Raw genomic sequence first — 72,089 nt, 5'->3', positions numbered from 1 at the left:
CGTTCAAATGTTGCAGCTCCTTTGCCTTGGCAGACATCTCACTGATGTCAACTGCTATGAAATCATCTGAAAAAAACATCTCTGGGGACTGTTCTCTCTCTCACTCTGCAACCTTTCCCTAAGTTCACGCTATCTGAGGGCTTTTAATTTATTTAAATTATTTTCATGCACTTCTAAGAGATGTACAGTTGGGGCTTTGTTAGCCTTTTCCTAAGGATTGATCAAACAATTAATAGTAGTAAGATGTTTTGACAGCAACCATAAATAAATGAGGCTTCTGCCAACGCCAGGGCAAATCCTATCCCAAAAGGCATGGAGCTTACCTCTGCGTGAAGTGCACCAAAGTATCGAAACACAGTTTTGTTTTGTTAGGGGTGGCAAGCATCACAGAAAAAAACATCCAGAAACTGATGGCCTTATACGTGCAGTAAAGTGGAAGGTACCAGAAGATCTGAATCTAGACCCTGAGTCTCCTGCCAATCTTTGACAAGCCATTTAATCTTTTTCGCCAAGATTCAAGAAATTATCTAGGTTTTTAACTTCTATTTAGAACCCTAAATTCTTATTGATTTCCTATTGACTACTCTAAAACAAGCAGAAGGACAAGTATATGCACAGCACAGCTGAATCAAAAGTTGCTCTTGGTTGTTTTCCTTGTGTAGCTATATATTTTTCTAAACCACTCAGGAAACAAAAGAAAAACTTGGTTTTGTCTTATTTCTAATGTGAAAGTGGATGTTACAGACAGATCTGAATGAACTGAAAATAATGCCTCAATGAATAATTTTGGAAAAGGACAATTTTTAAAAGAGTAATAGCCTCAGTGATTGTGTTTATCAAAATGGATTAGAAGAAAATTAATGAATATAATTTATTTATTAAGAATAATAGTTCATCCAATTCTTTTTTTTTTTTTGTCTTTCAAATTCTTCAGGTCTGTTCTCTCTGATCACTTTTGGATGTTTTTGTGGTTTAACCCGGTGGGCAGCTAAACACCACACAGCCGTTCGCTCACTCCCCCCCCACACCCAGTGGGATGGGGGAGATAATCGGAGAAGAAAAAAAGTAAAATTCATGGGTTGAGATAAAGACAGTTTAATAGGACAGAAAAGGAAGGGAAAATAGTAATAATAATGATAAAAGAATATACAAAGTAAGTGATGCACAATGCAATTGCTCACCACCCGTTGACCGATGCCCAACCAGTCCCCGAGCAGTGATCATTGCCCCCCAGCCAGCTTTCCCCCGTTTATGTACTGAACATGACATCACATGGTATGGAATATCTCTTTGGCCAGTTGGGGTCAGCTGTCCTGGCTGTGCCCCCTCCCAGCTTCTTGTGCACCTCCAGCCTTCTCAGTCAGTAGAGCATGGGAAGCTGAAAAGTCCTTGACTAGTTAGTGTAAGCGCTACCTAGAACCAACTAAAACATTGGTGTGTTATCAGCATTGTTCTCATCCTAAATCCAAAACACAGCACTGTACCAGCTACTAGGAAGAAAATTAACTCTGTCCCAGCCAAAACCAGGACAGATGTTTATTTTTATTGGTAAGAGCGTGTTGAGAATATTCTTTCTCTTCAAGAAAAACAATCTAAATTACAGGCTAACTTTTCAAAACTTTCAGTTTGGCTCAAATCTCCTTTGTGTCACCCAAATATCTTGTTGCAGAGCTAGGAGAAGATGGAATAGGAATAAGTAGGTTGATTAGATCACTTTGTGTGATCTCCTGCATATAAAAAGTAATTAAATTTCTTCTAGTTACCCTTGGATCTGTTAACTTGTCTCTGTTAAGATGCATCTTCCTGGAAAACATCTTGTGCTCTTTATACACATCATGGATAATTCAGTTATTCTCTCAGGACTTTGGTCCAGTGGTTAATCACCTACAAGTTTCTTCATTTTTGCCTAGTAAACTTTCCCTGGCATCAGGTTATCAATCATACACTTCTTGCTACACTTCTGCTGACTAGCACTTCTACCCAGCGAAGGTCCTCATAGTCCAAACACAAGGTATCCCCACATTTGTATATTATAAACTAAAGAATCTGAGTTGTCTTTAATTGTGAAACAGACATTTTTTTGAGAAAATAAGCTTCTGAAAAATGCTTTTTCCAGCCTACAGGTACATCTTATAACAATGCTTTCATCCTCTTCAATTTTCATCAAAGGATGTCATATTATTATACTAACCATATTTAGGCTCCTAATTTGCCACTTAATTCCATTATTTTCCTGAGGTGCATATGTTCGCTGTTCAGTGTAGCTGGCTAGATGCAGGACCATCTCTGAGCTCCCTTGGAAAGGCAAAGTTACAGCAATATAATCCAGCATTTGGTTCCCTGGCTCAGGGCCCTGATTAGCTTTATGACCCCTTCAATTTCTTTAGTTTTACCAACATAATTTCACAATTCCAAAGAAATTAAGAAGGGTGGAAATGGATTTGAAATAAGACCATACAGAGTTTAAGAAAGGAAGAATTTTATTGCTTTGTCCTTGCACAGCACTGGAGAGGAAAGAGAAAACTTAATCGCGGCATTTTCTGTTTTCATTATTTTCCTTATAAGCAAACCAAGTGAGGGAGAAGGAAGAGTATGAGGGGAAGCAAGCATCTGCTAAAAGCACAAGTTTGTAGTGCGACTAGCACAAAATCTCTAAGCAGCATTTCTGTTCCAAACTGTTTCGTAAGAGCTATACTGGGAGGTGGTGATGGGGGTAATCCAAGTAATATATCAGTGTAGAAAAGGTCATGAAAAAGAGTTATATCTGTGTGATCTAGAAGTTCCCCAGAGATATTATGTGGCAGAACCCACACTATATGGAAATACAAGATTTCTGGACTTGGGAGCAAGGGACTGCTACCTGAAAACTTCTGCCTCACTGTTATGGCCCTTCTTTCACAAGCTTAAATAGACCTTCGGCCAAAACTCATCCAAAAGTACATGAACCACTGTCCTGGTTTCGGCAGGGATAGAGTTAATTTCCTTCCTAGTAGCTGGTACAGTGCTGTGTTTTGGATTTAGGATGAGAACAAAGTTGATAACACACCCATGTTTTAGTTGTTGCTAGGGAATGCTTACACTAGCCAAGGACTTCTTAGTTTTCCATGCTCTACCGACTGAGAAGGCTGGAGGTGCACAAGAAGCTGAGAGGGGGCACAGCCAAACTGGTCAAAGGGACATTCCATACCATGGGACGTCATGCTCAGTACATAAATGGGGGAAAACTGGCCGGGGGGGGCCGCTGCTTGGGGACTGGCTGGGCATCGGTCGGCAGGTGGTGAGCAATTGTACTGTGCATCCCTTGCTTTGTGTATTATTATTATTATCATTTTATTTCAATTATTAAACTGTTTTTATCTCAACCCACGAGTTTTTCTCACTTGTGCTCTTCCAATTCTCTCCCCCATCCCACCGGGTCGGGGGGAGTGAGCGAGCGGCTGCGTGGTGCTTAGTTGCCAACTGAGGTTAAACCACAACAACCACTCAGAAATACTGAAGATCAATGAGACATTTTGAGCAGATGAATTTCTATAAACAAATATATGCGTGTATATGTATACACATATATATACACACGTATATGTTTTCGATCAGATGTCCCAGTTAAAGAAATCTTGGACTGATACTTTAGCTCCTTTCTCTCATACACTAATCACTCCTGTTAATATTGTGCCATAACACTATCTTTCTAAATTCAGATAAATATCTTTACACCTGTGGAGTTCCTGTAAATTGTTTTCAAATACACTGTGGTACAGTGCCATGTGGTACAGTGATTTTAAAAGACCTAATTTTGTCACCTTTTATTCTAGTTGAGTAGTTGCTCTTACAATGAATCCTTTCTTGAAACACCATCTGCTTTCATTGCTTTTTACTATTGTTATTTTGTAAATATATTTTGCACATATACATCTTTCTATATGTAAAATATAAATTATAAAATTATTTATGTTGAATATCTTAGAAAGCAAGGAAGGTCTTGGTAATCTAAAAAATGCTTGCCTTTATGGATTTTTCACATGGTGATTCACCCTGAACATACAGAACAACAGTGTCACAGACAAGGATGAAAGTGACATAAGCTGAATTACAGTCCTCAAGCCGCTGGAGTATAGCACCTCTCTGAGAACAGTTTGCACGTGCCATGAGTACTTTTCAATGAACCAGCTATGAACGACATTCCTTAAGTGTAACTCATCCTACCACAGAGTGACAAATGTTCATACACTATTTCAAACACATACGCAACCTTCTTTCTGCTACAAGAAAGGAACAATATTTAACTTTGTTTAGTTGGGTAATCTAAATCACTGTGTCTTTTATGTTATTTTTACTTTTCCTACTAGCTCATAACCAGAGAGGACTGAGAAAGTAGGTCACAGAATATTTCATATGAAAGACTATTATTCTACACTCTTTTCAAATATTTCAAGCCTGGAATCATTAATAAAAATTTAGCATCTGGAATATGCTTTTTAAAGACATAAAGTCACAAGAGACCTTAAAAGTGAATCTACTACTGCTTACTGAGCTCTACAAATCTCCAGGCTCTACCTTTGGTAATTATTTTAAAATACCCAAGAGAATTTACCAATTTGTCCAATTACAGCCAAAATACTAACATTGATAATCTGCTGTAAAATGGCACTTCCACCCCCATTTCTCATAAAATGAAAAGAAAAAAAGTACCTGTGTGTGAGTTTGAGTTTTGGAGAAAGGAATGAAGTCACAAGAAGTGACTAGTAGCCTCAGGCACTGACTTACAAGTTATAGTTCTTTCTGCTTAAGTACATGGAAATTTGCATTGCTCTTACAGATTTAGTACAGTAATAGTCAAGTCTGGACAGGCCCCATTTAACTGATTCAGGCCACAGATATTCTGTGTCATCATCCAGAAGTCACTGTCCCTGTCCATTGACTACAGAGGGAAGCTATGGCAATGGCACTTCTCTCTTAGGCACTTTAGGAGACTGAGTTACAGATAAGAGATAACAGATACCATGAATTTAGGTTTATATAATGTATTCTGACACAGCAGACCACAAAGCACAGCCATCTGACCTATGTGAGATGGGAGGAATAGATAATCCAGCACTAAGCTGGCCCAGTGATTTCTGTCAAACTGGACTGGAAAAATTAGGTGATACTGAAAGTGTCAGAAACACCTAATTACATATGTGCCTTCAGGTTTTAAAAAGCCTTTGGATGCTTGTGATTCTATTTCAGGTAAAGTATATTATCCAATACTGTCTTGGTGCCGCTAACCTTGTCTTGGTGCCACTAAATTTCTTGAAACTGCACTTCATGTCCAACAATGGGCAAAATTCCCCTTGTGCTGTTTCTTCTGCTTACATTCAGCTACTGAACCACTTCTTGTTGACATCTTTCTCAGGAACATAAAGACTGATTTGGTTGTGTAAAGATAAGAGTTTAGTGCGACCTCAAATGTCCTTAAGCATCCTGCCAGATCTCCAGCAGCCTCCCCAGAAGAGTGTGGACTGGATGGGGATTTAGAAAATGTTCAAGGTTGTAATTGAGATGCCTGGGAGGTATCAACAATATTTCAGAGGGGTTCAAGTGGAGGTGGCAGCTGAAGATAAGATGCTGAGATTTTACTAAGGAAGGTAGTATAGAATCATAGAATCATAGAATCATAGAATCATAGAATAGTTTGGGTTGGAAGGGACCTCTAAAGGTCATGTAGTCCAACACCCCTGCAATAAGCAGGGACATCTTCAGCTAGATCAGGTTGCTCAAAGCCCCGTCCAGCCTGACCTTGAATGTTTCTAGGGATGAGGTATCTACTACCTCTCTGAGCAACCTGTTCCAGTGCTTCACTACCCTCATCATGGTATGAGGTGCAGAGGGCGTGAGTGGAGCTTTCAGGGGTGCAAGTATGCTTTTCTCCCCTTCCCTTCAGCCAGTCCTTCCTCCTGATATCATTTGCTTCCCTTATTTCCCTGGGGACTAGTGCTCTCATTCCACACTTCTTGTAGGACCCTCAGACCATTGTCCTCTCCTTTCAAACATCCATTTTTACGCTTAGTCCATTGAGAGCAATTCCTGCCTACTTTTTACAATTGACTATCTTTTGTGAAGGTGCTGGTTGCCTTTAGCCGCTCCTTGTTATACTGTGGGGCCAACAAGGGGGAAGCAGTGGGGGCCATGAAGGAAAGTTGGAAGAGGTTTCTGGCCTGCAAGACTATTTTCTTTTTCATGCTTCTGAAGATGAAGAATGGGTTCAATAGGTAAAAGCAAGGATTGCTGCTATTGTAAGAGATTTCCATCCTCTCAGCTTTTCCTCCAGTAACGAGAGAGGACACATGAAATCAGAAAGCATGGATAGACTGTCCAAATTAGGACAGCTGATCCTTATGTCTCCAAATATACACACAGCAAGTCAGCTGTTCAATGCATTATTCTTCTCCAAGCTGCTTACTTTGGGTTGATTTAGGTCTATGCATGTGCAGGCAAGTCCATTCCATCATCTGATAGGAGTAGGACCTGCTGGCAATCTTCATCTCTATGTTTTGCTATAAGATGTCACTGACCAGATCTAGGTGTCTCACTTCCGTCTGAAGATGGTTTTCAGCTAAGAACCCTAAGCAGCCTTAGAAATCTTCCAGGCCAGAATAAGATACCCTGTTTGGCATTGATAGGTAAGGCTTAGGGCAAGGGTTAAAACATCCTCTGTGTGCATTCAGTGAGCACCTAAGTACCTCTAATGATCTAGCCCCAGGTTCTCTCTTTCTAAAATGGAAACAAAGGCCTTTCCACAAACATTTTAACGTTTTTTAGATGCTCAGCTAACAGCACAACCTAACTATCAAAGGATAAATGTATAAATGCAATATTGGAAGATTACTAACCCTCGTGACTGTCTTTCCTTTTACATAGGAAAAGAAATACATACATGCACACGCTTGGAATAACTGTATAGTTGTATATGTATGTGCATTATTAATAGGTATGTAATAGATATCTATGTATAGATAATCTATATGTGTATGTATATATATTGCATACATATATTATACTTATATTTGTGTATATACATGTATAGTAAAATAAATTTTAAAATAGAAAACATATTTTACTCTGCCAAGGTAAATAGACTGATTTGCATGAGTGGAAAAATACCAATACAATTTAATTAGGGAGCCCCATCTGGCTGCATGCGTAGAACAAAGCTGTCCTAAAAAATATGAAGATAATTAAAAACAAAATGAAACAAAAAATCCTAGAACAGAAAGACTACAAAAGTTCAAACAAATTGTGTTTTTAACAGCAAATGGGAGGAAGATCAATAGTGGCTTCCGTAGCTTCTGGATAAGCACTTCCCATAAATTCAGGCACCTATTAAAATGTGCTTACATGTGATATTAAGTAGCTAGGCCTGTGAATAATGGGCAATTTCTCTCCTGGAAAACTCAGGGCTACATCCTTGGACCAGTACTTTCAAACTTAAAAGTTTGAAAAAGAGTAGCAGAACAGCTAGACATATTCCAAAGTACATAATGAAATAATCTTGCTGAGGTGGATTGGAACAATGATTCAAAATGTAATTGGCTTTTGAAACGCCCATTTATTGTAACTTTAACTGTTCACTTAGTACCTAAAAAACTAGTAACACTATGCTCACAAAAATAATAGAATCATAGAATCATAGAATCATTGAGATTGGAAAAGACCTCTAAGATCATCAAGTCCAACCATCGACCCAACACCACCATGCCCACTAAACCATGTCCCTAAGTGCCTCATCTACACGTCTTTTAAATACTTCCAGGGATGGGGACTCCACCACTTCCCTGGGCAGCCTGGTCCAATGTTTAACCACTCTTTCAGGAAAGACTTTTTTCCTCACGTCCAATCTAAACCTCCCCTGCCGCAACTTGAGGCCATTTCCTCTCGTCCTATCACTAGTTGCTTGGGAGAAGAGACCGACACCCACCTCACTGCAACCTCCTTTCAGGTAGTTGTAGAGAGCGATGAGGTCTCCCCTCAGCCTCCTTTTCTCCAGGCTGAACAACCCCAGTTCCCTCAGCCGCTCCTCAGAAGACTTGTGCTCCAGACCCCTCACCAGCCTCGTTGCCCTTCTCTAGACACGCTCCAGCACCTCAACGTCCTTCTTGGAGTGAGGGGCCCAAAACTGAACACAGGGTTCGAGGTGCGGCCTCACCAGGGCCGAGTACAGGGGCACGATCACTTCCCTACTCCTGCTGGCCACACTAGTTCTGATACAGGCCAGGATGCCATTGGCCTTCTTGGCTGCCTGGGCACACTGCCGGCTCATGTTCAGCCGGCTGTCGACCAGCACCCCCAGGTCCTTCTCTGCTGGGCAGCTTTCCAGCCACTCTTCCCCAAGCCTGTAGCGCTGCATGGGGTTGTTGTGGCCGAAGTGCAGGACCCGGCACTTGGCCTTGTTGAACCTCATACAGTTGACCTCGGCCCATCGATCCAGCCTGTCCAGGTCCCTCTGCAGAGTCTTCTTACCCTCGAGCAGATCAACACTCCTGCCCAACTGGGTGTCATCTATAAACAATGAAAACATAAAGAGCATCTAGGTGTTAGCATGCTCAAGAAATATACTAAAATCCTTTTGCTTGACATTCCCTACTTTGTGAAAGGTGATCCTTTACTCTAATCAAGGCAGTTTATTAAAAACTAAAGAAAATCCAACTCAAGTGTATTCTGTGAGACTTTTTGTGTGACTGCAGGTAAAAGACCTAGATCCAGACCCCCAGGGTATTTAAGTGATTATTTCTCATTTCATTTAGATTGAAACAATATGAGTATGGCATTTTGTACTTCTTTAATGATCTGTGCTTCATTCTCCTTTCTGAAAAATAGGGGTAGAAAAATTTGTATCCAGGGAGCCTTTAAGAGGACCATTAAAAAATGGTGGGTCCTGCCTGGATTAGTAATGGTGTCTCTTTATGTTTTGTACACCTGGGAGGGATTCAGTGATTTAGAGAAAAATCTTCCATCACGCTGGATTTTTCCAGGCCCTAATGTGAGTCAGTAATCTGTATCCATCACCCAAGCACATCCCACTATGTGTAAACTTTTAATACAATTTTTCAATTAATCATTAAGTAATGTGCACATTGCTTACATGTTTATATTAGGAAATAACAGGGACAGGATTTGAGATCAAGGACTGTCACACCTTCGTTCTTACAGTGTAATTGTTAGCTCAGTTCCTGGCACAGTTTTGGACTATTTCAAGGCAACACTCCCCTAGATAACATCTGGCCACAGTTCATAGGACAGAGTGACCCAAGAACCACTCCCTATATGCACTCTGTTTGAGGAGTCTCTGTTGGCTATGGTAAAGTGATTTAGTTATATGGACACAACCCAAGGCATGCCACTTGGTTTCAGCAACAGTATAGTGGCTGGCCCCTTTTATTTATCAGTTCAGATGTAGCCATCATATTTTCTAGCAGAACCTTCAGTTTCTGCTTCAATGTAGAAAGGCTAACAATCCATAATTTCTCTTGTTCTTCTTTTTATTTACAACAATCCAGAAATGTCACAAAGACATTGTGAACTGAAATGTAATAAGATTCTGGGTGCTGTTTGGATATACAGCAAAGACCACCAGACCTACGAGTCATTAGGTACAGAATTTAAGACTTAAATCATTGTAGTGTAACTGTTATTGAAACAGGTTTCTGCCCACTGCAGTTTTTGAGTTCTATTTCCATTTCATCCATTCCAGATACAGGAATTCACAGATTCTCAGATTCACCAAAATGTTGGTTTGTTGGCATCTCTGCAGGTCAGCCAGTCCAACTTTCCATTCAGGTTAGGATATCCACAGCGCTAGATCAGGTCAGCCATATCTCTCAGGCTACGCTTGCCCAGGTACCTCGCTGATCCTCACCTTGGCTTGCTGACTTGGGTTTCTGGTTTGACCTTGGACCTACCTCACGAGCACAGGTGAGGTAGGTCTGGTGATCCCTGGACTGTGGCTGACCCTGGTTACCATCACCAGACCTGCTCTGCTCACTTTTCTGGGGTACTGTGGGCTGTGCCTCAGCAGTGACAGGGTTTATTCAATCCTTATTTAAACCATTTGTCTTTTGGAATCATATCTAGTAGTTTTAAATACTAAAATTATCTTTTATTTAAGCCACATCATTTTTCTTTGGAGGTAGTCACCAATGTTCATTTTCAACCCTCCTCAGTTTTTTTTCCCAACAGCCTTTTTTATCAGGAAGATATGATTAAAAAGCACATTTTTGTAACTATTTTTTCTCTTTTAAAAAATCCTGGTAGGCCTAGATAAACTTGTCCTTTTGACACATGGCTCAGGGCATGTCTTTACTGCATTTTCACTCCTATTACCATGCATCTTACAAATATTTACCACAGACATGTTTTCAAAATAACAAACTTAGCCTGTTTTTAATACTCCTTAACAGCAAAGGCCAGTGCTTGCTGCTACAAAACTAACAACTTCTATAGCAAGAATTGAGAATGCAGGTGAAAGACAAGGAAGAGGCAGAGATACTTAAGAACAGAAATAGAGAAGGAAATACAAGTGCTTCGTATCAAACCTGTACACTACTTGTGATCGCAATCTATTGTACATGAATGAGAAATTGCTGTGTTACTCCCCCATTAGTCTACCTTGAATCTTACTGAGCCTAAATGATACTCTGCTTATGCATGTTGTCAGGTGGCATTATCAAGTGCTGGAAAGGCTTTGTTTGAAAAGGAAGAATAATTTAAACTCAAATACTGGAAGCCGAACATCAATTTCCAGCTTTGCTGGAGGAAACTCTCCAAAAACTAATTCCACACAGGGTCACAGATACTGGCTTTATAATGAAATTTCAGCCTTTTTTTGGTTTCCTAGTACCTGTTTGAAGCATATAGGAACATGAGATGTTTAAAAATGGATGTGAAAGGTTGTAAATGGGAATTCATACATATATATACACGGAACAACATCTGGTATAGTATGACTACTGTTTAAGATCCCAGACTCGTATTGAATTTTTCATCCACCAGTACCCCCAAGTCCTTCTCCTTAGGGCTGCTCTCAATCCATTCATCCCCCAGTCTGTACTGATACAGGGGATTGCCCTGATCCAGGTGCAGGACCTTGCACTTAGCTTTATTGAACTTCATGAGGTTCACGTGGGCCCACTCCTCAAGCCCATCAAGGTCCTTCTGGGTGCCATCCCTTCCCTCAAGCGAGTCAACTGCACCACTCAGCTTAGAGTCATCCACGAACTTGCTGAGGGTGTACTCAGTCCCGCTATGTATGAAGTGGGATCCCTTCTGTTTCACTGAGAGAAAGAATACTAACAACTGGGCTACTCATTTTTTATTTTGCATATCCTCAGTGATTTGTTGACCAATTTCTAAATCTGGATGAGAATTGTGCTGGGCTAAAGATTTTAATCAGTTTATAAAAAATAACTTGTCCTAAAAATTTTGTATCCAAAAAACCAACAATCCACCACTCAAATTATTTTAAGAGGAAAATGATGTTACTAATGTTTTACTTTTCATTAAAGATTTGTTTTTTAATGACTGTTTTCACGTTATTTAGTTTCCAGCTGAGATTTTTATTATTAAGCTACATGTTTTAATATCAGTTATCACTTTCCTGTCCCAGTTCTTTCCTCTTGATCAGTCATGTAGGTTTTAAAAATGTCTTAGATATCAGAAAAGTTACAAAGTAGTCAACAGAAATATAAAGTGCTGCAACTTTGCTTTTCTGAAACATTTACTCTGTAGAAGTTTAGCTATATAGATAGAAGAAAAAGGGGCAAAGGATGGAGAAATATAGCTGTTGGATAAAAGCTGGAGTTATTCATTGCATCATATTCATGAGAAAATGAAAAATGAGAAGCCTCAAGTACAGATGGGAAAATATTCTGACTGTAGTACTTTTTTTTTGAAAAAGATTGATGTTTTTGAAGTTTCATATCTCAATTTATTTTAAATTAAAAAAAAAAGAAAAAACTAAAGCCTTCAATTTTTTATCCTGTCACACAGAAAACAAATACACAGCTTAAAATTTTCTTGTGACTATTTTTTGTCAATCACTTCACTAAGAGAACAGTTAAAGGTGGTACTTAGTAAGCCTGACAATACAACGTTTTTAGGGGGAAAGAAATCCTTTCATCACTTAGCCTAGATTGACAGTTAAAGCAGCATGTCCTTTCTTTGTCCTTCACTTTATACTTCACCTGAGATTATGTTTTCTAGAAGCAAATTTCTCCAAATACATAAATTGTATGACTGATGTTAGGGTAAACAAGCTCTGTCAGATAGGATGTGAAATTACTAATTAGTACATTCACACTTGCTTTGATTAGTGCATATAAGCAATAGTGAAATCTAACGTTCCAGTAATTGAGGGATGTGCCAAATTATTTACAAAGAATCAAAAGTCTAAACCAAATGAAGAGAGTTTGAAACAATTTGAAGCTTAAAATGCTGGTTTTAAATATTTAAATGTTAGGAAGAAAAAGAGAAAGAGGAGGATTCATGGAGACCCATAATGATAAGAAATTTAATTTCTAATCTTCAGAAATTAACTTATGGCCTAGTACCTCTATTCATTTATTAAGTGGTGTAAGTTTGACTCAGTGAATCAAGTGAAGTTGAAGCTGTAGCTCAGGAAATTCCCCCTTTCTCCATCATGGTGTGTAGATGTCCATACAAAATCTGGAGATTCCCAGGACTTTTAGGTATCAGTTTACCTGCATTCTGCATAGGTCGAGTGTTGGAAACCTGAAGAAAAAATCATCTTCACCTCCTGAAAAAATGGTTTCTGAGAGACGCACCTTTAGGTGTGTGAGGTAGAGGGACAGGGACATTCCACAGAGCAGTTCTGGTTGCATCAAGGCAGAAGCCTCCTTTGCAAAAGAAAGGGAGCTGCCCAGATGAAAAACACTGTACAAGCATGTGGTGTTATCGTATTATCTCTCATGAAAGCAGTTTTCATGTGTCGCTTGGTATGCTGCTCTGTAATAGCTCTGAGCATCTGCTGTGCAGATCAAGCCTGTTAATCATTTTTGTTCCTGAAACCTGTCAGAAATTAAGGTGAAAATCCTTTTAGCTGGCCCCTTTTGTATATTTACAAGACAACCTGAAAATGCTTTCAGTCAATGAAAGAAGGGTGGTGGAAGGCAGACTTTTTAAGAAGCAATTTGTTTTATTCAGGTCAAGTGATGCTTGTGCTGTTTTTCAGGGCATGCCAGGGATTCAGTGTGTTATGTATTGGTGATGGGGGTGTTGGGAGACTGTGCTCTCCAGTCACAGATTTGCTTTTATCTACTGTTTTGATGAATAAATGAAGCAATATATTTAGAAATTATATTATCAACCAATGAGATTTCACTATCACCAAGAGTGAGGTGAGGCTTTATAAAATGGAAATTATTATGACTATTGCAACTACTTAGCACTAAGAAAAACAACCCCCTCCCAAAAAAACCCCAACTTAAATTAGAGCATGCTACCTGTTTTCCTCATACATAATCTTTTAATGAACAGATCCTGCTTTCTTTCAATCAGTTTTCTATTCTACATTTTTTGATGATTTCTTTATTTTTAAAATCCCATGAGAATCAAGATTTTCTTAACCTCTGGTGCTTGAGATGCACTTCTTAGTGTGACTGATGATATAATTCACACTATTTTATTGCTCTTTGCTTTTCGGGAGACAGCACAGGTATTTCCAGCACGCATATTCACAACTGTGACTTTGGAATCCTCTTCCCTTGTACACTTAATGTCAGTAAAATAGGATCACTTAAAAATTTATGAAGAATAAATGCAGAAGAAGAGGATGAATACTATAAAAGTGAGTCTAATAAAAAACCTAAAATTAGTATTTGTGGAATATATTTTCAATCATTTTTAATAAAAAATGTTAGATGACTTTAGTTAATAAGCAATATAATATTTTCATGAAATGGATCTGTAATATTGAAAGGCTCGAAATATTGAAGTAGACTACCACCTGCAAGTATAGAAAATTTATTTTCCTAAGTACTGAAAACATCTTCTAATATATATTTTATTGCAGTCAGGTTTCTGTTGCCAGTGTATGAAAGGTGATACTTTCTCAGCTAATTTATATTCATTTCCTGTTTGCTAAATGAAATAACCAGCTTTACCACCTGAAATGCTCTTACAGGCAGACAGCAACTCAATTAGCAAGAATAATAAAGTTGGTTGGTCATCTTTCAGTGAGCACAGTCCACTCAAAACACCTACAGCCAACCAGCTGCCTATTAAAGAGCCATCTTGGCAGTCTTCTGAACATTGATCACTTCAAGGCAAACATAAACTTATTTGCTAACTGCTTACCGGAGAAGAAAAAGTAGTAAAGCCAAGTCGCTTTCTTTTTAATACCTGAATTTTTATAAAGGAACCTATATTGCTTGGCAAATCTAATCTGTAAGAAATATGTAGATAGGAGAATGCACAATATTCACCTCTAACTACAGGTACTTGCAAAATGTAAGACTCATGAGCATGAATTAACATATATTTCCTCTCAGAAAAGGAAAATGGTTTGCCTTAATTGTATTGTCTCTCTAATAAACAATGCAGATTGCCTCTAGTCATCCTGTTGCTCCTTGACAGTTAAATAGACAATAAGCAACCATGTCGGCTTTGGCTTTTTCAAGGATTGCATTCTGGCTGGTATTTACACACAGTGAAGTATGCCAGTCAGGAGGTTTGTTTCATCTTGGAACATAAAAATTCATCAGGAAACAAACGGTTGGCTGCTTATACAGCAAATGGCCAGTGTAGGACTAGCTGGGTTTAACTCTTTGGATGACAAATAGGGAATTTACTTTGTTGGTCTGAACTACATGTGGTCCCTCAGTTGCAACTTTCATGAGTGGTAGTGAGCATATAGAGGAGTAGTCAGCATTAGGTTTCTAACTAAAACTCTTAATTTTTATATGCCTCTGAAATACTTTTCCTTCTAATAGTTCTCCCTTTGCCTGGAAGCTTACTGGGCTGCTGTATCTGTGTCCCAATGAGAACAGTGTTCTGCTGCATTTCTTTGAATTTATATGCTGCAACACAGACTTTCACTGGACACATCTGGTACATTTCACAGACAATTTCTCTGTTTTCCTGTCACAACCTGTATGGAGTACTCAGATCCCAGATCCTTTTGCAGACCTTTACCTGGGCAGTGCTTTGCACTTACAGCTTTCTTCAAGGACATATGGTATATTCATGTTACAGGCATTGTAAGCACTCCTGAAAACCCCCAAACTATGCCGTTTTAGAAAACTATGAACCATAACGTCAGATACTGATTTTCCAGCCTCCTAAGCACAGTAAACTTGTCTTTGGTTAGAATTCTCTAAGGCTTCCAGAATATTTCTTCAGATAATCTTTCTCTCTCTGTAAAGCTAAAACAGAATTTATTCAATTACATATAGTTTCTGACAAAGTAGAAATGTAGGCTACCTATCTGGGATTCCCTTTCTATTTAGCATATATCTAGGCAGTATAATCAGCGGAGGAATTCATTTAATCCTAAACCAAGTGCCTACCTGTGGATGTTTGCTAAGTCTCCATCGCTTTTAAAGTAAATCTAAGTTAAGATACGTTTCCTCTATAGTTAGCTTTCTTCATCTGGTCTGCAGTTTGAGTAGAGTAGTATGTATCTTTTGTTTCTTTTTTTTTTTTTACTCCTTTGGCCACAGATATCTACAGAACATCTGGAGACAACTGATCTTCCCTGGGCTTCGATGAATCCTGTGTCTCAAGATTCCTCAAGATGAGGAATACAGAGAAATTGTCCGAGCAGCCAGGGATCAGGTTAGGAAAGCTAAAGCCCTGATAGAATTCCATCTGGCCAGGGATGTCAAGGGCAGCAAGAAAAGATTCTATAGGTACGTCGGGGATAAAAGGAAGACGAGGGAAAATGTGGGCCCTCTCCAGACGAAACGGGAGACCTGGTTACCCGGGACACAGAGAAGGCGGAGGTACTCAATGACTTTTTTGCCTTGGTCTTCACCGGCAAGTGCTCGAGCCTCACCGCTCAAGCCGCAGAAGGCAAAGGTGGGGACTGGGAGAATGAAGAGCCACCCACTGTGGGAGAACATCAAGTTCGAGACCGTCTAAGGCATCTGAAGGTGCACAAGTCCATGGGACCTGATGACATCCATCTGAGGGTCCTGAAGGAACTGGCGGATGAAGTTGCTAAGCCACTATCCACCGTATTTGAGAAATTGTGGCAGTCCGGTGAAGTTCCCACTGACTGGAACAGGGGAAACATAACCCCCATTTTGAAAAAGGGAAAAAAAAGAAGAGCCTGGGAACTACAGGCCAGTCAATCTCACGTCTGTGCCTGGGAAGATCATGGAACAGATCCTCCTGGAAGCTATGCTAAGGCACATGGAGGACAGGGAGGTGATTCGAGACAGCCAGCATGGCTTCACCAGGGGCAAGTCCTGCCTGACTAACCTAGTGGCCTTCTATGATGGAGTGACTACAGCAGTGGACATAGGAAGGGCTACAGAGGTCGTCTATCTGGACCTCTGTAAGGCCTTTGACACGGTCCCCCACAGCATCCTTCTCTCTCAACTGGAGAGGTATGGATTTGATGGGTGGACTGTGCGGTGGGTGAGGAATTGGTTAGATGGTCGCATCCAGAGGGTAGTGGTGAAGGGCTCAATGTCCAGATGGAGGGTGGTGACGAGTGGCGTCCCACAGGGGTCCGTATTGGGACTGGTACTGTTTAATATCTTCATCAATGCCATAGGCAGTGGGATCGAGGGCACCCTCAGCAAGTTTGCAGATGACACCAAGCTGAATGGTGTGGTCGACACGCCAGAGGGATGGGATGCCATCCAGAGGGACCTGGACAAGCTGGAGAAGTGGGCCCGTGTGAACCTCATGAAGTTTAACAAGGCCAAGTGCAAGGTCCTGCACCTGGGTCGGGGCAACCCCCGGTATCAAGACAGGCTGGGGGATGAAGGGATGGAGAGCAGCCCTGCCGAGAAGGACTTGGGGGTGCTGGTGGATGAAAAGCTGGACATGAGCCAGCAATGTGCACTCGCAGCCCAGAAGGCCAATCATGTCCTGGGCTGCATCAAAAGCAGCATGGCCAGCAGGTCGAGGGAGGTGATTCTGCCCCTCTGCTCTGCTCTGGTGAGACCCCTCCTGCAGTACTGCATCCAGCTCTGGAGCCCTCAGCATAAGAAAGACATGGACCTGTTGGAGCGGGTCCAGAAGAGGGCCATGAAAATGATCAGGGGGATGGAACACCTCTCCTGTGAGGAAAGGCTGGGAGAGTTGGGGTTGTTCAGCCTAGAGAAGAGAAGGCTTCAGGGAGACCTTACTGCAGCCTCTCAGTACTTAAAGGGGGCTTATAAAAAAGATGGTGGCAAACTTTTAACAGGGCCTGTTGTGACAGGACAAGGGGGAATGGCTTTAAACTGAAGGGAGGTAGATTGAGACTAGATCTAAGGGAGAAATTTTTTACGCTGAGGGTGGTGAAGCACTGGCACAGGTTGCCCCGAGAGGTGGTGGATGCCCCATCCCTGGAAACATTCAAGGTCAGGTTGGACGGGTCTCTGAGCAACCTGATCTAGTTGCAGATGTCCCTGCTTATTGCAGGGGTGTTGGACTAGATGACCTTTAGAGGTCCCTTCCAACCCAAACTATTCTATGATTCTATGAATGTATGTTCCATACTGTTGTCCAGTGAATACCTTTCCATCAACATCCAAATACAAAGCAAAAATGACAATTTGGCTCATGCTAACAGTACAGTCAATAGTTGCAATACAGAATAAAAAATTTGGTAGTATCTAACAATGTTCATATACAGTCCACAAGACAGACTTCCCACACAAGCACAACATGTTTTTGCCAAAGGAACTAAAGCAAATTTGGATCAATCCCAAAATGAAACACGAGCATGCTGTAAGTCACCATACTAGTGTCCAGTATTGAAAAGAGGGACACCACATTTCTCATCAATAAAATCAAAGTAGAGTGCTGAGAATGATTCTTTTAGCCACCTACTACCTTTGTGGAAAAGGGCTATGCAACATAACTGTAAAAATAATTCAATGGTAATCATGATTAGACATCAACCACAAAAAATATCTACCTGAATAGTAGCTATTTTGTGTTTCTCACCAAAAAATTAAAAGTACTACAAAGGATTTGGAAAAAAAAATTCCTTCCCATAGATATAATATTGCTGATAGCTATAGAATTCTTCAACACATGAAAAGGAAAGAGATGAGTCCTTCTTACCTCTGAGAAGGACTTATTCTCCCTTCCTGCTGGGAAAAACAGATAAACGATCCCAGAATCAGACACTGAAAAGAATTAAGGACAAAGTGCAATTAAAAAAACAAAGATTGTTTCCATTGGACAATGACATCCTATTTATTAGTGCTTTTGCAAAACCGTTCATAACCAATTAATACTTGCTTATGTTTGGGATCTTCTGGTTCACTATCATGAAACCTGAAAGAAAGAAAACCCCAGAATTTCACCTCAAACTAAGTTCATGCTGTGTAGAGATACCTTACCACAGTTGTCATTATCAATCAAATTCTAATGCCAAAAAAAGAATATCCAATTTTCTTTCGGGAAAAAAAAACAACTTCCATCACATGGTATTAGTTGGCAAGAATAACGTGGTTGTGTTTTAGGTCTATATGGATTAAATTCCATATCAGAGAATCTTTCTGTATGTGTCCCACTGACTTGTTACCCAGCTTTTACTCTCCTGAACATTCCACTTATCTTTTTCACTGTCACGACAAATTTATCCCCTGTCCTCTAGAACATGGCAGCTCTACTGAGGTTTGTCAGAAATCAACATTAGTGACCCAGCAAGTTTCATGGTTAATTCTTTTCTGAATATAGGGAACAAATTATCTATGTTTGGTAACTAAGGCATTTAAACTTAGGAATTGCTCCATAACAAGCCTCTCCATACACCAACAGAATACTAAGCATTTCATTAGTACCATATGTCGTGGTTTAACCCCAGCCGGCAACTAAGCACCACACAGCCACTCGCTCACTCCCCCCCTCCCCAGCAGGATCGGGGGAAGAGAATTGGAAGAGTAAAGTGAGAAAACTAGTGGGTTGAGATAAGAACAGTTTAATAACTGAAATAAAATAAAATAATGATGATAATGATGATGATGATGATAATTTGTCATGACAAGTAAAATAACAAAGAGAGAGAAATAAAACCCGAGAAAGACAAATGATGCAAATGAAAACAATTGCTCACCACCAACCGACTGATGCACAGACAGTCCCTGAGCAGCAGCCCCCCGGCCAACCTTCCCCCTAGTTTGTTGCTGGGCATGATCTCATATGGTGTGGAATATCCCTTTGGTCAGATGGGGTCAGCTGTCCCAGCTGTGCCCCCTCCCAACTTCTTGTGCACCCCCAGCCTACTCGCTGGTGGGGTGGGGTGAGAAGCAGAAAAGGCCTTGACTCTGTGTAAGCACTGCCCAGCAGTAATGAAAACATCCCTGTGTTATCAACACTGTTTCCAGCACAAATCCAAAACAGAGCCCCATACTAGCTTCCATGAAGAAAATTATCTCTATCCCAGCCCAAACCAGCACATTCTCTACCCCTTATTCCATACCATTTACATCATGCTCAGGTCCCACACTATCCAATACATCCTCATTAACCACCACCACCCTTCCCATCCTTTGATAAAATACACAGATATCATTTCCTTAGTCTATGGACCAGTGAGGTGAAATGTCTGTAAAATGTCCATAAATGTCCACAAATGTCCACAAAATGTCCACTGAGTTCATTTAGTCCATGACTTTGGAGTTATTGGGCACCAAATTCAGCTCAGGTTCGGTCACTTGCACTGTTTCTTGTAAGGCTTCTCCTCCATTGGTTCAGGTGGTTCCTGCTGTAGTAATTCCTATGACATGCAACCCAAATCATGGCTTATAAAAATTTAAAGGTGTATCCATTACAATCTCCACCTCTGGTCCCTTTGGGCCAGGTTATAGGGTTTAACATTGCAATGAACTCCTTCCCTTGCTCCTAGCCTGGCTACCAACAAGGGGTTCCTGCTTTAGTAATTACAATAACACGCAACTCAAATTCATAGAATCATTAAGGTTGGAAAAGACCTCTAAGATCATCGAGTCCAACCGTCAACCCAACACCACCACCCACTAAACCATGTCCCCAAGCGCCTCATCTACATGTCTTTTAAATACCTCCAGGGATGGGGACTCCACCACTTCCCTGGGCAGCCTGGTCCAATGTTTAACCACTCTTTCAGTAAAGAAACTTTTCGTCACGTCCAATCTAGACCTCCCCTGGCGCAACTTGAGGCCATTTCCTCTCATCCTATCGCTAGTTACTTGGGAGAAGAGACCGACACCCACCTCGCTACAACCTCCTTTCAGGTAGTTGTAGAGAGCAATGAGGTCTCCCCTCAGCCTCCTTTTCTGCAGGCTAAACAACCAATTCTATGTACCATGGGCCCATAGAGCTATAAATAGCTCACCCTTATGTTCCCAGCCCAGATCCACCTGAGCCACTTCAATTCTAGCAGCCTGGTCCACCTGCTCATTGTTTCAATATTCTTCAGTGGCCCGACTCTTGGGTACGTGAGCATCTACGTGACGGACTTTTACAACCAGGTTCTCTACCCGGGTAGCAATATCTTGCCACAATGCGGCAGCCCAAATGGATTTACCTCTGCGCTGCCAGTTGTTCTGCTTCCATTGCTGCAACCACCCTCACAGAGCATTTGCCACCATCCATGAGTCAGTATAGAGATAAAGTACTGGCCATCTTTCTCGTTCAGCAATATCTAAAGCCAGCTGGATGGCTTTCACCTCTGCAAACTTACTCGATTCACCCTGTCCTTCAGCAGTTTCTGTGACTTGTCATGTAGGACTCCACGCAGCAGCCTTCCACCGTTGATGTTTTCCCACAATATGACAGGATCCATCTGTAAACAAGGCATATTGCTTCTCATTTTCTGGTAATTTGTTATACAGAGGGGCCTCTTCAGCATGAGTCACCTCCTCTGGTGACACTCCGAAGTTTCGGCCCTTGGGCCAGTCCATGATCACTTCCAGGATTTACAGGTGGTCAGGGTTTCCCACTCGAGCCCGTTGTGTGATCAGTGCAACCCACTTACTCCATGTAGCATCAGTTGCATGATGTGTACAGGGGACCCTCCCTCTGAACATCCAGCCTAGCACAGGCAATCTAGGTGCCAGGAGGAGCTGTGCTTCAGTACCAACCACTTCTAAAGTGGCTCAAATTCCTTCATATGCTGCCAATATTTCTTATTTAGTTGGAGTGAATAGGGCCCAGCACAGTGCAGTAAAGTTGTGCCTCTTTGGAATAGCCACAGCATTTTTTTCTTCAAACATTCTGTCACTTCATCAGGATCCTGTAGTTGTTTGGGACTGAAGTTCCAGACCACTGGAGGTAGAAAGTTCTCTAGATATCTGCCCATATTCTCCCACATGCCATGCCACCCATGACCATACTCCCACAGAGCCTGGGTCATATTCCTAAATTGCTTGTTAACCTTAGACAAAACTGAAGCAATATTCCTAAGAAATACCAATAGAAGTATTTTAACTCTCCAAGGATGTTCAAGATAATGAGAAGTTATTGTAACAAGGGAGAAAACATCAGAGAAGAAGGTAGTGAAGGTGCCATTCTGTATTTCCTCCACAAAAAAACCTCTCAGAGGAAGAAGTATAATTGTTAATTGTCTCCATGACATGGTACCTGAAGTACAATAATGGCTTCAGCACAAAGCCCAAATACCCGATTAAGCTCAAGGTCAGTGTTTTAATAACAAATCTCCCAGGCAAAACATCACTAATCACTGCAGAGCACAGCAAACTGTAAAAACCAACAGCAATCTTTAACAAGTACACCAAAAAAAAGAGCATGGTGCAGATCAGATAAACTAATATCGAGAACAGTTGAATCAATATCGTGACCTGCAACTGTTAACATATATAAATCCCTTCTGATACACTCTGGTCAATCTGTTATTATCTCAAACCCTTCGAGCGCCACACTGGGCACCAAAAAGGACTGTCATGCTTTAACCCCAGCTGGCAATTAAGCACCACACAGCCACTCACACCCCCCCCCCCCCGCCTCCAGCAGGATGGAGGGAAGAGAATTGGAAGAGTTAAAGTGAGAAAACTCATAGGTTGAGATAAGAACAGTTTAATAATTGAAATAAAATAATAATAATAATAACAATAATAATAATAATTTTTCATGAAAAGGAAAATAACAGAGAGAGGGAAATAAAACCCGAGAAAGACAAGTGATGCAAATGAAAACAATTGCTCACCGCTAACCGACTGATGCACAGACAGTCCCTGAGCAGCGGCCCCCCCAACCAACCTTCCCCCTAGTTTATTGGTGAGCATGACATCATATGTTATGGAATATCCCTTTGGTCAGTTGGGGTCAGCTGTCCCAGCTGTGTCCCCTCCCAGCTTCTTGTGCACCCCCAGCCTACTCGCTGGTGGGGTGGGGTGAGGAGCAGAAAAGGCCTTGACTCTGTGTCAGCACTGCTCAGCAGTAACGAAAACATCCCTGTGTTATCAACACTGTTTCCAGCACAAATCCAAAACAGAGCCCCATCCTAGCTACTATGAAGAAAATTAACTCTACCCCAGCCAAAACCAGCACACATAAAATATTACTTTTTTGTGTATGGAAACATTTGTTGAACATCTCTGTGTTTTTTTATACCTCAGCTGACAAATGTGTGTCATCAGCTGGTATCACACATTTAATTAATTCGTAGAATACTGATGTAATTCATAGAATCATAGGATAGTTTGGGTTGGAAGGGACCTTTAAAGGTCATCTAGTCCAACCCCCCTGCCATGGGCAGGGACATCTTCAACTATATCAGGTTGCTCAGAAATTCTTTACCCTCAATGACCAGAGATTTTTCATACATTGTTAGATTCCTTTAATATTTATCTACTGGTCCTAGCCTCTGCTCTGTACTCAGAAATTCCCATTGTTTCTACTTTTACTATGCTGATGTGATAAGGAAAAGGCTGAGTTTTGGGTTTATGCTCTTATTTGGGATAGGACAGGTTGATGATTAAAAGTTTCCTTTATGTCATGGCAGAATTGTTTTTTATAACACCTTACATGTTTCCCATTTATAATTCTGTTCTGTATGGGTTTTTTTTGGTCTGCCTTTTTTGAAGCAAGCCTTCTGTGGTATTTAACAGAGCTTTATATCTCAGCTAAAGCAGTCTAAGAAAGCGTGCACAACTTGAAAAGCCTCTTCTGTAAAGTTTATAGATACTCATAATATTTTCCAGAGAATCCATGTAAGTTTGTGCATCCTGTTAGGTTGCACAAACTGTACTGTTGAATTCATGTTTCTCTCTTATTTTAAATCTTTTACTAATTATCTGTGCTTATGTTGGATGCAAAATCATCGTGGAGCTTTTTCTAGTGCTCTGCCAATGACTTGAGGAAACTGCTTTAGTGAGTGGAAGCCACAATGCTACTGAGACAACATGGGAAAAATTCTGATATTTGCTAGACGGAGAAGAATTGTGCTTTAGGAGCTGCTACAACAGCTTGCCTATAGGCCAGTGGAATAACTCATACCTGAAGAGGCCTTTTGGGCTTTGAATCCACAGTAGTATTAACTTGAAGCCCTAAAAGGTTCTGTCACATAGAAATGTATTCATTGCTATATTTTTGAATTTGGAGCAAGGCACAGAGTATTGTCAACACGGGAGCTTTCTGTCATGGTGCCAATGGATAGAAATGGTATCAAACACACACCCACACACACCGCTCAGGCTGCAGGGGGCCAGCCTGCCTCACCATGGTCTTCACCACGGGCTGCAGGGGAGTCTCTGCTCCAGCGCCTGGAGCACCTCCTCCCCCTCCTTCTTCACTGACCTTGGTGTCTGCAGAGTTGTTTCTCTCACATATTCTCACTCCTGTCTTCGGCTGCAGTTGCCCAGTTTCCCTCCCCCCCTTCTTAAATATGTTATCACAGAGGTGCTACCACCATTGCTGATTGGCTCAACTTTGGCCAGCAGTGGGTCTGTCTTGGAGCTGGCTGGCACTGGCTCTATCAGGAATGGGGTCATCTCCTGGTGTCTTCTCACAGAAGCCACCCCTACAGCCCCCTCCCACCTCCATTTTTCTCATCAGTAAAATGTTTTTATCTTTTTAAAAAAAAAAAATTAGAACAGAAGAAAACTTACATTATTTCTTACTTCTAATTCAGAAAAATCAACCACACATTTTTCACTTCTTCTATAAGAACAATAGAGATAAAGCAGCATTTATTTTACATTTTACACTAAAGTTTTAAACATTTAATACAGAAAACAATTTAATATATATTTTTGATGAATCAAATATTTCTCAGTTTTCTTGAGTATTGTCCACATCTAATTCTGGCCAAGCATAAGAAGTTTCTTCAATGGTTCATTACTTGCATCAAGAATCCAGATAAAGTATGTTTTATTGCCTGTCATGGCTCAGTTTAGAAAGAAAGAAAACTGAAGCTTCCAAACCTTGTGTAGGATAGTTGTCTCTTAAGTACTATCAATTCTTGGCTGTGTGGCTGAGTTACAAGAGTCAGACACAATCTTCTCTTTTTGACAGATCCCTCACTCACCTCTTATCTCCAAATGTGTGGGACAAGTTCAATGTAATGTGGAAAGTAAAACAAGTTATACTGCAGAAAGTCAATGTCAGCCGTACAAGTACTTTCCATAATGTAATTATTTCTGTAATATAATACTATTATTATATTATGTTTTACTTGATACATAATTGTAAATATAATGCTGTGCTCTATTTCATTATTTTGTATAATGGCAAAGACAATATTACACCTTGGTATCTAAAATCCAGTATTATTTGTTTAGAGATAGTAAACAGGAGGCATAAAGGATATTTAGACCATTAAGATCAATGCCCAGTTTCAAATCTCAGACTGTGATTTTTATTATTATGTGTGTCATATAATAATCAACAACTATGGAGGCTATGACACATGTAATCTCAGCATTTTGGAGACTAGATCATCCACAAAAAAAGATACATTTTGAGCTTGGATTCTGGTGTAAATTTCCCTAAGGAAACGTTCTAGGAACTATTTCATGTGTCAGTTTTGCTTGTTATGCACTCTTCAGTTACGGTGACTCTTCCCTCAAACAGAGATTTTCAGAAACCTTGATTTTATGATTTACTATCCTCAGGTTGCATTGAAACCTTTGTTTTTTCTCCCCTTAAGCCTCCACCTCCAACTTCCTTATTTGAAGAAGTATAAGGAAAACTGAAAGTGTTCATTTCTTCCAAAGTTCTTCTTTCGTCTTAGAACCACTGCTGTTTTACCATGGGAGCTCTCAGATCAACATCTGCTGCTGGTCTTAGACTCTAGCTTTTCTCTCACATGCCTTCCTCCTGTCACACCTGTTAGAAGATGAACCTGTTCTTTTTTTTTTTACCAACATCCTCACTGTTGTTATTATTCTTGAGTTTATAAACCAGTGCCAATGTCCAGGAAGTGGGATTAATCAGATTCTAAGATTTCAACGTTTCACTGAAAAATGGAAACTATCTTCAAAACTGCAGGTAGAGAATTTGAATTCTTCATGGAAATCTCCAGTCGTTCTGATATCCCTGCAACGTATTAAACAGAATGTATAATGTTTTTATTTTATTCCTATATATTCCATCTGATATTAATAATGGGAATATTTTTCCTTCCTCTGTTGCTGACAGATGTTCTGTGAGCAATCACTGCCTGGTAGAGTTGGCTTCTGCAGTTTGCAGAATCAACAAAATTTCTAGTTTTCTGGCTTGTTTTGGTGTTTGAGAGTAAAAGTATATTCCCAAAGAATCTGTATTTTATCATTTTTAAATACTGGGTCTGTGGTTTTGTATCTGTTCTTTAACCTCTGGCAAGTAGTGAACACTAGGAATTTTGTGGAGCCTACTTTAGTGCATAGTTTAAGCCAGTTGTAAACAATTTCTGACAAAGTGCATTGTCAGGACACATGATGCATTTTTGCTTTTGTCTTCTATGCCACCAGTTCATAGTAACAGCCTGATTTTGTGAAGCTGTACTGAGGCTTTTGGCTGACTGCCTAAAATAGCTGCTCAGCTATGTAAATGAATCTTCATCAGCTCTCTTAAGGATTTTCGGACATTTTCCACAAGGAAAATGCCTCCTAGTGCTTCAAATGCTCTTGATGTTTTATTGGTTTTCCTTTGTGCCTCTCCTGAAAATTTTTGTTTTATCCACTAACTTACTGTTGGTGTAATTCTTTTTTAGGACATTCAGAAGTGCCAGAATGCCACATAAACATAATATCTTCAATATTCTTCAATTCCTTTCCTCTTTTTCAAATATTTCTCCTCCTTGTTTTTGATGTTATTCCCTTCAGAAATTGCTTTCGATTGACTTAGCTTTTCTCTTTTCTCTAAAACTCTTGCCTCGAGCCTTCTACTCATATCATTCAGTGCAGACATATAAATAGAAAGAGACGGGCAATGGCATGATACAGACTTCAATCACTTATAAATAATGGAGGAAATATTAATGGCTATAACTCCATGATTTCATGAGTTTGTGTATGTACTACAGCTTAATTAACTTCTGCTACCACTCCTTCCAGTTTAACAAAATGTAATATATATCACAGAGTCACACAGAATCACAGAACAGTTGAGGCTGGAAGGTGCCTCTGGAGATCATCTAGTCCAAACCCCCAGTTCAAAGCAGGCTCAGCCAGAGCTCAGGGAATTATCCAGTTTGATTTTTAATATCTCCAAGTATAGACACTCCACAATGTCTCTGGGCAAGCTTTTCCAGTGTCTGACTCCCCCTTACAATAATTTTTTTTTTTCCTCATTTTAAATAGAATTTCCTGTATTTCGATTTGTGCCCATTGCCTCCTATCCTGTTTATTAGAAATCACTGAAAAGAGCCATTTTATTTACCCCCTCCCATCAGTTATTTATACACATTGACAAGTTTCCTCTGAGCCTTCTCTTCTCCAGCTTTCTCAGCCTCTCCTCATATGAAAGATGCTCCAATGTTTTAATCACTTTCAGGCTCTTCAGGGGCCTCAGATTCCCAAAGGCAAATCTTAACAGCAAAGATGGAGGCAAAATAGTCATTCAGTACCTTGGTCTTTATGTCATATGTTACCAGGTTCCCTGTCCTATTCAGCAGCAGGACCAGGTTTTTCCTAGTCTTCACTTTGCTGCCAATGTACCTTTCAGGAAGGTGCTTGAACAGGCCAAAGTCTGCTTTCCTAAAGTCAAGGGTTGTGATCCTGTTTTTTGCATTGTTCCCTCCTCTCAGGATGCTGAACTCCACAATCTCATGATCACTGCAGCCAAGGTTACCCCTCACCTTCACATCCCTGAACGGTTCTTCCTTGCTTGTGAGTATCAGGTCTAGCAGAATACCTGCTCCCATTGGCTCGTTGATTCCCTGTGTCAAAAAGTTGTCATGAATGAACTTCAGAAACCTCTTGGATCATGTGTACCCTGTTGCACTGTCCCTCCAGCAGATATTGGAGAGGTTGAAGTCTGGAGGACCAGGGTCTGTTAATGCGAGGCTTCATCCCATTTTCTGAAGAAGGTCTCTCTATTTTTTCTTCCTGATCAGGCGATCTGGAACAGACATCCACCACAATGTTGCCAATGTTGGTTTGCTCTCTAATCTTAATGCATAAATTTTCAGCTACCACATCGTCCATCCCAAGACACCGCTCCATGCATTTCCACTGTTCTCTCACATAAAGAGCAATTACCCCTCTTCACCTTCCTGGACTGTATATATCCATGGCAGTGCTCCGATTGTGTGAGCTATCCCACCACACCTCTGTGATCCCAATGAGATTGTGTTCCAGCAGCAGCACACACACACCTCTCCATGTATAATGACATAACCTCTTTGGGGGTGAATATTCTTGTTCAGTTCTGCTATAATTTGATGTGGATTCAAATCAGTAAGGATCTTTTTTCTTTCCTATAAAACCCAGGATTTTCTTGATGCTTGTCTCTCTCCTCTGGAATAGATACAGGCTCTCCCATCTTCCAGCTGCCCACTCATATATAACAGTCTGTGCTTATTCACTCAATTTATCAGGATCCTATAGACTATTCATCATGGGCTGTCCAAAAGAACCAACACCATAACAAAGTAGATTGACCCTGTATGGTATTATTTTGTCTTTCATCGCTTCGCTAAGTTTCTTAGTGACTTGATAGAAAATGACTCATATTTTATAATACCAATGATAAAATATGCTAGTTTTCCATAATATGCAATAATATTCCTTCATTGTTATTACTGTTTTTCATATTATTATGACCATTTGCAATGCCATCAGCCTGGATTGCTTCATCTGATCTTAGGTAGTTAAACGAGATGCCTAAATTATTATCTTAGCTGTCTGAGCTAGTTTACCTGATGTTATTATTTTATTGCAGCATACTGCAGTAATAAATTCTGATAAGAGGGCAATGCTGATCCTAAGTGCTCTGAATTATTCTCTGGGGGAACCTATGTCTCTCCAGTAAAGAAATATACACAGATAGCCTAGAGATCTTTACAACAGCAGGGAGAATGGTATGAGTCTCGGACATGGTGTCTAGGAGATACTGTTAGTCTGACAAAGACGAGCAGTGCAATAAACCCATTGTCTTTGTATACACGCTGTACTAGTCAGGTCTGAAACCCATGAAAAGTCAAAATTAACATTTCTGTGTGTTTCACTGGTGTCTTTTCCTGCAGTTTCTGCAAGTTGCAGATTCCAAACAACACGAAAATTAGTGTGTTTTTCCTTTGCTGGAATGGCATCCTTTAAATCATCACTGGAGAAAGTCCCATAAAGATTTCAAAGCTTCTTGTCCACATTTTTTCTGAGTGCTTCTTTGAAAGAGTCATAGCTCTGATACTTGCAATACTGATTCTATTTCAGATATTTCAGTTGGCAGCTTATTGTTCCTACTTTTATTCCCTGAGAAGACATAGCCAGGTATTAATCCTGAAGTTTCTTCTTTCAGGATTCAAAGAAGTTAAATATCCAACATCAAAGAAGCATCTAAAAATTTAACCCAAATTCTTCTGGGTGTCAGAATCACATATTAGAACCATATTGCTATAAATTGTGTGGGAATTAAGGCATATATCTCTTGGACTATGGTGTATTTGATTTTAAGTGAACTAGAAAAGAAATGTTGATTCTAACTGAAACAGACATGATAATCTACTGGCATGCATTCTTTTGAAAATACTGTCTCTTGGCAGGTATAGTGGTTGACTGCCTATTGAATTTGGCCTTAGGATATCCATCTTAGGCAGGGAGCTTGCAATGAAACCAGACATCAGGTTTGCATTCAATAAACAGGGGAGGCAAGACAGGTCACTCTTTGGTTCTGGACAGCATAATTGCATCCCACAGGACAGCAGAAATTCTGGTTACTCCCCTCTGCCCTTGAGGAATCTAGAGGCTATGCTCCTCTTATTAGCTGTTGTTAGACTTTGTTCACTGCTTTGCCGGGGTCCTCTATTGTCTCATCATGTACACTCATGTAAATAGAAAGAGATGGGTAACAGTAGAACACAGACTCTGGTTACCTGTAAATTGGGAAATTATATTCCATCAGAAGCCTTATAAAGTCTGCTCAATGCCCAGGGCAGTGAAGCAGTTTGGCCTTCCTTTCTCTTTTCTCACTTCACCCTTCATTTTTTTAGTAGAGTGGGTCACTGCTTCTCTGTCCTGCTTAGATGGGGAAGAGGACGTAGAAAAGCCAGACCTGTTTCTTCAACATTCATATAAATCCTGCCCACCTCCTCACCTATCAGCCAAGTCCTATAGTTGTAAGACATCTTGCCACATCAACTGTCTCTCTTCCCATACCAAGTCCTAGGCATAGTTTGAACTGCACTGAAGGCAACCTTGCTAGCTCCTTCTGCGTGGTGCCATGGTTTCCACTGGACTGGCAAAAAATGTATATCTTAGTCATAAACAAGAATTCACCAAGGCAAAAAAAAAAGGATCTTTATTTTGTCCTTTGGTGGTTATTTTTCAGCTAGATCAGTTCCCCAAACTAGATTACAGTACAAGCTATTATAACAGCAGAGAAAAATATAGTGACACAGAGAGGAAAGTGTAGACTGTTCTGTTTTTTCCCTAAATAAATTTTGACCCAAATAACCATCAAATTACAGTTTCATGTTACTGCAAGCTTCTTTGCCTGCCTGTGGTCTCTTCTGCAGTAAGATTACTTCTTAGGTGAGATGTATGTTCTGTGGTTCTTCATTCTATGATTTTCTTTTTAATCATTTCTTCTTCTTAAGGAAACTTGAAGTATGACTTACATATGCAGGTATGCATGCAAAAGAAAAACCCTAAATACATATGTATGCATATGTATGATGGAAGAAACTACACTACTTTCTGGCAAATTTGTCGTTATTGTTTGTCATTATCTTTAAAGTAGAGATTTTCTGATTGGCCATCACAGAGATGATCAAACGTAAACCTCTCAGAAAATGAAAATTTAAACCAAATATGACCCAGGTGAGCAAAGATTTGCTACTAAACTTGTTGAAGGTAGGTCACCTCCTTTGGCTGGGTAAATGAGTGGGTGCAGCAACCAGTGAGACAGCAGTTAAGGAGCAGCTGGAGGAGACTGAAGGAGGAGTAACTTCTCAAAGGGACAATAGTGAGGAACAGCTCAGGGCTCATTTTCTTAGCTAGCATTGCTTCAGCTCAGTAAAGCTCATATCAGCACAATCTTTCTAACAAAGAAAATACAAAGGCTGTTAACACACAAGGCTACAGCTGTGTTAAATGCTGGGATAAATGCAGGTGTAAATTCTAAATATGGGCATAATATTCTGGTGCTTTTAGTTTAATTAGCCCTGAAAGAAAATATACTAACGTTTTGCTGAGTTCCTTGGTGAATTTTGTTAACTTTTGCATCCCACAAAAATTAGTCTTTGATACAGTCTTCATTAGATAAAAAGGTTAAATTCAACTCCTATGGCTAGCACATACTAATTAATGTGCTAAATCCCTGCTGTACTTTTATCATAAACTATCTGGTCAATGCTAGTTACAATAAGTCCTATTAGCTGATGTGTTAAAATTCACATTGTCCTCACAAGAATTTTAATGTGCATTAGCTGTCAAATGCTAGCTAGTATCATGTATCACAAGCATCAGTTCATTTTAATGAAAGTATGACTTATAAACATTTACACAGTGACTGTTTAATAGATATTAGAAAAAAATTATGACCCTCCTCTATATGCTACAAATCTAACAGTAAGAAAAGTAATTGCCACAATGTGTGTTTCAAGAGAGTTACAAAAATTACTGAGCCTTAAAAGATAAGGATTTGTGAAGAACAGGAGAGTGAGATATCCTTTGCTTTAAGTTGTCATAAAATTTTCACTCCCTTGTAGCCCTCTGGTGACATTTCATGATGACTTTGGGGTTGTAACCCACTGAATGAGAAACACTGACACAGAGCCTAAGTTGTAGATGTAGTTAGTAGTTTTCAAGACACTTCAAGACACTTATTTTATTTTACTGAGTAGAAGGTTTATGTTGGTTTCTTCTCTTAATTGATCTGTCTTTTGTGCTAGGGTAACGGTGAAGAGTGCTATTAAAAATCTTAAGATTATGTAGACAAAAGAAAGTCAGAAAGAGCTGCCATATAATTCACAACAGTTTATGAACTACATGTATTGTATTCTGTATTTTTCCCAGCCACTGCTGTGATAGCTAATGTATCCCAATAGTGAGAGTGACACTTACTGATGGCATAGTTTTAAGTTAACTGTATTCCATTAGCAGATTTCTGTGTAAATCCCTAGGATGCATTGATTGATAACACAACCCCACATGGAATTTCAGTACAAAGCCCTCATGTTACTGCACATCACATTAACTGTACATCTCAGAAAGTTTTCCAGTAGAATTGTAAAAAAAATTGTCAGTCCAATCTTGCTCTATATTTCTCTTTCTAAAGAGATCCAAGAACTTTATTTTATGTGCCTAAGCAGTGTGTTTGGATTAATTGTGAATCCAATTAATTTGGATCAATTTGTGGTAGAATTATAGGGGCACACAAGATATGCAACTACCTATTGGGGAGTAAGACAACTAGTTATTTAGCTGCAGTATAGCATTACTGTTAGTAAATTATTTCTTCACATATAGGGCCCATTTACTAAATATCAAATTCATAACTATTTTCAGTTCTAGAAAGTGCTACTTACCACATTTATATATCGATAAAGCACAGCTTCAAAATGTGTATCAGAAGACACTGTAATAAACCAGGGTTTAATCTATCCCTACTTTCTGTGTTTCAGATGACACCTGCATTAAGCATTGATCTTTGCTCTTTCGTTAACTGATCAATATTTTGAGCTCTGTTACTGAGGCACGTTACATTTAATTAATGTAACAAAGGTGAAATCACAGCCCCAGTGGAGTCAATGTTAGGACTTCCCTTAATTCAGGATAGGAAAAATTTCATCCAGTAAGCAGCTGATTGTTACTATCATGTAAAAGCAATTACTTGTTTAGGAAATAAAAAAATGAATCACACTGCTTATTTAACATTGGATATGTCATGTTTTAACCCCAGCCGGCAACTAAGCATCACACAGCTGCTCGCTCACTCCCCACCCCCTCTTCCCAGCAGGATGGGGGGAAGACAATTTGAAGGGTAAGGTGAGAAAACTTGTGGGTTGAGATAAAGACAGTTTAATAGGTAAAGCAAAAGCCGTGCACTCAAGCAAAGCAAAACAAGGAATTCATTCACTGCTTCCCATCGGCAGGCAGGTGTTCAGCCATCTCCAGGAAAGCAGGGCTCCATCACGCGGAATGGTTACTTGGGAAGACAAACGTCATTACTGTGAATATGCCCACCTCTTCCTTCTTCCCCCAGGTGAAGGTGAGCATGACGTCATATGGTATGGAATATCCCTTTGGTCAGTTGGGGTCAGCTGTCCCGGCTGTGCCCCCTCCCAGCTTCTTGTGCACCCCCAGCCTACTCGCTGGTGGGGTGGGGTGAGGAGCAGAAAAGGCCTTGACTCTGTGTCAGCACTGCTCAGCAGTAATGAAAACATCCCTGTGTTATCAACACTGTTTCCAGCACAAATCCAAAACGCAGCCCCATACTAGCTACTGTGAAGAAAATTAACTCTATCCCAGCCCAAACCAGCACAGGTACCTCCATCTAGCTTTAACAGATCTAGTCTGTTAATGCTAACAAAAAGTTTGATCAAAAGATTTCCATTCACAGAATTGAACATGTTTGTTTTTTATTACTCCAATTGATTAATGACATCTAAATTTAGAAGGATACAAAAGGTGAGTAGACATCTTAGACCCTGACAAGTATTTTTGTTCTTTTACAGAACCATGTAAATAAGTTATCACTTTCTGTATGTGTTGGGTTTGGGAAATGCAGTCATAAAAGATCTAGGAACAATATTTCTTTGCTGTAGGACATCATTAGTTCTACCTATTTTAGCTGTCCCATGCCTAGCATTTATTACAAGCCACAAAGGATACTAGAATATTGTGGTAAATAAGCAGAATACAATCAAATTATTCTGTCAACCTTTCAACTGTATAACTAGATTGTGGCCCTGTTATCTTCACATTCTAATATAATGAAACTTGGAGCAGCAAAGTGCAAACATCCATGAATTCTTAACTACAACATCTGTAGCAAACTGAAACATACGTATACCTTTGCATAATGTATGCATTAATGCAAGCTGCAGAGAAAGACAAACCTTCAACTAATCTTCACCCCAGACTTCTTACTAACCACCTATAGGGCAAATCTCTTCTAAATGTAATTCTGTCAATTACAGTGCAGTTGCACCAGGGATAAATATGGCCCATTGTCACTGTGATTGATGATTTGGCTAGACCAGGTCAGAACTGGGTCATAACAAGAATGTTGTTTTTGATAAATCCTCTGCACTGACTTTCTCCTGTGACATCCACTTAAAAAGCAAACAAACCCAAAAGACCACAGTTTTTAACATGATTTGTTTCATAAGGAGGAGGAAATAGTCAAGGAAAAATTAAACTCAGTAATGTTACTTTTTGCCTAAGGGGACTATTCACCTATTATAACAATAGGGGGAGTTGTTGATTTCGGCATGTACTTTCAACATTTCCATTTGCATTAATGAGAGCTTTATGCAAAGTCCCAGGAGTATCAATGGGAGAATAGATCATTAGGAGCCTGATAACTCCATTTGTTACTGTGTATGAACTTCCTTGAGCACCTGACTTCAAATTTGACTTTAAACCGAAGGTAAGCTGCAACTTCTTGTGCTGAAAAACAATAATGGTTTGGGACCTAGTATCATTCACACCAAAGTAAGTATTTTATCCTGCAGGAAATCTCAGCAAAATAATATTCAGTAGTCCTATATTTTACCATGACACTATGATCACCTGAAATAGATGGGTTATAGCTCTGGCTTCCAGCACTCTGTTGCTACCAAATTCATTACCAGTTTTAGATTTTGTTTCTGTTACAGCTGGCTGTAGACAATGCCATACACTTACAGTTTTTTTCAGAGTGCTTGTAGTTTTGTTGTGCACTACTGTTTTTTTACAGGAAACCATACTGATTGTCATTAAGAATATTTCTATTCTTTAATTATGTGCTTACTGCTTCTTATGTCAACCATTCTACTTTTTGTCTAGTACCAATTTCAAACTAACCACAGTATAGCTACCTAGGTCAGCCTGTTAGCCCTTTTAGTACTGAGCTAACACTGTTTTTCATCCAGTCTTATGGAAATTCTTCAAGTCTCTTGAAAAAAAAGTAACATAAATGGACTGCAAAGCTCTTTATTAGAGCTGGCTCTGAACTTTACAAAGCTAAGATGAGACATTTGTCATTACTGGTAAGCATTATTGAATGTAGTACCCAGACACTCACAGCAGTTCTCTCCATGTCTAGATTCTGGTCTGATTAGCTCTTGCTTTCTGAACATATATGCTTAAAGTGAAGTTGTCTGTTCTGTGTTTATATATCTCCCTCCTAATATCATATTTCCAGGCTTCTCAGGGCTTGTACTCCTGTCCCCTTCCATCTTCAGGTGCAAAACCTGAAAAGTGAGTTGCACTTGTTGCTGCTCCCTATTGCTTTTTATTAGAGCTGTGGCATTTGCTGTCCATGAGGTAGCTCTCCATCATGTCTCCATAAAAATGGGACAAACGAGCATAACAGCTTAAGTAGGAATTTTTGTTAATTTCAGATATTTTGACTGAAAGATATTAAAGTGAACTTAAATAGCTTAACAGAGGGAAATGAGGAATAAACAGCCTTTGATAAAAGGGGAGGTGATGAGCAAAGAGGACGAAAGAGTAAGATAGCTAAGCAAAAATTCTCACCAGGCACAACTGCAGACATAAACTGCTCTTAAAACGAGTGCATTTCATAGAATCATTAAGGTTGGAAAAGACCTCTAAGGTCATCGAGTCCAACCGTCAACCCAACACCACCATGCCCACTAAACCTTGTCCCTAAGTGCCTCATCTACTCGTCTTTTAAATACCTCCAGGGATGGGGACTCAACCACTTCCCTGGGCAGCCTGGTCCAATCTTTAACCACTCTTTCAGGAAAGAAATTTTTCCTCACGTCCAATCTAGACCTCCCCTGGCGCAACTTGAGACCATTTCCTCTTGTCCTATCGCTTGTTACTTGGGAGAAGAGACCGACACCCACCTCGCTACAACCTCCTTTCAGGGAGTTGTAGAGAGCAATGAGGTCTCCCCTCAGCCTCCTTTTCTCCAGGCTAAACAACCCCAGTTCCCTCAGCCGCTCCTCAGAAGACTTGTGCTCCAGACCCTTCACCAGCCTCGTTGCCCTTCTCTGGACACGCTCCAGCACCTCAACGTCCTTCTTGTAGTGAGGGGCCCAAAACTGAACACAGTATTCGAGGTGCGGCCTCACCAGGGCCGAGTACAGGGGCACAATCACTTCCCTACTCCTGCTGGCCACACTAGTTCTGATACAGGCCAGGATGCCATTGGCCTTCTTGGCTGCCTGGGCACACTGCCGGCTCATGTTCAGCCGGCTGTCAACCAACACCCCCAGGTCCTTTTCCAACAGGCAGCTTTGCAGCCACTCTTCCCCAAGCCTGTAGTGCTGCATGGGGTTGTTGTGGCCGAAGTGCAGGACCCGGCACTTGTCCTTGTTGAATCTCATACAGTTGGCCTCGGCCCATCGATCCAGCCTGTCCAGGTCCCTCTGCAGAGCCTTCCTACCCTCGAGCAGATCAACACTCCCGCCCAACTTGGTGTCATCTGCAAACTTACTGAGGGTGCACTCAATCCCCTCCTCCAGATCATTGATAAAGATATTAAACATGACCAGCCCCAAAACTGAGCCCTGGGGAACACTGCTTGTGACCGGCCGCCAACTGGATGTAACTCCATTCACCCCAACTCTCTGGGCCCGGCCGTCCAGCCAGTTTTTGACCCAGCGCAGAGTCCACCTGTCTAAGCCGTGAGCCGCCAGCTTCTCGAGGAGAATGCTGTGGGAGACAGTGTCAAAGGCCTTACTGAAGTCCAGGTAGACCACATCCACAGCCTTTCCCTCACCCACTAGGCGGGTCACCTGGTCATAGAAGGAGATCAGGTTGGTCAAGCAGGACCTGCCTCTCATGAATCCGTGCTGGCTGGGCCTGATCCCCTGGTTGTCCCGCTCATGCCTTGTGAGCGCCCTCAAGATGAACCGCTCCATAATCTTCCCCGGCACCGAGGTCAGGCTGACAGGCCTGTAGTTCCCCGGATCCTCCTTCCGTCCCTTCTTGTAGATGGGCGTCACAGAGGCGTCACATTTACCCCTCTTCACTGTCCACCAATAATCAATTAAACTAAATTTTATAGGGTTTATCATCCTTCGATCTGCACTTCTGTCCTGGTTTCGGCAGGGATAGAGTTAATTTCCTTCCTAGTAGCTGGTACAGTGTTTTGGATTTAGGATGAGAACAAAGTTGATAATGCACCCATGTTTTAGTTGTTTCTAGGGAATGCTTACACTAGCCAAGGACTTTTTCCCATGCTCTACCGACTGAGAAGGCTGGAGGTGCACAAGAAGCTGGGAGGGGGCACAGCCAAACTGGCCAAAGGGACATTCCATACCATGGGACGTCATGCTCAGTACAGAAACTGGGGAAAGCTGGCCGGGGGTGCCGCTGCTCGGGGACTGGCTGGGCATCGGTCGGCAGGTGGTGAGCAATTGTACTGTGCATCCCTTGCTTTGTGTATTATTATTATTATCATATTATTATTATTATTATTATTATTATTATTATTATTATTATTATTACGACACCAAGTTGGGTGGGAGTGTTGGTCTGCTCGAGGGTAGGAAGGCTCTGCAGAGGGACCTGGACAGGCTGGATGGATGGGCCCAGGCCAACTGTATGAGGTTCAACAAGGCCAAGTGCCGGGTCCTGCACTTCGGCCACAACAACCCCATGCAGCGCTACAGGCTTGGGGAAGAGTGGCTGGAAAGCTGCCCAGCAGAGAAGGACCTGGGGGTGTTGGTCGACAGCCGGCTGAACATGAGCCGGCAGTGTGCCCAGGCGGCCAAGAAGGCCAATGGCATCCTGGCCTGTATCAGAAATAGTGTGGCCAGTAGGAGTAGGGAAGTGATCATGCCCCTGTACTCGGCCCTGGTGAGGCCGCACCTCGAATACTGTGTTCAGTTTTGGGCCCCTCACTACAAGAAGGACGTTGAGGTGCTGGAGCGTGTCCAGAGAAGGGCAACGAGGCTGGTGAAGGGTCTGGAGAACAAGTCTTCTGAGGAGCGGCTGAGGGAACTGGGACTGTTCAGCCTGGAGAAAAGGAGGCTGAGGGGAGACCTCATTGCTCTCTACAACTACCTGAAAGGAGGTTGTAGCGAGGTGGGTGTTGGTCTCTTCTCCCAAGTAACAAGTGATAGGATGAGAGGAAATGGCCTCAAGTTGCGGCAGGGGAGGTTTAGATTGGATGTAAGGAAAAATTTCTTTACTGAAAGAGTGGTGAAACATTGGACCAGGCTGCCCAGGGAAGTGGTGGAGTCCCCATCCCTGGAGGTTTTTAAAAGACGTGTAGATGAGGCGCTTAGGGACATGGTTTAGTGGGCATGGTGGTGTTGGGTTGACGGTTGGACTCGATGATCTTAGAGGTCTTTTCCAACCTCAATGATTCTATGATTCTATGATTATTTTATTTCAATTATTAAACTGTTTTTATCTCAACCCATGACTTTTTCTCACTTGTGCTCTTCCAATTCTCTCCCCCATCCCACCGGGTGGGGGGGAGTGAGCGAGCTGCTGCGTGGTGCTCAGTTGCCGACTGAGATTAAACCACGACAGTCCTTTTTGGCGCCCAACATGGGGCTCGAAGGGTTTGAGATAATAACAGGTTAACCGGAGTGTATTAAAGAACTTATATCTGTTAGTAGTTGTGGGTCACAATGTTGGTTTCTCTGTTCTCGATATTGATTTGTATAATCTGCATCGCGCTCTTTTTCCTGCTGTACATGTTAAAGATTGGTGTTGGGTTTTGCAGTTTGCTGTGGTCTGCAGTGAATAGTAATGTCTCGCTTGTGAGGTTTGTTTTTAGAACATTGACCTTGACGTTAGTGTGGTATGTAAATTCGCAATGAAGCCGTTACTGTACCACGGAGACCATTTCGTGGAGACAACTAGCAATTGCAGTAACTTTTCTGAGAGTTTTTTACGGAGGAAATACAGAATGGCAGTGTCACTACCTTCTTCTATGATGTTTCCTCCTTCATTACAGTAACTTTTCAGTATTTTGAACAGCCTTGGGCAGTTAAGATACTTCTATTAATACTTCTTGGGAATACTGTTTCGGTTTTGTCTAAAGTTGGTAAGCAATTTAAGAATATCATCCAGAGATCTGCCCCAAGGCTGAATAATTATGAGTGGCAGGGTGTGTGGGACAAGATGGGCAAGTACCTAGGCCAATGGGCACCCCCAGTGTTTTGGAACTTCACCCCTGAGCAAGTGCAGAATCCTGAAAAGTTAGTAGAATATTTGGAAAAAGTATGCTGTCACCCTGGCAACTCCAGAGAGATGCAGCTCATTGCAACGTGCTGGGGCCTGGCCCATGCCTACCGAGCCCTGTTCAACACCATTCAGTGCCCTCAAAGGGAAGGGAAGGTCTCTGGCTCTGACAGTAAAACGACACGCACTGCGGCCACTCAGACCTGGGTAACGCGCCCTGCGGCCACTCCGACCCCAGTGACATGCCGTGCAGCCACTCAGACCCCGGCGACATGCACTGCGGCCACTCCAACCCTGGCGACAGGCCCTGCGGCCACTCAGACCCCAGCGACATGCACTGCAGCTACTCAGACTCTGGCAACAGGCCCTGCGGCCACTCAGACCCCGGTGACATGCACTGCAGCCACTCCAACCCCGGTGACAGGCCCTGCGGCCACTCAGACCCCGGTGACAGGCCCTGCAGCCACTCCAACCCCGGCGACATGCGCTGCGGCCACTCCAACCCCGGCAACAGGCCCTGCAGCCACTCAGACTCCGGTGACATGCACTGCGGCCACTCCAACCCCAGCAACATGCCTTCTGGCTGAACCAAAGAACCAGCCTGTGCCGGTATCAGTCGCCCCTGTACACAAGAAGAAATTTTGGAAGCGGAAGTCGGCTCGTTTAGTAAGGGAGGAAGAAGCTTCTTCTAAAAGGGGGCTGGAGGAAGAAGTGTACAAGACAGATGACCCTGGAGAAGGGCCATCACGAGAACGGGAGGAGGAGAGCCGGCCACTGGTTGGGGAGGAGGAAGAAGAAGAACTCATAAACGAGGCAGTGACCACCCGATCTCTATCCCTGAGTGAGCTGCGAGATATACGAAAAGATTTCAGCCGCCGTCCAGGTGAGCACATTGTCACCTGGCTGCTCCGATGCTGGGATAATGGGGCCAGTAGCCTGGAATTAGAGGGTAGGGAAGCCAAGCAGCTGGGATCCCTTTCTAGGGAAGGGGGCATTGATAAAGCAATTGGAAAAGGGACACGTATCCTCAGCCTTTGGAGGCGACTCTTGTCAAGCGTGAAGGAAAGGTATCCCTTTAAGGAAGATGTCATATGTCGCCCAAGCAAGTGGGCCACCATGGAGAAGGGTATCCAGTTTCTGAGAGAATTAGCTGTGCTGGAGGTGATTTATGATGACCTGAGCAATGAACAGCTATCCAAAGATCCAGACGAAGTCAAGTGCACACGACCCACGTGGCGGAAGTTTATAAGGAGCGCACCATCGTCATACGCCAATTCATTGGCAGTGATAACCTGGAAAGAAGGAGAGGAACAAACAGTGGATGAATTGGCTAGTCAACTCCGGCAATACGAGGAAAGTCTTTCTTCCTCCCTCGTCTCGGCTGTGGAGAAACTGTCCCGGGAGATCCAGCAACTCAGAGAGGATAGGTCCTACTCCTCACCTGTACGGACCAGTATCTCGGCTATTAGAAGTAAGCGTTCTTTTGCTCGAGAGAGAGAATATAAAGGGTACACACCACGGGGCACCCTATGGTTTTATCTGCGTGACCACGGAGAGGACATGAGGAAGTGGGATGGGAAACCTACCGCAGCCCTAGGGGCACGGGTACGCGAATTGCAAGGGAAAACAATCACAGAAAGAGGTTCTTCCAGGAAAATTGCTGCTCCAGTTTCCAGCGGGCAGTTCCCCAGACAGAGTAGAAGGGCTGATCTTACTCTTGATCTTAATGAAGAAACTTCTGACTCGTATTTACAAGAAATGAGAAACGAGTACTGTGATGAGGATTAGAGGGGCCCTGCCTCCAGCCAGGGGGAGGAAAGGGACAACCGGGTTTACTGGACTGTGTGGATTCGATGGCCTGGCACATCAGACCCACAGGAGTATAAGGCTCTGGTAGACACCGGTGCACAGTGTACCCTAATGCCATCAAGCTATATAGGGGCAGAACCCATCTGTATTTCTGGGGTGACGGGGGGATCCCAACAGCTAACTGTATTGGAAGCCGAAGTGAGTCTAACTGGGAATGGGTGGCAGAAGCACCCCATTGTGACTGGCCCAGATGCTCCGTGCATCCCTGGCATAGACTACCTCAGGAGAGGGTATTTCAAGGACCCAAAAGGGTACCGGTGGGCTTTTGGTATAGCTGCCTTGGAGATGGAGGAAATTAAACAGCTGTCTACCTTGCCTAGTCTCTCGGAGGAACCTTCTGTTGTGGGGTTGCTGAGGGTCAAAGACCAACAAGTGCCAATCACTACCACCACGGTGCACCGGCGGCAATATCATAGAATCATAGAATCACAGAATCATTGAGGTTGGAAAAGACCTCTAAGATCATCGAGTCCAACCGTCGACCCAACACCACCACCCACTAAGCCATGTCCCTAAGTGCCTCATCTACTCGTCTTTTAAATACTGCCAGGGATGGGGACTCCACCACTTCCCTGGGCAGCCTGTTCCAATGTTTAACCACTCTTTCAGTAAAGAAAAATATTGCACCAACCGAGACTCCTTGATTCCCATTCATGAGCTGATTCGTCGACTGGAGAGCCAAGGAGTGATCAGCAAGACTCGCTCACCCTTTAACAGTCCCATATGGCCAGTGCGGAAGTCTAATGGAGAGTGGAGACTAACAGTAGACTATCGTGGCCTAAATGAAGTCACGCCACCGCTGAGTGCTGCTGTGCCAGACATGCTAGAACTTCAATACGAATTGGAATCAAAGGCAGCCAAGTGGTATGCCACAGTTGATATCGCTAATGCGTTTTTCTCAATCCTTTTGGCAGCGGAGTGCAGGCCACAGTTTGCTTTCACTTGGAGGGGCGTTCAGTACACCTGGAACCAACTGCCCCAGGGGTGGAAACACAGCCCTACCATTTGCCATGGACTGATCTGGACTGCACTGGAACAGGGTGAAGCTCCAGAACACCTGCAATACATTGATGACATCATCGTGTGGGGCAACACAGCAGGAGAAGTTTTTGAAAAAGGGAAGGAAATAGTCCAAATCCTGCTGAAGGCCCGTTTTGCCATAAAACAAAGTAAGGTCAAGGGACCTGCACAGGAGATCCAGTTTTTAGGAATAAAATGGCAAGATGGACGTCGTCAGATCCCAATGGATGTCATCAACAAAATAACAGCCATGTCTCCACCAACTAGCAAAAAGGAAACACAAGCTTTCTTAGGCATTGAGGGTTTTTGGAGAATGCACATTCCAAATTACAGTCTGATCGTAAACCCTCTCTATCAAGTGACCCGAAAGAAGAATGATTTCAAGTGGGGCCCTGAGCAACGACAAGCTTTTGAACAAATTAAACGGGAGACAGTTCATGCAGTAGCCCTTGGGCCAGTCCGGGCAGGGCAAGAGGTAAAAAATTTGCTTTACACCATAGCTGGGGAGAATGGCCCTACCTGGGGTCTCTGGCAGAAAGCACCAGGGGAGACTCGAGGTCGACCCCTAGGGTTTTGGAGTCGGGGATACAGAGGATCCGAGGCCCGCTATACTCCAACTGAAAAAGAGATATTGGCAGCATATGAAGGGGTTCGAGCTGCTTCAGAAGTGATCAGCACTGAAGCACAGCTCCTCCTGGCACCCCGACTGCCGGTGCTGAGCTGGATGGTCAAAGGGAGGGTCCCCTGTACACATCATGCAACTGATGCTACATGGAGTAAGTGGGTCGCACTGATCACACAACGGGCTCGAATAGGAAACCCCAGTTGCCCAGGAATCCTGGAAGTGATCATGGATTGGCCAGAGGGCAAAGATTTTGGAATATTGCCAGAGGAGGAGGTAACGCGTGCTGAAGAGGCCCCAATGTATAATGAACTACCAGAAAATGAGAAGCAATATGCCCTGTTCACTGATGGGTCCTGTCGTCTTGTGGGAAAGCATCGGAGGTGGAAAGCTGCTGTATGGAGTCCTATATGACAAGTCACAGAAACTGCTGAAGGAGAAGGTGAATCGAGCCAATTTGCAGAAGTAAAGGCCATCCAGCTGGCTTTAGACATTGCTGACCGAGAAAAGTGGCCAGTGCTCTATCTCTATACTGACTCATGGATGGTGGCAAATGCCCTGTGGGGGTGGTTGCAGCAATGGAAGCGGAGCAACTGGCAGCGCAGAGGCAAACCCATCTGGGCTGCCACATTGTGGCAAGATATTGCTGCCTGGGTAGAGAACCTGGTTGTAAAAGTCCGTCACGTAGATGCTCACGTACCCAAGAGTCGGGCCACTGAAGAACATCAAAACAACCAGCAGGTGGATCAGGCTGCTAAGATTGCAGTGGCTCAGGTGGATCTGGGCTGGCAACATAAGGGTGAATTATTTCTAGCTCTGTGGGCCCATGACACCTCAGGCCACCAAGGAAGAGATGCAACATACAGATGGGCTCGTGATCGAGGGGTGGACTTGACCATGGACACTATTGCACAGGTTATCCATGAATGCGAAACATGCGCTGCAATCGAGCAAGCCAAGCGGTTAAAGCCTCTTTGGTATGGAGGATGATGGTTGAAATATAACTATGGGGAGGCCTGGCAGATCGATTATATCACACTCCCACAAACCCGCCAAGGCAAGCGCCACGTGCTTACAATGGTGGAGGCAACCACCGGATGGCACCAAACATATCCCGTGCCCCATGCCACTGCCCGGAACACTATCCTGGGCCTTGAAAAGCAAGTCCTATGGCGACATGGCACCCCAGAAAGAATTGAGTCAGACAACGGGACTCATTTCCGAAACAACCTCATAGACACCTGGGCCAAAGAGCACGGCATTGAGTGGGTGTATCACATCCCCTATCATGCACCAGCCTCCGGGAAAATTGAATGATACAATGGACTGTTAAAGACTACACTGAGAGCAATGGGTGGTGGGACGTTCAAACATTGGGATACGCATTTAGCAAAGGCCACCTGGTTAGTCAACACTCGGGGATCTGCCAATCGAGCAGGCCCTGCCCAGTCAGAACTTTTACGTACTGTAGATGGGAATAAAGTCCCTGTAGTGCACATAAAAAATATGCTGGGGAAGACACTCTGGGTTATTCCTGCCTCGGGCAGAGGCAAACCCATCCGTGGGATTGTTTTTGCTCAAGGACCTGGGTGCACTTGGTGGATAATGCAGAAGGATGGGGAAGTCTGATGTGTACCTCAAGGGGATTTGATTTTGGGTGAGAATAGCCAATGATCTGAATTATGTGATGTTAAGTACTAATTATAGTTATAATAGTTATACTAATAATACACAGATATACTAAATATACTAATAATATTATATGCCATACTAATGTTATTACAATAAGAATCACCCAGACTAATGAAGAATAACTTCAGTGAAACCAAGCAAAGCACAGTGATGATGGTACCAGAACTGACTTCAACATGGAACAATCCAACACCACATACCATCTCCATTTTTCCTACCCTGAAAGATTATTATGACAGATGGAGCCCGAAGTCATGGACTAAATGAACTGACCGAATGTTTTAGAGGGATGGCCCACAGACGAAGGGAATGATATCTCTGAGTGTGTGTGTATATTTATTAAAAAAAAAGTGGGGTGGTGATTAATGAAAATGTACTGGAAAATACGAGACTTGAGCATGACGCAGATGGTATAGAATAAGGGGTGGATATTGTCCTGGTTTCGGCAGGGATAGAGTTAATTTCCTTCCTAGTAGCTGGTACAGTGTTTTGGATTTAGGATGAGAACAAAGTTGATAACGCACCGATGTTTTAGTTGTTGCTAGGTAGTGTTACACTAGCCAAGGACTTTTTAGTTTTCCACGCTCTACCGACTGAGAAGGCTGGAGGTGCACAAGAAGCTGGGAGGGGGCACAGCCAAACTGGCCAAAGGGACATTCCATACCATGTGACGTCATGCTCAGTACATAAACTGGGGAAAGCTGGCCGGGGGTGCCGCTGCTCGGGGACTGGCTGGGCATCGGTCGGCGGGTGGTGAGCAATTGTACTGTGCATCACTTTTTTTGTGTATTATATTATTATTATTATTATTATTATTATTATTATTATTATTATTATTATTATTATCATTTTATTTCAATTATGAAACTGTTTTTATCTCAACCCACGAGTTTTTCTCACTTGTGCTCTTCCAATTCTCTCCCCCATCCCACCGGGTCGGGGGGAGTGAGCGAGCGGCTGCGTGGTGCTTAGTTGCCAACTGAGATTAAACCACGACATAATCTCCAACCATGGAGATTCGCGACTGTTAAGATGTGTTTATTTCTGCCTGAGGCAGATAAAATCTTCAGATTTGGGATGAGAAGCAGGGTCAGAAGATAAACAGGTTCCCATGACTGGTAATGACAGAGATGAGGAATTCTGACAGTAGCAAAACAGTTTTCTGTTTCTGAGGCATTTATTTGAGAATGAGAGATTAAATTTGTAAAGTGAGTCTCTGATGACGAAAATCTTAGTGCATATTAAATGAATCCCAGCATTTTGACTGGTTAATAATGACCTCAACCAATCAGAATACATGAATTTTCAGATACTGCATTATTAAGATACAACTATACAGCAATTTGACAAATTAAATCTTTAATCAGGCCAAAAAGACCAGCATGAATTAAGATAACTTTCTGTCTCACATCTGTGGGTCAGGACTGTCAGATCTCAATTATGTTTCAGCTTAAAGTTATTGTTTGTAGGCATCCTAAATCTGAGTAGGTTCTCATACCACATTTGTACATTGGTTTTTTTATCAAATGCTCAAATCACTGCATATTCATCTGTCAGCCAGGGGCACATTTACAGCCATGCAGCACCGTATAGAGACAACAAGTTAAGTTAGTTTTGAGAATCAGAAGTGATAGAATCCCATTACAGCACCATGCCAGCACAAGCATAATTTCTTCAGACCTGAGCTAATGCCACTATAAAGCTCTACACCATTGTATAGGGTGCCCTTTGTGCATGGGACCTCACCTTTACAAGTCTCTAAGCAATGCAGGCTTACCAAGAGCAGTAGGGACAAGAGGCAGTGTTTGCCAAGACAAAATGGGCACCCCCAATGCTCAGTGGATTCTATAGGTCTGTGTACGCTGTAGTGTGGGTTCCCAATTTGCACATCATCTCTGCTTCAGTTGCATGTGAACACAAGAACTGTGTCCTCACCATCTTGGTGCTTGATCAGGAAAGAAGTCATGATGAGCTCTAGTGGATCATTGCTGCAGATGATCTGGGGGGTTATGACTATGTGGCATCTCATAGAGCACAGCAGCTACACTATCCGGCGACATAGGATGCCCAAACTCCAAGCAAGACAGTCAGTCATGGTGCAGGCTGCATCTACCTCCACGGCTGACACAGGTAATCCTCAGGCACTCCTGTGCCTGTTTCAAGGACGGGTTAACTGAGATGCAAGATGCATAAGTAGATAGATCATGCACACCAGAATAAAGCAAGGAAAGGAATACCTTAATTTTCTTTTTGATTTTGAAAAAAATCATACTTCCCAGTAAAATACCTTGAGGTTCATGTGGCATCACATTTGTCCTGTGGCACAAAACAAAATTAAGATTTTTGATGCTATAAATTTCCTTTGGCCATGCTGGGATAGGTGAAACTTTTCCATATTATTAGGAGGGATGTATATTATTCACTATTTTATTGGTAGCAAAATAAATGCTTGATTAAAAAAAGCCGAAATGCTTATTTTTACATTTCTGACATTGGTATGTAGAAAAATCTTCACCAAGGGGGGTATGCTATTTCCATTTTATCTCAAAAGAGACATAAGGATATGTGGGTTATTTGCTAAGATATTACCTAGGAAGAAATATCACTGGGGTAAATGCAAAAGATAGGATTTGTCCAAGAATTGCACAGTAAAGGTTTAATTCTACATTTAGCCCCCAGTAAATGGCCATATTTCTACAATGGCCAATTCTACATTTAGCCCCCCAAAAGTTACCATACTAGCCCCTGTATGGTTAATGGAAATTTGAGGTTTAATTCAGCTACCAAAATATAGGAGTTCTAGTGCCACCTCAAATGCCCAGAGCTATCTCACCTGATCTCAATTTACCTCTCCTAAGAAGTAGGGATTTTTCATTTATCCTGTGTCATATCTGCCAGCCCCATGCATGTCTTGGATACCCTGGGTCATCTCAAACAGCTCTAGGTGTTTCTGATCAGGCAACTGAATAAACTCCGTCAGTGATACCTGAAGAGCAACTAAACTCACTATAAAGAAGGTACTAGGGCAGGATTAAATTGCCTAAATATTGACATCTGACACAATTCAAGATGTCCTAAGGTACCTGAGATAGGTAAATATGACAGAGGGCTTGCAGGATATTTTTCAAAGCAGTAGCTACAAGCCAGGGTAACCCTTGACATCAAAAATGATGCCTACATTTCCAGAACTGATCCCACTCTTGATGCTGATAAGCCACAGCACCCTTTACTCTTTACACTCTGTTCTTTGTACTAACTATATGTAGTGGGTGTAGATGCAGTCACTACATTGTAGCCATCCAAAATTAGATGGATGAAATCCCATCCCTGGTTTCCTGGAGAGATATACACAGTTTACAATGAAGTTTATCTCATCCCAAAAAGCCACTTCAGGTAAATCAGACCCTTTTTTGGAGTTATTCATCTACTTCTTTTCATTGACTATAAAGGGTGTAAAGGGTACTGCCTCAGATATTTACAGTGTAGATGTCTCAAGTTCAGCAAGACGGATCCTCTCAAAAATCTGAAAAAAAAAAAGAAAAGCAGTGTTTAGGTTTTTTCCAAAGAAGGTGTATTGATACCCTTTCAACAGGCAGTCCTGGGCTATGAACTGGGAGCCCTACAGGAAAATTAGAAAGATTGGACAGTATTCTTCTTGCTCAGCTCAAGGCACTTGCATGCTTTTACACTTGTTTGATATTTCCATTCTGCATGCCATAATAAGATGCTAATATCTCCCCATGTTTCCTCCAAGGAGTATAGGACAGGGTTCAGCTACCTAAATGTTGAACCTACCTATCCAAAACATACAGAGGGTCTTAGTTAACATAACAGAATTGATACAGGAAACTTACACACCTCTGGATCAACAGCTGGAAGCCAGGTAGATTTGCCAAAGGCAATTCAAATGGCATTAGGAAACTGAATGTATATCTAGGTTCCTATCACAAGTTTTTTATTTTACCTAGGGCCACAGGACATAAATAGTATGAGCTGGGCTACCTAACTTTGACACACCTTAGTCAAAATGTGTATTAGCACTTAAATCTTTTGGGATTTTCAGTATTGTTAAGATTTATGTTTTCTTTGTAAATAATTTATTATGTGTATAGTTACTTACGATCATATTTTACTTCATTAATTGAGGAAAGTCCTTTTACCATCCAGTGTTCATTAAAAGGGGGAGTGCAGATGATGACAACCAGGATAGAAATCATGTAGTGTTTCAGCTTAACAGACTGACAGATATTCATACAGGATTTTTTTTTTTCCTTTTAGGTTTGATGATACATTCAAGTAACAGAGATAAACTTGATTTCAGTAGTTTGAGACACACTATAATTTTGTGATTATAGTATTCAACTTCATGTTCCAGAACTGGATGCTGCAGGTAGTATCCCTCTCCATAATGCAGGGTCTCCAAAGACTAGTTCAGAACCTTCCAGATACGTAATAACGGGAACAGAATTTTCTTGTGTCTGTTGCTGTGATGTACAACAACCATCTGAGGAGAAACCTTTTTTTTTTCCCCTGCAGAAGCCCTGGTGGCAGAGGGAATCTCAGTGGGATCTGGGATCGCTCCCAGGTATTCCATGCTAAAGCAAGTAAACTGGCATAGATTTGGATAACAACTCCTGAGCTCCATAATTTACACTAAACTGCACAAAGAGGAAAATTGCTCTTACCGTGATTTCTTAAAACTCTTCTGAGACACAACCCAAAGTATATTCTTAGTCTTTAAAGCAATTTAGTGCTTCTACCTCTGGCTGAGTTAATTGCAACTTAGATCCACCTGTGAGAAACTTACTTTACATTTTGATTCAAATCCATGTTGTATTTATGTCCATGCCACTTGTGGAGAAGGGCAATGGAAATCAGGATATACAAGGTGAACAGTATATAATAGATGGTTGAAGTTCCTGCTTTATATAAATCTACATACTTCACGACTTAAGTAATGGAACACTATGTTATGTCATGACCACATATGCAAACTTCTACAAGCATGCATACATGCAGACAAATTCAACTTAAATTCTCCCATTTTATCTTTTCATCAGACACTTGACTAGACAAAAGCGATTGATGCTGTGCTCTTGTGGTGTATATGATATACGCCATTTTTATATACAAGAGTAGAACCTTAGCACCTTGGCATGAATGTGATTACTGGATGACTTCAAAACAATATCTAATACAAAGCTGGCTATTCTTGGTGGTCCTATGAGTCACAGAAAAACTCCATTAATTGAAGAGGAGTGACAAAAGAAAGAATTTGAGGAATAGTTCACAAAAAAAATATAACACAGGATATCTGTATATTTGTTGAGAATTGTTATGTGATATTCGATGTCTTCATTTGGTCCTTCATTAGGTAAATGAGCAATGGTGTGATGGGTTGACCTTGGCTAGCTGCCAAGTGCCCACCAAGCTGCTGTCTCACTCCCCCTCCATCAACAGGACAGGGGGAGAAAATACAACTAAAAGCTTATGGGTCAAGATAAGGACAGGGATATCACTTACTAATTACCATCATGGGTAAAACAGACTTGACTTGGGGAAAATAATTTAATTTATTACCAATTAAACAGAGTAGGATAATGAGAAATAAGCACAAATCTAAAAACACCTTCCCCCCACCCCTCCCTTCTTCCCAGGCTCAACTTCACTCCTGACTTCTCTACTTTCTCCCCTCAAGAGGCACAAGGGGATGGGGGATGGGGGTTATGGTTAGTTCATCACATGTTCTCTCTGCAGCTCCTTCCTCCTCACACTATTCCCCTGCTCCAGCGTGGGGTCCCACCCACGGGAGACAGTCCCTCACAAACTTCTCCAACATGGGTCCTTCCCACAGGCTGCAGTTCTTCAAGAACTGTTCCAGCATGAGTCCTTTCCACAGGGTGCAGTCCTTCAGGAACAGACTGCTCCAGTGTAGGTCCCCCACATGGCCACAGGTCCTGCCAGGAGCCTGCTCCAGCACAGGGTGCAGCTTCCTTCAGGACACATCCACCCGCTCTGGCGTGGGGTCCTCCAGGGGCTGCAGGTGGATATCTGCTCCACTGTTAACCTCCGTGGGCTGCAGGGGGACAGCCTGCCTCACCATGGTCTTCACCACAGGCTGCAGGAGAATCTCTGCTCTGGTGCCTGGAGCACCTCCTCCCCCTCCTTCTTCACTGACCTTGGTGTCTGCAGAGTTGTTTCTCTCATTCCTCTCTTCTGGCTGCTGTTGCATGGCTTTTTTACCCTTTCTTAAATATGTTATCCCAGAGGCGTTACCAATGTCACTGATGGCTTAGCTTTGGCCAGCAGTGGGTCCATCTTGGACCCGGCTGGAATAGGTGCTTTCTGACATGGGGGCAGCTCCTGATGTCTTCTCACAGAAGCTGCCCCTGCAGCACCTTCCCCCACCTCTGCTACCTTGCCACGTAAACCCAATACAAATGGAAAAAAGCAGTCCACCAGAGACTTTTCTGCTCCTGCATTCATATGCATGACTTCAGGGTGAGCTGTGGAAGCTCTGTCCAAAAATGTGCAGGGCGAAGTGCACAACTGTATTGACGACCTCTGTGCTGACAGGACATATATCACAGGTGAGTGAAAAATCAGGAGGGAAATCATGGAAAAGAATGATGAAACACTAAGAAAAAATGATGAAAACCCTTGCTTGGGATACATAGCTGAGTTGCAGCTCCATCACAGTATAGAGAATACTTCCCACCACAACAGCATTAGGAAAGAATCAGATTAGAGCACCAGATAATTTTACAAAGTGTATTTAGTTACAGAGTGTGGAGAATGTTTGAAAGAAGCTGTTTCTCTTGTGGTCATCTCACTGTGAAACTATATAGGTCTGTTTAAAGATGGGGAAAATATTCAGAGCTTAATTAATCTTGCCCTCCTTGAGCTGCTATGTGGACGGCATAAATATGGTATTTAGCAGTTAGGTGAAAATGGGAATATGTCATAGTAAAGGTTGGTAGTGCTATTCACTAGAACATGGGTGGGTCAAGTTTGGTGGGTGTGCAAGTACCTGCATAATCTGTGAACAGAAAACATTTCTATCAGGTCACAGAAATTGATGTTTTGATGCAGGACTGGTCAGGTAGCAATTGAAAAGTTGTATGCAACAAACAAGTGAGAAAAAGGAACTTTTGCTTTTAGAAGTTCCAAAGTTTCCATCTGTTGCGGAAAAATGAATTTCTGCCTAATGAGTGCAACCATCTTTACCTTTTTTGCCCCCATACTTGGAGTATATTCTGTATCAGAGGTACAGTGTCTTTGGTATGCAACAGATACTGACCCTCTGTCTTGCGCAGAATATGTTCTAGGAGGCAAATTCCATAAAGAAGGGACATATAAAATGTTTATCTTTACAGTTTTTACTTTGTGTGCAGTTTTATGTCAATTTAGTTATTTTCAAAGCTATTTTTGAATTTTTTTCTCCTCATCAAGACAGCTATTTAACTGGCTACCCACCGAGTTGTTCCAATTAACAGACACCCACCGCATTATTTGTCTTGTTAATTTTTGTGCCATGAAGGCCCAGTCATTAGAGTTCAGGTTTTGCTTCTCCATTATGAATGTGTAAAGGCTCTCACCTCTCAAGCACAGTCTGTACTCATTTTTCAGTTAGCTTAAGCAACTGATGAATAGCCATGCATTTAAGAAGTAGGTTTTTGAACTCGATTTACCTGGCTTCAGCTCATATTTTCTACCTTTGCAGTGGCTGCAGTCTCTAGACCTGCTTCACAAACTGGAAAACAGATAGTTCCAAAGTATCATCCGAGTCATTCCGATTTCTACTTTGACATCCCCAGTGAGATGCACTCACCTTGGTTATTCTGTCTTCTCTAAACAGAGTACCCAGGAAAGTCAATAGTTCCTAGAATCAGAAAATGTTGCATTCACTGTGTACCAGTTCATCACCAGTTTGTTGCCTGAAATCCACAGATTTTGCACAGCAGTGAAGAGAACACATTCAGTCCATTCAACCTCACCTCTTCTCTCTTATTAGCTCTTTAGAGGCTGCACCACAAACATAATAGGTTGAAAAGGTGAAATTTCAAATTGTATATAGTGGATTATAAAAGACTATTATTATCTATGTCACTAAAAGGGAAAGTGCATCCCTCATGCAGTAACACCTACACAATATGTTCATAATTTTCATGACAGTGCTGACATCCTCTATGTTTGCAAGGCAACATGCCCTCCCTCCCACCTCCTAATCTCCTTCATCTGAAAGAGAAATGTATTTTTAGCTGCCTCAGTGGGGCCTAAGGCATTGATTTATGAAAATAAGGTGGAAGAATTCATGAATTTTTTCTGACCTCCATCTCTCATTCCTTAGACATTTCTATTTTAAGATGTATAAAAAGAATTGTCCTAATGTGGCATATTATCACCTTGGTACTCTGTATTTCACATTACTCTAACATGCACACATACATCCCATACACTAAAATAATCTGAATGTTACTTTGTATTGAGTTTACAACATCTCTCCTTTACATATTATTTCACTCTGATTGTGATATATGTTTTTTTGAGTCCTGAGTCTCCCTACAAATTCACTTGAAAGACTGGAATAACTTCCTAAAGGTACTCTATAAATAAGGAAAGACAAGCAGATGAAATTGTAGCAGTTTGATACAGAGTTCTTTGTAGCATAATCTACTGAAGCTAAACCAATATCTCATTTTGCTCAGCTCTTGATTTTGCAGTTACAGCCCTGTGCTTCACATTCCAGTGACCTCCATTGCTTGTGCTAATTAATTCTTTGGCAGTGTTACTCATGCTTTATATAAACATCTTTGATAGTATAAGTAGTTCTCCATCAGCAATATTGTTAAGTATTTTAAGATTCATATGAAAATAAAATTACAAATAAGTCTCAGATTATGAGACCCTTGCAAGTGGCCCACAGAAAACCAGACCTCTTCATCCAAATGCACAGGAAATTGAAAGCATTTTCAAAGATAAGAAATTCCTATTTTGACTCATATTTGAAAGAAAAATTATAATATTCCTAAATATAATTTTTCCAAGATGGAAGTCATATTTTCCTGACTGATCTTCTTTTTTATGATTTTTTTCCAGTCAGAACTTTTAATAAATTTATCCAATTTTATGCTTATTCTCTCTGGGTGAAATTCACCTGTTTACAAAGAGCCATCAAGAAGGTAACACACTACATAATTCCTACTTAAACATCTGCTTCTGCTTAAGGTAGATACAATGTGGTGTGAAACTTGAGTGTATTTAAGCATACTGTGGTCTTTGTGCTATATTTACCCTGGCTCCATGGTGAATTTTACCCTGTGATGTCATGCTGGGGGTAGCATTTTGGATAGAATGAGTGATGCCTTGAAAGTAGGAAGAGAGTTTCACTATTTCATTTGCCATAGCTATTTCCTGGGTATTTTCTGTTTCAATCCAATATCAATACAGTAGTTAAGACTAACTTTTCAGAAGACATTTGGAACAAAGCTTCACCTTGAAGTCCATCAGGGGTTGAAAACAATCTAAGTGAACTGGCCAGCAGGTAAGAGCAATGTTGGCTCAAACAAATGTAGAAAGTCAGGTGAAAGGGCCATTAATAATAAAAAGACATCCAGAACAAATGTACTGACTTCACAGCTGAGACAACTTGTGTGAATAATAATATTACTGCTGAAATTTGCAGAACACGAGTTGTCCTTGACTTTTCTCTTCTAAACCAAGAAAAAAAATCCCTAAACCCACCATATCTTGCCACAAAACTTTCTTACTCTCCTAATATGTAGTTTCTAAGGCATATACGTGCCACAGATAAAGAAATCCCTACAGAAACTTAAATTAAAAACAAAACAAAACAAAACCACCTTCTCTATGGCTACACCTCCCATACTAATTTGTTAGGAATAGAAAACACTGGAAAATAATGTTACAAATTTAAGGGCAATTATTATTTTAATATGAGGATATTATTACTGAATCAGCGAATCCAATAGTTAAAAGTAAAAATTTTGTGAATAGTTTATTAATGGTATTAGAAATGACTCAAAAATCATCTTTTATGTATCATGAAGGAAAAAAAAAAGAAACCAGCAACCCATTGGTTCAGAGTGTAACATGCAGTGCAGACTGTCTGTAAATGGATGGCGCGGTTTCTGTAGTAGTAAGTCTGTGGGTACCTATGCTGTTGGTCTCTTCTCACATCTGCTTCCATCATTATTTCTAGGGCAAGAAAAAAAAAAAGCAGATGAGTGATTCATAAATAGATCCAGGCAATCAATTTTAAAAGGTAACTGACAAATAGACTGCTAGAATTGACCTAGATGAAAAGTCTACTATACTCAAGAAAAAGGGATGTCACAGGGAACTACAAAATATTGAGTAGTGTAAGCCACTGGGGCAACATTCAACTTCAGAATGCTCTAGGCAAAGACTGCATGTTTTAGAATGCACGCCATGGTATAGAGCAATGGTCTGCAATGGAAAAGGTGAAAACTATTGCAGATATATAAACTCATTGAAATTAATAATGCTCAGCACAGCAGTTTACCTACATATTCTATTGTTGGCTGCAGAATCAGGCCCTCACCATCCTCCAGTGTCACTGCAGCAATGTATGAACTCTTTTGTCAGCATGCATTGTTGCAAATATCCTTTTTGCATTATTTGGCCTTATATATTTATACACAGGAAAGAGAATTATCCTGGAAAACTGTACATCTGATAAAATTGTAGGGGTTAGGGACTTAGCAAGCAGTGTAGTGTTATAGCTAAAAGCACTAAGATATTTTCTGTGGATCAAAGGAAACACATTTGTCCAGTAGTTTTTCATTAGTGCTGGTTCCAAGACCATAACTAGTGATTTTTCCTTAGTCCGTGGAGAAGGCATTCTTGCACTGCTCTACTGATAAGCAGAGGAGGAGATCTACTCTGTCTCCTTTGGGACCAAGTTCCCCCTAAGCCACGAGTGCAATCCAGTGTTAAGGTGGCCTGTGATAGTGAGTCACTGGTGATCTCAATGCATTAGTGGCATGTTCCTGAGTGGTCAACAGCCAATGTGAGTTAGTTCTGTTGGATCGTTTCACATTTTTCCCTGAAAAGAGAATTTAGTAGATTTTTTTCTCTTCCTCTTGGACACGCAATCTCACATAAACTTGAAATATTATTAAAAATATAATAAGGATTGGATAATTAAAGTTTGATCATTTGCAGTGCTAAACCAGCACAAACTGCATTGGCTTACAATATACATAATTTGTACAGGAATGTCATTTTTATTTTAACATAACAGATCTCTGAGAAAACAGGCCATTGGACTCTGGGTTACAGTTGAACTCTGCAGCCCTCCTCTTTCCAAAAGTCTAGGATGAAATAAAATTGGACAAATGTTTTAAGTCTCTGCAGACACATTGTGCATCGTTACATGTGGTGAGAACTTCGCTACACATACAAACCTGAATTCTTCCCTCAAAATCTTGTGTATTCAAATGAGATATTTATGTTAATGGTATAGTCACTACCTTTTTCTGAATGCTGTAGAGGATACAGAGGTCCTTTTGGAAGGCAATTAACATGTTAGGTCATCAGGAGGTGATTCAGCCCATCCTTCCTTGACTACTAAGGGAGCCAGGTATGGCTGTATGCAGAAAATCTAGTCATTTTAGATAAATGAAATAAGAGATTAATCTGCATGGGAATATCTTCTTGGTGAGACTAATTCTCAAATATCACTGAAAATCCTAGAAACGTATTCTGGAAGACACTGCAGCAAGCCATTCCGCCCACTGTCTTGTTCTAAGGCAGGATCCAAAGCACTTAGTGCCTGGCAGGTGTTTATTCAACCTCTTTATATAGGAATAATCACAGCCTTCTTCCTATTGCCATGAAGGTGGCTCAATACTTCATGTGGCATTATTCCCCTGTGAAGAGGAGCCTTGGAAGAAGAGAAGATTGAAACAGAAAAAAGACCTAGAAGGTCCCAGTGTCCTGTCTGTGGTAGGTGTCAGAAGCAGGCACTTAAGGAAGAGCAAGCAAACAGAGATGCTTCCCTGGCAATATTCCCCTGCCTCCAACGGTTTCCAGCTCAGTGCTTTCCTAAACCAGAGTTGCTGTCTTTGCATCTAACTGTTATTGGATTTCTCTTGCATGAGTGTTTCCTGTCTCTCCTCCAATTCATGTAGACTTTCAGCATCTGCAGCGTCCAGGTACCTCTTGGACCTGTAGACACAGCTAACTCATTTTACAGAAAGGTAAGGTGGAATCATACAGGAGTTTGTAGCTGAGTCCAGGGTGGATCTCCAGACTTCTAAATCTCATTCATAAGAAGTGTTTTTTCTGTCTTAATGGGACACAAACCAGAATTTTTAGCTTTTCAGTCACCTTAACAATAAATGATACTAATGAAGGGCATTTAAAATGCTCCATATTTTTTATTCTGTAATCAAGGCACCAAATATTAAAAAAAAATCACAATATCATCAATAAAAGTAAATGTTATCTCCTAAATAAACACAGTAGAAATATTTTTAGATATCAAGTATTTCAGACAAGGTCATAATATTTAATTTAGTGGATGAAACTCAGTATAGTGTACCCACCATATTAATTTTATACTTTTACTTTCTATAGCAATGTTTTTGTAAAGTATGCGCACCTCCCAGATGATTTTAAAGAAAAGAAAGTTTCAATATAATCCACCTGTATTTGCACTACGTCTACCACTGGTTAGATAGATACCATGCCAACAACACTCAAAGACTTTTTCTTGTCATTTTGTTAATGATGACCCATATATCTTTTCTTTCTTGGACTCTCAGTGTAGTTTATATCAATGGTTATCATTCACTTCAGAGTAGTTTGAAAAATGCACAAACATCCCTAATTAATAGGCTTGAGGAATAATTCCTGAGTTTTCATTAACCAAGAAGGCAGAAAAAAGCCAATGTTTATCAAAGATAATCAGGAAATTAGATACAGTTCTGAAGAACCAAAATGGTAAGAAATGTACTGGGGCATTCATTATAATTCAAGAAATCAAGAATTTATTTCTTTGGATGCAGATAGATCCCACTTGAGTGTACGCAATTTAATAATGAAGATTCTATCCTATCATTGAAAAATGAGGGATTTATTCATGAAAGCTCTCATTGCATTAACGAGAGTTGGCCTTGAATTGATTGGAAAATAGATCCACAAACTACAGACAGCAGCACATGAGAATTATATTTGTATCTGTAAAGATTATGTAATAATGTAGATATTTGCAAGGGAGTGTGAGACCCTTATAGAAAAAATAAAAAATAAGTAAAAGTGGCAGTCTAATGTACTCAAGCTATGGGGTGTGGGCTAGAGAAAAGAAAGGAGAAAATATTAGTTTAATTACAGCATGACTAATTTATTTGATGCTGTTAGTCTTTTCCATTTTAATTACATGTGGAAAAGGATCTCTAATTCAAAGATAAAACAGATAACATGCTGCTGAAAAGCTAAGCAATTATATTTAATAATAAAATCTTAACATTTAAGAAGTTTTACAAAAATATGTGTGAAAGTCCTTAATGATTGTGTTGAAACTAAATAGACATACCTCAACATACATCAACAGGCACTTTATATTATTATTTTCATATAGATTCCATCATTTCTTTTGATGATACCACTAATATTTAGAATAATCTGTTTACAATGTCACGTTCTATTTTGGCTATAGAATTCTTTTTTTTTTTCCTTACACTGTGGTTGGGACAAAATCTAATACAAAAGATGTGAAAGAAAATAGTCTTTGCTTTAGCTTGTCCTAAGTCTCAAGTATATCAGGTGCCAAGAAACTGTGAAATTTGCATAGGGAGATATTTTAGTACAGTGTAATTTGCATAGGGAAATATTTTAGTACATGTTTAAATCAATCCTAGGACCAAGAGAATTGAAAAAACAAAACTCATTGGTAAATAGGTGAACTTTTCTCCCTTAATTTTTTTCATTTTCAAAAGAATTCAAACGTGTATGAAAAATGCCTAAGTTCTTGCCATTATATGCATCTTAAAATTCTTTCAGATATACTTTCTCCGTACATAGTATCTACCCCAAACATAAACAGTCTTAACTTATTAACTGTTTGCATCTCCAGCTCTGTTACAGCTCATGATCTGAGAAAAGGCAAATACTCAGCCGGTGTAAACTGTAATAGATCCATTGACTTCAACAGAAAATGACAATTTATGCCAAATACAGATTTGCCCCAAAGTCTATTCATGCCAAGTTTTTTAGGTAATGTTGTTACCGAGTGTAAATATTAGTTGCAATTCAACTCAATTTCTTCAAAGTAAAGTGTAGGATAGCATGGTGCTCTGAGCTTCCCACTACTAGAACTACGATGCAAGACTGTAGGTGAGCAGTGTAAATTGCCTGTACATCAGGCCCCCAAAGGTTTGCTGGTCACTAGCATAAACTATAGAAAATGACCCTTTTACCCTGAATCCTAAAGAATAGTCCATGTGTGTGATTTATTCTAAAAGGACATGTATAGCAATACTTTATAAGAGCATCATACACTGCACTATTTGAAATTCTGCAAGTGGTTTTAATAAAAAAATAATCTTCAGGAAAAATATAGTTTAAAATGTCCTTTTATTATCTCTTTTTCAATATGGAGATGGGGGTCGGGAGGTGGAAAGGGGGAGGAGTGCAGGCTGTAGGGAGATGGTTAGAAAGTATTGCTGAATCATCTACTTCATAAATACTAATCCTCATCTGACAGAGCTCCTTTAGTTCTTTTTTTTTTTTTTTTCTGAAATGAATAAGAGGAAAAATTGTACTTATTAAACAAGCTGCACTTTTGGCAGAGCAGCCAACACTAATCATAGCTCTGCGTTAACCAGCTGGCTATTAGATCAGCATTCCTAGCCCTGATTTTGGATTTCTGCAAATCTTCTTACTTAATTTGTCAGAAGACTACAGATAAAAGAAAACATAAACTAATGAGACACTGCATGTTTTTCATTTCAAAATCTTATTATGACCATAGTTCAGTTAGATGTTTAGGCACAAATGTTTGAAGCCAAAGGTACTGCTTGCAGCTTTAAAGTTAGCATGCTGTGTTTACCTGCAAATATCCATTTGTTTGCCCAAACATCATCTTGATTAGAAATCAGGAGTTCCCAGCTCCCATTTGTGAAGATTCTGAGTCACCCTTTGCATTGCTTGCTACAAAGAAGTTTGTAAAAGACAGGACAGAAAATTTCAAGAGCTTGTAATCAGATATATGATCTTCAAATGCACCTACCTTTGAAGTCAACAAACAGATACCAACTTACACCAACTCCAACTATGGATCACTGCTGTTTCTGGTTTTCTGTCTCTTTGAGACATCTAACTTAATCTTTACTATGACTAGTATTGGTACTTTATTTGTGGCCATGTCTAGAAGTCCTACATGTGTTAGAAAATGTACAGGTGCAGACTAAAGGATCCCTTTCTTCTGTCCTCCTCCTCCGTTCTTACAACCTATAATTTATCTCCCTCAATGACCATGGTTGCAGGTAATGACCTCTGTTGCAATCATTATAATAGTGCTCTAAGAGTGATATTTTTTCTCAATTGCTTTAATCTATAAGTACAGATTAACAAAAATATAGGCTCTTCCAGTTCATGGATTTTGCTGAGAAGAGGGAAGAAAAAAGGACACATGCAAAGAGAATCTAAGAAAAAAAAACATGACAAAAACTTAAAATGACAAAAAGAAATGCTAGTGTGTGAATAAAGAGTTGTATCCTTTCTAAATGTTGGGAAGAAGTTTTGCAGCATGTAGTTTTCTCAGTGTTAGCCTTTAATTCCAGAAAAAGAGTGGTACAGTACTTAATTATCAATCACTAATCAGCTATGACATGCAATTTGTATTCATATTCATGAGTCCTTTCCAATGTTCTAGGTCAGCTTCACCTCACAAGCAAAAAATCAGACAACAGCATCTGATTCAGGGACGATTGCTGAAAGTTAGTATGTGTAAACTTGCTTCCTTACTTTACTACATGTTATTGTTGTCTTTTTCATCTCAGCTAACAGACTGTCCACCAAAAGTTCAACAATACCATCTGTCACTTCAAAGCGCTCTTACATATGACTTGCCTTACCCTGGCAGAAAGGGGTGAGAGATGATCTGAGACAAGTGTAATGGCTAACCACCTCCGTGTAGTCATTTTTAAACTCTCCAAGAACAATGTATAGAAGCTGACCTCGCTCAGTGACCTAAATTGATCTCACTAGCTAAATGGGGTCAAGCCTGGTCACTCCTGGGAAGGTAAAAATGATTTTTACAGCACAGCCAGCTTTGCATTCCTCCTCCAAAGCACTGTGCAGGCAACCCAAGCAGCCTGGAGGCACTTCTTAATGAGATCCTTTATTCTGAAGAAAAATCCTTCCTCCAGAGGTAATCACTCTGGCCTAGGTTGTACCTATTCATCCTAAACTGCTTGGAAAGGAACAGAAAGGTACCTCCCTTGGCTCCCCTAAAAATTCCTTCAGCAGTTTAACCAAATTTGGTTTTATTTCATGGAGGAGGGCTGGATGATGCAATGAACGCTCATCCTGCCTGGTCAGAGAAGCTGACGGCGGAGCTGAAGCTGGGAAGGAAATCTCTGTTTTCAGCTCTCCAGCTCTAGTCCAGGGAAAATGTATGTTGCTAGGAATGTGACTGGAGGGTGAGAGCCAGAAAAAAATACCAATCAAAATCTGGGACAAAATAAAGTCCTGGAGATTTACTTTTTTTTCAGAGAGCAAGGAAAACCATTGTTTTCTAGGACTGTCCTGGCCCAACTGAAATGTCTAGTCACTGTGCCCTGTTTCCCTGTTTAACAGGGCAGCAGACCCTACAGGGGATGAGTAATCCATCCCTAAGCACTTTCTGCTTTGCTGCACTTCAAAGGTTATATTTTTAACAGTGCTGCCCTGCTGAACACACAGATCAGGCGAACACTTTTCAGGTGCCTCACACATTGCCAGAAGATGCTCCTCCTTGTGGCTGCGTGGCTACATGGAAGCTGGCTAACATCCAGTCTTGCACGCCAAGGGATGCAGGGTGAATGCTGTCTACTGCTGACGGCTGCGATGTATACAGAACAATCAGAGGATTTCTACATATTGGGGAAACATTATAAAAAGTGTTAGAGACAGAATGACAAGTATATCCAGAATGATTAATAAAGAAATCTCTATGGGAAAAAAATAATTCACTATTATAGGAGAATTATAATAAATATCTGCTTGATTTTTCTTACTCTTAAGCTGCAAATGAATGTTCAGTCTTTGGAAAATGTGCTACATTGCTAATTTGAAGTATGCAAATTTCAGTGTACAGGCAGCCTGGGCAAAGCTGTGTATGCTTTTGTACACATACACACACACACACACACGCCAATACTTAGTGCTGACACTTCATGGTATTCCAACCATTCCAGCCATTTGATTTTCCCTATGCTAGAATTACTTTTCTGGAGTGGGATTTATTTTTCTTTCTTTTCCACATTTTCGATGTACGTAACAAAATGATTCAAAGTATTTTCTGCAAGTTATTCCCTCTAAATACCTTTATATTTTCCCAGACAGTTTTAAGATAAATTTGCTTTGCGAATCCAGTTTGATACATAAACACTAAGTATGTGATTCCAATTAGTGTAGCCTCTAAACAGCTCACCACGTTCAACATGATTTTATTTACTCTTGTGAGAGGAAGAAATATCCCTTCCTTATTTACAGCTGAGAGAAGTGAGTCTGAGAAAGTAGATGATTTGCCCAAGGTGAGAAAGGAGCTTCAGGTACAGCAGGAAACTGAGTCCAAGGCACCCATCTTCCAAGTGAGGAGCCTAACCAGTGGACCGTATTGCCCTTCTGATTGCCTGAAATAGTACATCCCAAGGAACTGTTCAGAAAAAAATAGTCCTTACTTGCACATATTCAGAATTCCCATCAAACTTGTAGAAGGATTTTCTAATGTTTTTCAATGATGTCTATAAATCAAGATGTCATCTAGACAAATGATGACACATGCATCCACCAAATGGTGAGAAACTGTCATTCATTAATGTCATATAGACAGACGGTACATTTGTCAGTCCAGAAGAGTGAGACTAAGAGTCATCTATTCCTACAGCTCATTGTAATGACACCTTGTTCTGCCGTTCTTTTTTGCAGTTTCATTTTTAAGTTCTATCCCCATCTAATAATGCTTGCGGTGCTGCTGTAACTTTGTGAAACATTGTAACCAATTAAAGCCAAAGATTTGAAAAATGTTAAAACATTTAAATATAGTTAATGAGATATGGTAAAAAGCGGTGATTATTTCTGCATTATTGCAAGGAGGCGGCACTTCCATTATAAGGATAGTTTCCCAACTGTCACAATGGCTTCCCCATCTATATTATCCTGAATCACAGGTTTGAATCACAGCAGAATCTATATATAGTGATCTATTTTTTTCAGTTATATGAAGCTTATTCTGGTGGAATCTTCAATAGTACCTTAAAAGCAGATATCTGCATTCTGCGGAGACTTCATAAATCTAATGGCTTTTTTTGTTAAGGTAAGGTCCTGATTTCTACCTCACATTGGTGCCACATTTTTGTATATCTGGCTCAAAAACACTAAGGAAAATGTGTGTATATATATATATATATGAGATGTATTATACATAACCACATGTATCATTCTAAGGGGTGGGCTCCAACAGCCACAGAAATTGTTCTAAGCATCAAGATGTTATTAGTCTCACTGGTCCATAGTCAGATTACCTAGTAGAGAGCCAAAGATGCACTTAAACATCTGCTATGGCATATAAATTAAAATACAGACTGAGTCACTGAAGACATGTGTGATCTGGATTTGTTTATTGAAACTGAAGAAGAGTAATCACAATGCTTGGGTGAAGCAGCCATAGCAAGCACTCTGCTTGGCTTAGAAATCATGACTGCTTCTTCTCATTAACTGAATATGGAGCCAGAGACTGTCAGCTCATAAAGGACCATCTGAATCACTCATCTCCCCTACAGTAGGTGGCCTGAATACAGCTTTCTGCTTCTCTATCAGTAAAGTAAAAATACTAATGATGCAGGATAAATAAAAGACCATGAAGTCTTCAGACAGTGTGGGAGGTGAGTTTTTACAGACTGTGAGGCAGCTCCATCTCACCCATACCAAAATGATTAAGATGAGAATCCAGCCCCAAGGAGATACAGTACTACTCATAAACAAAATTTCTCTTCCATTTGTTTTTGGAAATTGCACTATATTCTTTTATGAGACTATTTCCTCCCAAAACATTTATTTGGTGCTCCCTTGCATCTTACTGCAAGCTGATCTCCTACAGCTGCTAGTGCCTCATCACATTGTTTCTGTTGGAGTTGGTGACATAGATGTGATGGAGCGAGGGAAGAGCCACCAAAGTCGCTTTTTTATCTCAGTATAGTCTCTCTGCTGCAGCAGAGCATATTTTCTGTTCTGTGGTGCATCTGGACCAATATACAGTGCCTTGGGTCCTTTCAAGATGAAGTTTTAAGAAAAGTATTGAAGAGACAAATCTTGGGCAACACAAGTCAATCTTTCAAGCTACAAATGTCCCAGCTTCTTCATTACGGATAGATAATCTTACTTCAGTGATTTTCCATTCTGCTATGACACTTTCACCTTCTAGTGACTATTGATTCTGTTGAAGTAGCAACAGCATAAAAACCTTTTTAACAAAGAGGAGATTCAGGTTGTAACATATTAAATCTGTAAAGGTAGGATGCTTAATTTAAAATACTCTGTACCACTTAAGATTTTCCTCAAAGTATAACTGACTTGATTTGCATCCTGCTTAGACTGACGTAAATCAGCAGTAGCTCCATTGGTCTCAATAAGGCTATGCTGTTGTAATCAAAAAGAAGATTATAGCCACGTCTGCTTCCCCCACGCTATATTGTGTGTGAGTTCCAATCTATCTGCTTTATAAATTATGAATGGAATGGGAATTCTTCTTTTTATTAACACATATTTTACCACAAGTGCTGATTAGGGGGAGCCATTTTCTATAATTCCTTTCCTTTTTAAATTGTAATGCAAACAGCTTCTCAGAACCATTGCCCCAGGTTCAGAAAGTGATGATTAAGGGGCGCTCTAAATTCCCCCTTGGCTTCATTGGGAACTGAAATAGGCATGACATGCAAAGATGGTTGTGAAACAAGCCAGAGCAAGAATGGTTCAGAAAGGGCAACTAGTGCTCATTTTCCATGTTTTGGCCCTTTTGTTTTGTGGATTGTTTTGTTTTGTTTTTTAGTTTTATTTATTTGTTTGTTTTGTTTTGTGATTATTTTTTTTTTTTAATACAAAGAGACACACGGAGATGCTCTTTGCTGAGGAATTATTACAAGAGAGTCCTTTTCTAATGGTTCAAGTAATACAACTATTTCAGAGACAGGGATGCAAAAACAAGTATTTAAAGTATAAATAAAGTAAGATAACATAAAGAATATATAAAATATAAAGAAAAGTTATGACTATCTGGACTGACAGTGAAAAGAAGCATGAACAGAGGAAGGTGAATGAAAATATTGATTAGAGACTGGAGGCATAAAAATTGTCCCCATGATTAGACAGACATGCTGTTGCTCCAGCTCAGAGGACTCAATCTGCTATAGTCCAAAGGGATGCTATTATCATAGCCATGAAAACCTAAAGCAACTGCAGTGTCAAAGCTGGTTGATCTGATATGCCTCAAACTATCCAGAATCATAGAATGATAGAATAGTTTAGGTTGGAAGGGACCTTAAAGATCATCTAGTTCCAACCCCCCACCATGGGCAGGGACACCTTCCACTAGACCAGGCTGCTCAAAACCCCGTCCAACCTGGCCATGAACATTTCCAGGGTTGGGGCATCCACAACTTCTCTGGGCAACCTGTTCCAGTGCCTCACCACCCTCAAAATGAAGAATTCCTTCCTTATATCTAATCTAAATCTACCCTCTTTCAGTTTAAAGCCATTATCCCTTGTCTTAGCACTACATGCCCTTGTAAAAAGTCCCTCTCCAGGTTTCTTGTAGGCCCCCTTCAGGTACTGGAAGGCTGCTAGAAGGTGTCCCCAGAGCCTTCTCTTCTCCAGGCTGAACAACCCCAACTTTCTCAGCCTGTCTTCAAAGGAGAGGTGCTCCAGCCCTCTGATCATCTTCATGGATGATCTTCTGGACTCACTCCAACAGGTCCATGTGCTTCTAATGTTTTGGGCCCCAGAGCTGAATGCAGTACTCCAGGTGGGGACTCACGAGAGCAGAGTAGAGGGGGAGAATCACTTCCCTTGACCTGCTCGTCACGTTTCTTTTGATGCAGCCCAGGATACAGTTGGCTTTCTGGGCTGCAAGCACATGTTGCCAAGTCATGTTGAGCTTCTCATCAATCAATACCCCCAAGTCCTTCTCAGTAGGGCTGCTCTCAATCCATTCTCCACCCAGCCTGTATTTGTGCTTTGGATTGCCCCGACCCATGTGCAGGACCTTGCACTTGGCCTTGTTGAACTTCATGAAGTTTGTACGGGCCCACCTCTCAAGCCTGTCAGGGTCCCTCTGGATGGCACCCTTTCCCTCCAGCATGTTGACCGCACCACTCAGCTTGGTGTCATTGGCAAACTTGCTGAGGATGCACCCAATCCCACTGTCCATGTCGCCGACAAAGATGTTAAACAGCACTGGTCCCAATACTGACACCTGAGGAATACCACTCATCACTGGTCTCCACTTGGACATCGAGCCGTTGACCACAACTCTTTGAGTGCAACCATCCAGCCAATTCCTTATCCACCGAGTGGTCCATCTGTCAAATCCATGTCTCTCCAATTTAGAGACATGGATGTTGTGTAGGACAGTGTCAAATGCTTTGCACAAGTCCAGGTAAATTATGTTTCAAAATATTTTTGTATTAATATAACTTTTAAAGAAAAATCTTTATATAAGATTCCCTTGTCAAACCCTGACTGAAAGCATATACCTAGTTAAGAGCAGCTCCTTTCTCCAATCAGAGGTGTAGCAGCTGTTGAAAAAAATTAAATTTGTGCTGACTAATATTCATTAGTTATTAGAAAATGCATTATCCAGTTCTACCAGTCTGCATCTAGAGGTACAGTAGTCACAGAAACAAAAAAACCCAAACAACTTCCGAACTGTTAAGCTTCTTCAGGGATAAGATTAATTTCTTTTCTGAGTTGTCAGTTTTATGATGAGAATATCCTTGAACTTTCTTCACTTTCCAGGACAGTTTCCTTTCTTCTTTCTCACAAGCCTTCTCTTTGCTTTCTGAACATGGACTTGTTTCAAAGCTAAAGCTCTGACTGTATCAAAGAAGTTCCTGAGATGATTGATTCATATTCCCCTTTCTGATTTCCAAATACTTCAGTCTTAATTCTCATCAGTGCTTACAGATATTTACATCACTTAGAAGCTTTGAGCTCCCAAAATAAAACAAAAGAGCTTCAATTTAAGCACCTGACTATACTGAATTTGGATGTATGTTAAACATACATGGGCAATAATTATGCACTTACACTGGTGTGAGCTTCTCTGCAGGGTGTACATCAGGTTCTTAGTTGTGTGCTGACAGACCTGGCCACGAGTGAAATCCATGCTGCTACAAATTCACTGCTTTCGGTAGACCAATGAAGTAAGGCAATGACCACTGAGGTGTGTTGCTCAATTTTGAAATTAATTTTTTTTTTATTGCAACACAGATATATTCAAAGCATACAATTTAATTTCTAGCGGCTGGATGGGAATGTTACTGCACCCAAAGAGAAGCTGGGGAAAGAGAAGGAGGCACAAGCAAAATTATGCTTTCTCACAATTCCCCTTTCCCTTCCAACAACAGCTGACCAGCAAGGTTCATCCCATGCAGCCCTGGCAGGAATTTCATGCTGCTGATGTAGTCTGTGACAATTTACTATCACTTAGAATCAGAGAATAAGTTAAGATGTATAGGGAATAAAATATGCAATTAAGCACTTGTTCTTTCAGCTTCGAACTGCCATATTTCTACTTTTTGGTTTACTGTGCAGAAATATGCGTGAATTTTCTATTAAACAGATTAAAAATAACAGTTGCAAGAAACTCTGGGCTGACGGATAAACAGATTGTCTGCATACACATAGTAAATCTAATATTCCTTGTTATAAAAATTCTACAAGCATGTGTTTAAGTCCACCCAACATTTCTTGGAAGCATCAGACATACTGCAGAGGAATTCATTTAATTAAATGTAAATGCAGATGTCTGCACCTGAACTAGTCACCCTAGACTCCCTTTAAATTCAATAGAGAGAAATGAGAGTTTCTAGTGTGCAATTCATCTCATCCTAAAGTACATGTCTAAAATAGATCAAATGAATTGCACATAAAAGTGCCTATTCTCTCCATTGACTATAAAGGAATACCAAGAAACTAGCCCTGCTGTAGATGTCTGCATCACAGATATCTAGAGTGTGATTGATTTTATCTTACTTTAGACATTTAAAGTATATGTGCCTACACTCGCATTATAAGCAATAGAGACTGCCAACTAAATGAAAGTGTCTGTTTTAGGAGGAGAAGAAAGCACTCCCCTAAACTTAGGTAAAATGATTAGCAAACTTGTACTGAGTTGGAATTGTGCTAAGATAGAGGTATCCTGCCTTCCTCGTCCTACCCTGGGAGCAGTTCATAGTTAGCAAAGCAAAACAGCTCAGTATGCTGCAGACTAGCCCTGGGAGAATTTTTCAGTCAGTTCCCAAAACAATCCATCAAGTTGATCTCCACAGCCTCTACTGCTTCATATTGGCTCTTATCATGGGATTTATTTTTTCGTACAGCCCTCAGACCAGAACAGCAAAGCTGCAGGTCAGCAGACACAGCTTCAGTACCAGATGTGGACTTGAAACATGAGTTGTCCATCTCTGGGCAAGGGACCCAATATAGCACAAAAGAAATACTCACAAAATTCCTCCAAGTAGTTCCAACTCTGTAATAAGATCTTTACTCTGTCAGGACCAACAGGCAAAGGTGGGAGAAACCTGAATGCACATCTCCCCACAAGAAATTAATTTCTTCTGCTAAAATTGTGTTGGAAATGCTTAATCTAGTGTCATATTAAGGCATGAACCAAGAAATTGATTCATTGGAAAAGTCGGATGCTTAATTTCAAAGTTTGAGATGCTAGAAAATAATCAATTCTTAAATCAGTATAGTGGATGTCAGCAAAAAATATTTGCTTCCTTTTGACAGCATTTTAACTCCACTTCAATAGCTGATTTAACTTCAATGTGCTGTTATAAAATATTTCAACACTTTCTGGGTTTAAAGTATTGGAGTGTCAGTGTTTTGCAATTTATCCAGATTTTTCTGTAAAACACAATTAAAATCCCCAGCAATTATAGAAGTGCAACGTTTTCTGAAGTTCCTTTGAAAAATGCAGGAGAAATGCATGATTACATGTGCTAGAGGCATGTATAGTAAGATTAATAAGGGTGAAGGAGAAACTATTAGTGACATAATTGGCAATAGTAAATATTCCATTTTTATTGGTAAATGTTTGATGTGTTTTATAAATCAAAGCACTTCTAATCAAAATTGCTGCTTCACATATTTTTGGGAGAACTGAAGAATGTAAAATTTGATTAATTAATCTCTTTTTAATGTATGTATTATTCTATGACAATGCCAAAAAAAGAGAAACCCTAGTTCTCAATTTTTATATTACTTTGCTATATTTATCCATGTCAATCTATAATGACAGTCAATATTGTCTTAACTTGTAACCCACAGTAAATTTCACAATTGTTCTTTAAGACTACTGCCAATCAAATCATGGTACACCATTGTTGATGCTTATATATTGATACAATATTGCTGTATCACTGTCCTGGTTTTGGCAGGGATAGAGTTAATTTCCTTCCTAGTAGCTGGTACAGTGCTGTGTTTTGGATTTAGGATGAGAACAAAGTTGATAACGCACCGATGTTTTAGTTGTTGCTAGGGAATGCTTACACCAGCCAAGGACTTTTCAGCTTCCCATGCTCTACCGACTGAGAAGGCTGGGGGTGCACAAGAAGCTGGGAGGGGGCACAGCCAAACTGGCCAAAGGGACATTCCATACCATGGGACGTCATGCTCAGTACATAAACTGGGGAAAGCTGGCCGGGGGTGCCGCTGCTCGGGGACTGGCTGGGCATCGGTCGGCGGGTGGTGAGCAATTGTACTGTGCATCACTTGCTTTGTGTATTATTATTATCATATTATTATTATTATTATTATCATTTTATTTCAATTATGAAACTGTTTTTATCTCAACCCATGAGTTTTTCTCACTTGTGCTCTTCCAACTCTCTCCCCCATCCCACTGGGTGGGGGGGAGTGAGCGAGCGGCTGCGTGGTGCTTAGTTGCCGACTGAGATTAAACCACGACAATCATGTAAGTGTTAATGTGAAAATAATGAAATGGCTTCATGTATCATTGAATTATAGTTAAAACAAGGATAGAATGTGGACATCCTATGCAGCTTATTGTCATTTGTTCAACAAATGCTGCCAAAGATGATTATGTACTTCACTGGTTTCAAATAGGAAATTTTAAGACAGTTGTAAACATTCTAGATTGATGTTGTTTTTCATCAAAAGATTTTCATTTTAAAAAAAAGGGGAAAGAAGAACAAATAGAAGCTTCACACAGAAAAACACTTCTTTCTTCCCTTAGTTCTTTAGCCAACACTTTCCACATCCAGGAGAGAAAGAACAGGGTAAGGAAAAAACTCTGAAGAAAAAAGATTCTTTTTTCCCCCCTATTTTACAATCAGTTTCATGATATGTGATTTCTTTTTTTTTTTAATTGAGACTTGTCTTGCTCACCTGTAGCTCTCTGAAAAATTAGGCACCTGACCTAATTAGTGCTGAATAGACAAGGTAAATGAACTCAGAAGGTGATTATAGTAGTCTGGAAACCAACTTAGTTGGACACAACCTAAGGAAAGATGAATCCCACCATTAAAGAGTTCACTCAAGCTCTTAGATTTAGTTGTAACAAATCTGTATTTTCTCATAAAAATCCAGTGTACTTAGATGAACCAGTTTCTATATAAAATGGAAAATTTCCTTTGCTTCTAGACAATGAAACGCCCTAAAAATCATCAGCTAGTGTCAATAGAGTAAGACATGCTTTGAGCCATTTGAAGATATACTACTTCCGTGCTGTATTTGTTTTATTACTAAGAATTGCTCTTTGAGAGAATTTGCATGTGGGTCATAGCATGATTAAAAAGCTTTGATTCCCTGTAGAAATTTTCTGATACAAATTAGGTATTTAGTGTCTTTATGAGGAAGCATATTGAAATGGAGTTGTAAGATGCGGTTGGTCTCTGCCCAACTGTGTGATGTAGAAGAACATCTCTCTGTTAATGTGGCCTAATCCACAAAAGGCAACTCAAATCCCAAAATCCAGACCATCCTGAAATTTCTCCTCTAGAGAAGGATCACTATCAGAAAGATGTATGGATAGGAAACTTTCTTCTTCATCTAAGACAGAGACATAGATAGAAAAATCTTCAAGAGACCAGCCCATTTGTACTTTAAAGAGTATATATGAACAAGTTTCTTCTTTCTGAGGAACTTCTGAATCAGTTATTCATTTTGTGAAAGAAATTCTTTACAAAAATGCACCAAGAGTTAACACAATAGTCGAGGTTACAATATATGTTTCATATGTTTTCCTCTTGTTTTGCTAGATGAAGTTAGGAATGAGAGAACACCTAAAAATACTTTTAAAAGAATATAGACACAAATGAATGGTGATTTTCCTCTTTTGCTAACATGTTTTTAATCTCTACATGAGATTACTTACAATCAACTTTTTCAAGTGCATGTAAAGAAATGAAATTTACAAATTCATAAGATTGACCCAAATATGCTTTACAGGCAATACCTCTTACTACTCTGCATTTTGTGTGAAACTTCTGTTTATCCAAGCAAAAGGATGATGCTTCTTCTTCAAGGATGAAGACTTCCATTTATAATCTTACAGTCACCAGGCAGCCCAATAATTTTATTTCCATCTGAACATTGTTGTTGAACTGGATATTTTCTCCACATTCTTGATCAGCAGCTAGTTTTAATACTCTTGTTCAACATGAGACGAACATTAGAGGAGACAAATTTAGACTTTTATGCCCTTGCAACCTCAAAGTAGTTAAAGATATATTCATTCTTTAACAGTAAGGGACATTGATTAGTGTGTTGGTAGAGTAAATCTTCTCTAACAGAAGTCTTTGATGAGGAAAGCATTGATCAAGAAGGATCAATCCACAAAATCCACAAATGACCAGCTGAAATTACTGACCAATTTCTCATTGCCTTCCCTGACAACAGGACCAAACCTTTAGTCTATCAGAGAGGCCACCTTACCATATTTTATTCAACATAAATTTCAAATATTTTCTTTAATGCGAGTTGTCATGGTTTAATCTCAGTCGGCAACTGAGCACCACGCAGCTGCTCACTCACTCCCCCTGACCCGGTGGGATGGGGGAGAGAGTTGGAAGAGCACAAGTGAGAAAAACTCATGGGTTGAGATAAAAACAGTTTCATAATTGAAATAAAATGATAATAATAATAATAATAATATGATAATAATAATACACAAAGCAAGTGATGCACAGTACAATTGCTCACCACCCGCCGACCGATGCCCAGCCAGTCCCCGAGCAGCGGCACCCCCGGCCAGCTTTCCCCAGTTTATGTACTGA

This window comes from Aptenodytes patagonicus, chromosome 3 (assembly GCF_965638725.1).
Source record: "Aptenodytes patagonicus chromosome 3, bAptPat1.pri.cur, whole genome shotgun sequence".
NCBI classification, from domain to species: domain Eukaryota; kingdom Metazoa; phylum Chordata; class Aves; order Sphenisciformes; family Spheniscidae; genus Aptenodytes; species Aptenodytes patagonicus.
This window is presented reverse-complemented; position numbering follows the sequence as displayed.